Source organism: Primulina tabacum, chromosome 15 (assembly GCF_025594145.1).
Source record: "Primulina tabacum isolate GXHZ01 chromosome 15, ASM2559414v2, whole genome shotgun sequence".
Classification (NCBI taxonomy): Eukaryota; Viridiplantae; Streptophyta; class Magnoliopsida; order Lamiales; family Gesneriaceae; genus Primulina; species Primulina tabacum.
Window position 1 is genome coordinate 18,018,639 of NC_134564.1, and position 72,089 is coordinate 18,090,727.

At 37.4% G+C, this 72,089-nt stretch overlaps 1 protein-coding gene across 1 annotated transcript; it reads right to left on the reverse strand.

Moving 5' to 3' along the window:
- Positions 1-29,663: 29,663 nt before the first annotated feature.
- LOC142525928 (uncharacterized) lies at positions 29,664-31,157 on the reverse strand. The gene has a single exon (XM_075630209.1). The coding sequence runs from the start codon at positions 31,155-31,157 to the stop codon at positions 29,664-29,666; it is 1,494 nt and encodes a 497-aa protein (XP_075486324.1).
- Between the last annotated feature and the right edge of the window lie 40,932 nt (positions 31,158-72,089).

A 72,089-nucleotide genomic window follows, 5' to 3' on the forward strand; every position in this document is an offset into this window, starting at 1 on the left:
TTCTTAAACCTCGCCCATGCTGAATTCAGTGATTCCCCATCTCTCTGTCTAAATTATGTGATTTCGTTTCTCAACTGTGTAATCTTAGTTGGGGTAAAATACCTGTGCATGAAGACCTCAACTAGCCCATCCCATGTAGTAATAGAACCAGCTGGAAGGTCTCGAAGCCACTCCATAGCTTCTCCTTGTAGGGAGAATGGAAATAATCTGAGTCGAATGACATCAGTACTCACCCCATTGCACTTAATCGTATCACAGATCGACAGAAAGTTCTCCAGATGTGCATTGGGATCTTCATATGGTGATCCCCCGAATTTAACTTGCATTTGAATCATTTGGATGATGGCGGGCTTAAGTTCGAATGTATTCGCCTGAATTGTAGGGCGGACGATACTAGAACCATAACCTCCAAATGCTGGCCTATAAAGCTCCATTAGAGTGCGATTATCCTCTTCCCCAGCCATGTCTTCAAATTCTGGTTTACGGTCTATTTCAGATTCTGCTTCAGATTCGGATTCAAGAGCCAAGTTGTTGGTCCTTCGAGCTCTACGGATACTGCGAAAAGTGCTTTCAATCTCAAGATCAAGTGGCACTAGATTCCTGACTTCTTGAGCACGGCTCATATAACACGAGCTAACCCCTGAAATCAAAAATTTAATTGCACAATTTAAGCTCCAAAAGAGTGTAAAAGTTCTGAAGTAAAATTAACTAATTAAAATACTAAAGATTTAAAAATAAATGAAATATTAAAACTAAGAATAAAAGCCTAGTCTCAAACAAATAATTTATCCTAATATTAAATAAATAGTCCCCGGCAACGGCGCCAAAAACTTGACCGACGATTTCGGTTGGGAAAAATTCTAGCAAGCGGACTAGGTCAAGTTATAGTAATTGGACGACAAGTCCAAGTATCGATCCCACAGAGACTATTTTTCAAGTACTAAGATTTAAATTATTCGGTTTAATCTAGGCAGACGATGATAAGTGATTTGATGATTATTTAAACTAATTAAATTAAACTAATTTATGTTAATTTAATGACTAAAATCAAATTGGCAGAAAAGCTTGGAATTTAGGGATTTTCAAATTTAAATAAAATGATCGGAAACACACGACGGTAACAAAGTTTGTTTAATATCACGCCCTGGAATTATTTAACCACAAATTATTCGATGTCACGATGCAATTCCCTAATTTGATTATAAATCTATTTCTAGAATTTATAATCTTATTTTTATTTAACAGTCTAATTATTTCTAATTAGATTTAATTAAACGAAAACGCATGTATCAACGATGGAATCACAGCTTTCGCCTAAAATCGCACATTGAAACCGAATACTATTTCTAGTCAATTTAACCGTGTGTTGATTAATATTTCTGAAGCAAAACTCAATCTATTCTCTTTCGAGTCAATATCGATCAACAAACATGCAATTAATTGGCCAAATTAAAAGCAAGAAAATTACGCAAACATTAATCAATAACAAGAAATAATTTCATAAATCAAACAAACCAATGAATAAACAAAAATCAACCGTTTGTCCCTATAGTGGTCCCGATCACAAGAGAAAACTACTCCATAAATTCAAAACTAGAAACAAATCTATTAATTGAATTCATGAATAAAAATAAGAAAACAAGAGAGGAGAAAATCTCAGCGATGGTGTGCGGATCTTCCGTGTGAACTGCACGGTTTTCCTCTCAAATCTCCCAAACTGTCGCCGTCTTCCAGAGTTTCAAAGCTCTCACCTCTTTTTTTCTCTCTCAAAAGTCGGCTGCCTCAAAAATTCAACTCCCCAACTTCTTTTCTAGGTTTTCTCCTTTTATTCCTCTCCAAAATCACGAACAAATCTTCGCCAAAATCTGATTCTGATCTTAAGGGCATGGAAGGGGTCCGTGTAGACTCGGTCCAACTTTCTTCCGGAACATTGGACACGGACCTCGTGCAGAGGTCCGTCTCGGGGTCCGTGTACTCTCTGGAAAAGTCTCCCTTCGGCAGTAATGACACGGACCCCGGATACAGGTCCGGCAAGGGGTCCGTGTAGTCTCTGATTTTCTCTTCTGTGGAGATTGATGTACACGGACCCTTACACGGGGTGGTGTAAGGGTCTGTGTTTGGCCTCTCGTGTTTTTTTCCTATTTTTCCGGGTATTTCTGACGTGGCATTGTGAAATTTGACTTCTTTCCATTTCTTTGGCTTTTATCATCTTTTGGTCAAACCTGCAAATAGCCATAATGAGACGAAATAAGCGCGAAACTCGGAATAAAAACGCCAGATAAGCACGAATACGACAAAATAAAGTCCCTAAAATGCTATATAATTCGTGCTTATCACCTCACGACATGATATTTTCACTTTGCATGCGATTTTATTATTTAATTACTTGTTATGTACGATATATGCATGCTGAGTCTTTAGACTCACTAGACTTGATTGTTGTAGGTACTGGTGATGTCGGGACCGAGGGCAGGAACGAGTGAGCTAGCTTGGGTCGGCAGTAGTGGAACCTGAGGACCTCATTTTCAGCATTTATCATTTTATGATCACACATTTTTATCGTTGTTAGATTATTTCAAATTGTTATTTTCAAAAACAATAATTTCTTCCGCTTCAATTTCGAACATTAAACTTTATTTATCAGTTTATCTTAGGAACGAGACATTTTAATTATTTAAAAAGAAAATTTTAAATTTTTCCGCAAATTTTCAAATACGAATTTCGGGCCTCTACACAACAACTCCACATTATATTTCGATGGATGTTTACAGATAATTGTTAGCTACCAAACAATCACTCCACTTACAGTTGCATGTTGCAACTCGTAGAAATCTAACACTGTTTTAGAAAAAAACACAAACTATTGGTAACGGTGTAGATCAAAAGCTAAACATACATTATTCCAAAAGCAACATTTAAATTATTCTTCTATTCGACAGTTACTATCCCCACAACACGTGACTATAAGAAACAACAAGAGAAATGACAAACACGACATAAGAATATTCGGGCAGAATAGAATTTATATTTGTTAACTACCTTCACCTCACAAGAGAGATTACATAACCTAAATCTTGGGCCTTTACAACCATGAAATCTTGATCATAGAACGACTAATTTGATGTCTGAATCGAAAAAATCCCCGACGGAAAACAGCTAGTGGTTAAATCAGATGCAGGTAAATGATCGAAACACATGGGAGACCATTCAGGAGAAAGAATCGGGATTGTAACAACATTAAGCAGATGAAAGTAAGCAGCATATTTAAATTTTAACATGATTCCCAGCTTAAAGAATTGGCATGAAATTGAAATATTTGGTCATAGGTACGGGAAAGCAATAAGCAACAAAAATTCCTCGAAGCTCACGATGAACCACAAAGAAAACATCCAATTTCTATCAAAAAAAACTTACAAGAAACTTAGAAAATCATCCTTCTAATTCTTCTTTTCACCCCCATCAACCTTTGGTTTCTTAGCCGTTGCCTGCGAATACAAGAAAGTACCGAAAATTGCAATAGCCGATCCGAGTGCATTCAGAGGCCTAACTAGATTCCTGAAAGCCAAAACACTAGCAATAATAACAACCACCCTCTTCATGGTGTGAAAGAAACAGCAACTTTAGAGAATGAAACACATGCTGAGATATGGCCTGTAATGTGGAAAAGTTTGTTAGAGTTAGTTACCTAGAGAATTTATTGACTCGATTTTGTATCCTCATGTGATCAACGTAGATAAAAAACTTGATTATACTTTAATATAAATTAATTGAAACTCGTTTATAAACACTGTATAATCTAAATTCATTCCTAGTCGATTCAACCGCCTAAAACTTGGATAAAGGTCGTGTAAGGCCCTAAAAATTTATTGTTAATCACGTCAAGAAAATCAAGAAATATAAATTAAGGAAACTAGAATATATATATATATTTCTATACGTGCATACACACACACACACATATATGTGTATATATATATATATATATATATATATATATATTTCTATACGTGCATACACATATATAGCATGTTATGTATGGATGAGATGGATACAGATTAGCCAATAACTACAAAATGAATTTTATATATAAAAAATAATAATTATTATAATAGACGACCCTACAAAACTTAAGGGGACAAATGATATATATAATATTATATTAAGAGGTGAAATAGTGAAAGAAATTTCCCTGTAGAAGTAAAAAGAAAACAACTAGCCATTTCAATCATTGTATGGATAACCTTACCTATACACTAAAGAAGGAAGAAGCCTCTATAAAAAGAAGGGAAGAAAGACTTTTCTAACATAGAACCGAACCCTTCAAATAATAATAATAAAATAATAACAAACAAAGTGAAACAACTCTCCAGCATTATTGGAAGCTCTCGGAGAAGGTATGAAATATTTCATTACTTGTATTTTATCTACTTTAAAGATATAATATTAATGTATCTAGATATTGCATGAATGAGCCAAAAGTACAATCTAATATGTATGATAACTATAAACTTTTGTTGCATGTAGGTGCCTAAAACATAGTAGTAGTATGGACTATATATATATAAAAGATGATTTGAAGATTTTAAGAATATTTACTACTAAAATATGGGGTCTTAGTTTTTGTTGATTTCGAATTTGAGGACCAAGGTAACATAAAATAGAGTCTTAATGTTTACAAAATCAATTATTATATGAAGTAATTAAGAAAATATTTTGATTTCTAAACTCTACATTGCAAATATATTAGTGTTGTTTTCATTCCATTAAAGTTTAGAATGTTACTTATATATGCGGTAGGTAATAAATCCCCAAAAGTACAATAGAAAAATAGATATAATATAACATGTTAAATAGATCTCTATATTGAGGATTGAAAATAGTAAGTCTATATTAAATATGAATAGATTTCATTTGAGTTCCTTCTTAAATACTATATAAAAAAAATTGACCTAAATTTTACGGTGTTTCGTAAAATATTTAGAAGAAACATATTATCAAATATATGAGAACTTCGGCATTTCGACATCATATTAAATGGATAGATAAGAAACTTCTGAGTAAAACAATAACTTTAACGTAATAAGTTGAAATCAGGCCTTGTAGCTAAAATAGCATTTTGTGTATAAAGTGTTGATACATGTGTACGCCATTATTGTAGAATAATTTTCCTCTGAAGTTAATCCACCTCATTGTCGGATTATCAAAATAAAGAAAAGGTATGTTACTATCGGGTAATATACAACAGGTACCCGTAAAATTTCATATTTGTTGAATTTCGATTATTTTCTACATGAATTATTTATGTATTACATAAACATCGATGCACGAAATAAAATATATTTTACACACATGATTTTTTTTATATATATATGTAGCATCGATGCATGACACGACATTGCATTTCATTTTGAAACTCGATTCTATTGACGACCTTTTTGATATTTTGTGTGTATGATCGAGGTGATATATTTGGGATGATACGGAGTTGCAACTAGCCCGAGAGATGTTGTAGGCTGATAAGGTGCAGTATGTCTGTAGTCCCTGGCGAGCTGACCGGCACACGGTAAGTAGACTTGCGGAGGTGTGGTCAGTACGACAGTATAGCCGAGCCTTGCCTGTTGCTCGAGCTATTATTACGCTGCATTTACTGATTGTGTAGTTTCCATTATTCTGTTTACCGTGCATGTGAATTTACCCTGATCATGCATTGCATCCACATATCATTTATTACAGTGCATGTTGTTTTTATTTCGGTTTTAATATACTAGGTTATTACTCACCCCTTCGGGAGAGGTTATCTTCTATGTGTGGTTGGTAATCAGGGAAAGATGGCATACATAGTTCTATTGGGAGATGACTTGTCTCAGGAGAGCTGGTATAGAGTGATGCTCGTAGATGGATTGTTGACATTGGTAGAGGAAGTATTTTATGACTGTCCTGGTTTACTAGTGGAGTTGGGGACAGATCCTGTGATACCGTCCATCGCAGTTAGAGTCATCTGGACTGCATATGTTCCCATCTGCCTTATGAGAGGAGATATATAATGAACTAAGAATATTGTCGTCGAACTATAGATAGGCTCGAAGTATTTTGTTATGTAATATTATTCGAGCACTAATCTGTAATATGATATGCATCTAAACTAATATATGATGATGTATTTTGCTACAAAAGAAATTTACAATATATATATGAAGTTAGTAAACAATGTGTTAATTGTGGTGTCTCGGCTAATAATTATATTTTTATCTTTGGAAACAAAACTTTATTTGAGCTCGCGTTGTCGTATATTAAAAAAAATAACATTTTCCGCTGTAGAGTTAAAACAATAATTAAATTAAATAATGCATGATAATTACTGGTGGAAGTCGAGGGACCCACAGGTCGTTTGAGCTCGAGACTAGTATTTGTGATGTTATGTACCGCGTTTCTTGGTAAGGGCATAGAGAAGTCCAAACACGCATATTGGTAGTCATATGATGATTATACCGAACTGCCCTCCCTAAGACTTTCCAAGTGGCTATCATTTATCGAGAGGATAAGTCCATGGTTGTGATTGTACACCAATAGTCCTTATGACCCGGGAGAACATTGACGCTCTATATGCTAGGGTTGTGCTTTGACTCGTTTACCGACTCCAGGAGGGTCATCAGATGGCAAGATTGGGTACAATTGCGACACATGTAGGAGCCAGTGCATTGTAGTCGGTAATTCACCGCTCACCTACGGGTGTGGATATCCTGTGTGATATGACGAAATAATAGTGCTTGGAATCTCGGGTCAGAATATGAGATGTACATTAGCTAGGGAAAGAGTTCTCCAATTGTACATGCGATGCCACTATTTATTTTCAACGATGTGTCACACAGTTATCGAATTCTTATGCAACCCTCGATGAACCAATGGTTGCAGATTCGATCGAGATATATGAGATGAAGGGACCATATTGTATGTTAATCATAATCGATTGGTTTTTGTTGGCACTATCGGTGATACCTAGAAAATCATGGGGCGATGCTACTAGATGCTCTGACAATGTTTCGATGGATTTAATCAGAAATATGATTTCTGATATTTTCATGATCAATTGTTGATACATAGAATTGGCAAATTAGGGTAAATCCGAATAAAAGATTATGTCCTAAATCACAAAGAGTTGTGAACTCACTGCTAGCTGTGTCCCTGAACCATTGAGGATCACACAAGCACTGGATCATTTATTCTCATTGAGAGAATGAATTAAAGGAGTTGAATTTATATAAAATTATAATATAGTAAATTCAAGGAGTTGAATTTATGATAATTAAATTTTGAGAAAATAAATTATAGGAGTTGAATTTATGAGATAGAAAATTCAAGGAGATGAATTTATGATATTTAAAATTTGAAGAGAATTAATTCAAATAGTTGAATTTACAAAATTTGAGAATTTTTTATTAAACTCAAAAGTTGAGTTTATTAAATATTAAATTAAACATAGTGGGAGGTGTGTTTAATGGGCTTGTAGGAGTACAATTCCAACATATTAAATAATTAAAATTCTTAATGAACTTTGAATTAATTAATTAGACTAGTTGGACTAGTCTAATTAATTAATCAAGCCCATTAAAGTTAATTATGGAAATTAGGTCATGAAGTCATGGTTTAAGTAGGAGACTTGAAACCCTAGCCTCCACAACACTTGCAACTCTCGAAAATCCTTTCCTACATGCTCTCAATTTTCGGTCACCTTGCAAAATTTTAGGTTTTTGAGCCGCCTCTCAGTTTTTAATCTCCAACGTAAAATATCTTCTATACTTTTAGTGCAAGTTGGAAGAGGAACAATTAATCCAGTCGTGGACCGGATTAGGAGATTGAAAAAAGAAGATTTGAAGAAAGTTCGTAGGGATATACTACAATAGCTACTTCCGCTTATAACGGAGTAGTTGAAGCCAAGTGAAAATTATTCATTAAAGGTATATACTAAACATCTTATTAATGTTTATGTGTTTATTAAAGTCATGCGAGTGCTCAAACAATAATTTTGAATGTCAAAATTTAAAATTTTAAAAAAATTCCGCTGTGTTTGGGTACGATAAAACCCGATATCTCAGCAAAGTGCAAGTCCAAGAAGTGCAACAATGAACGATTTGTCTATTTTTGGGCAAGGTTGAATCTTAAAACCATAAAACAGGCATCCTATAGCCCCACAGAAGAGCTGAAATGATGCGAGAAGCCGTGGATAGGGGAAAATATTCAACACCTTCTTATTAAAAATATTGAAAACAATGTTCTGAAAATACCAGTCCAAAAACAACAGATAGTTTGAGATACTTGTTCGACACTGGGACTTCGATTTCGTTATTTGGGATAATTCCTTCCGGGGTTTCGGCGGCTGCTCCGAGCTTGTGGGATGAAAATCTCGAAGAAAATCCACATGGGTGTCCTGTTAGAGTAGATGCCCTGCATGCCAACGGTTGGCTATGAAATTTATTGACTCAACTGTAATAAACAATCTTTATTTTAATATAATTCAACTTTTTATAGTCTTGTTTTACTTTATCTGTGTACCCATGCAATCATTATAGATAAAGTTCTTGATTATACTTTAATACAAATGAATCATAATTCGATGCTGAAACTCATTTGTAAACACTGTGTAATCTAAATTAGTTCCTAGTCGATTCAGCCGCCTAAAACATGAATAAAGGTCGCCTGAGCTCGAGACTAGCATCTGTGATGTTGTGTACTGCGTTTCTTGGTTAAGGCATAGAGATGTCCAAACATGCAGATGAGTAGTCATAGGATGATTATACCGATCTACCCTCCCTCGAACTTTCCAAGTTGTTATCATTCTTCGAGAGGATAATTCAGTGGTTATGATAGTATGCCATTATTATTACGACCCGGTACAACACTGAGACTCTGTATGCTAGGGCTGTGCTTTGACTCGCTTACCAATTCTAGGAGAGTCATCAGGTGGCGAGATTGGGTACAGTTGCGAGACATGTAGGAGCCACTGCATTGTAGTCGAGAAACTCACCTACGGGTGTGGATATCCTATGTGATCTGATGGAATAATAGTGCATGGAATCTCTGGCTAGAGTATGAGATGTACGTTGGAGAAAGAGTTCTCCAGTTGTACATGCGATGCAACTATTTATTCTCAAAGATGTGTAACATAGTTATTGAATTATTATGAAACCCTCGATGAACCAATGATTGCAGATTCGATCGTGATATATGAGATGAAGGGACCTTACTAAACGTAAATCATAACCGACTGGTTCTTGATGGCACTATCAATGATACCAATGGAATCATGGGGCGATGCTACTAGACGCTCTTGCCATGATTCGATAGGTTTAATCAGAAATATGATTTCTGACATTCTCTTGATCAATATTTGTTACATAGAATGAGGCAAATTAGGGTAAGCCGAATAAAGGATTATGTCCTAAATCACAAAGAGTTGTGAACTCGCGGCTAGCTGTATCCCTGAACCATTGAGGGTCACACAAGCACTGGTTTACTTGTTTCCGTTGAGATAATAAATTCAATGAGTTGAATTTATAAGAAATAAGTTTGATATGATCAATCGATAAGCTTATAAATAAAGTTTATAAAAGCTTATAGAAATTTTTGAGAGCATGACTGCTAATACAGTCAAAGAGAGTGCATCTGTCTTATTTAGACATTGGTGATCTTGAAATTAAAGTGTGCATTATAATAACAAATATGTTGAATTTGTCACATCAATGATATTAGATCGTCGATCGGGATTATGATGAGATTAATATAATGGGAGTATAGATCATGAGCTTATAAGCCCATAATGCTAATTTTTTAAAGTTCAAATGGACTTTAATAATTAAATTGTATTTTAATTGAATTAAAATATAACGCATTAAGTTTTTATAAAATATGGTATTGATTTATGTAATATGAAAATATTCATGATACCATAATTTTAAAAACTCACACAAATAAATATAATATTAATGCATGATATTCTCAATATATGAATCGAGATTTGGTCTAATATATGCATGCAATTAGAATCCATAGTTAACTTAATTAATGCATGCTTTTTTCGATGGAAACAATATACATTGCAAAAGCATGATTCGAAATTCTCGAAAGTAATATTTTCATGGAAATTTGTTAACTTAATTAATATTATTAATTAAGGAAATTACAATTAGAAATATTAATAAGGATTTGATCCTTATTTACGTAAATTGCATTCAAAAGCTTTGAGCAAGAAAAATTTCGGCTATTCCCTTTTTTCTTCGTAGGCTGCTCTCGAAAAATCTTTTTCTTTTGCAAGAAAATTTCGACTTATAGTATTGAGTTGATTTCTTCTTCATGTTCAATCTCTACGCAAAATATCTTCTAATTTTCTAGTGCAAGTTAGAAGAAGAACAAGTAATCCGGTCGTGGACCTGATTCGAAGATTAAAGAAGTAGATTGAAAAACGTTCGTATAGATTTACAATAAAATCTACGTCCGCTAATACCGGAGTAATTGGTCTCAAGTGAAATTATTCACTAAATATATAATTCTTTAACATCCTATGATTAATGTTTATTTATTTTAAACTATACGAGTGTTCAAATAATATTTTGAATGTCAAAATAAATTTTTAAAACTTCCGCTGTATTTTGGGCATGAGAAAACCCGTGATCCAACATGTCCCAAGTTCTTCCCAAAAGCAGATCTCGATTCTGAGAGCAGGAAATTGAGGTCCGTTGAAGACCCAAAAGGATTAATGCTCACTCTTGGAATTTGGAGAGCTGGAGACTGACAGCAAGTAATCCGAGGATTTTGAGCCCTGTTCACAAGATTTGGATCCGATGAAGCATTTAAGGGATATTTATAGCTGGGTTTGGAAAAAGTGACGTTAGTGGATGACAAAAGATTTGAAGAAAGCATTTTTGAGGAATTGGGAAGCCTTGTGCAACTGAAACAACACAAAAATTGTAAGAGTAGATGCCCTGCAAGCCAATGGTTGGCTAGGGAATTTATTGACTCAAGTGAAATAAACAATCTTTATTTTAATATAATTTAACTTTTTTATGGTCTTGTTATACTTTATCTGTATACCCATGCATACAACATAGATAAAGTCCTTGATTATACTTTAATACAAATGAATCGTAATTCGATGTTGAAACTCATTTGTAAACACTGCATATTCTAAATTCGTTCCTAGTCGATTCAGCCGCCTAAAACAGGGATGAAGGCCGCTTGAGCTCGAGACTAGCATCTGTGATGTTGTGTACTGCGTTTCTTGGTAAGGGCATAGAGATGTCCAAACATGCAGATGGGTAGTCATATGATGATTATACCGAACAACCCTCCCTCGGACTTTCCAAGTGGCCATCATTCATCGAGAGGATAAGTCCGTGGTTATGATTGTACACCATTAGTCCTTACGACCCGGGACAACACTGAGGCTCTATATGCTAGGGCTGTGCTTTGACTCGTTTACCGGCTCCAGGAGAGTCATCAGGTGGCGAGGTTGGGTACAGTTGCGACACATATAGGAGTCAGTGCATTGTAGTCGGGGATTCACCGCTCACCTACGGGTGTGGATATCCTATGTGATCTGATGTAATAATAGTGCATAGAATCTCTGGCCAGAGTATGAGATGTACATTGGAGAAGGAGTTCTCCAATAGTACACGCGATGCCACTATTATATGTAACACATAGTTATCGAATTAATATGCAACCCTCGATGAACCAATGGTTGCAGATTCGATTGGGATATTTGAGATGAAGGGACCGTACTGTACGTTAATCATAATCGACTGGTTCTTGCAGGCACTATCAGTGATACCTAGGGGATCATGGGGCGATACTACTAGACGCTCTTACCATGATCCGATGGGTGCAATCAGAAATGAGTTCTGACATTCTTGATCAAGGTGTTGATGAAAAGAATGGGGCTAACTAGGGTAAGCCCGAATAAGAATAAATATTATTCTGAATCACAAAGAGTTGTGAACCCACGGCTAGATGTATCCCTGAACCATTGAGGGTCACACAAGCACTGGGTCGTTTGTTCCCGTTGAGATAATAAATTCAAGGAGTTGAATTTATATTATGATATAGTAAATTCAAGGAGTTGAATTTATGATAATTAAATTTTGAGAAATAAATTCAAGAAGTTGAATTTATGATATAGTAAATTCAAGAAGTTGAATTTATGAAATTTGGAGAGAATAAATTCAAGGAGTTGAATTTATAAAATTTGATAATTTAATTTATTAAACTCAAAAGTTGGGTTTATTAAATATTAAATTTTGGAGGTGATAAAATTCAAGGAGTTGAATTTATAATTTTAATAATAAATTCAAATGTTGAATTTATAATGAATTTAATTTATTAAACTCAAAAGTTGAGTTTATTAAATATTAAATTAAATATGATGGGAGATATGTTTAATGGGCTTGTAGGAGTACAAGTCTAACATATTAAATGATTAAAGTTCTTAATGGACTTTAATATAATTAATTAAACTAGTTTGACTAGTCCATTTAATTAACAAAGCCCATTGGATTTAATTAAGGAACCTAAATCCATAATTATGGAATTTAGGTTAAAGGCTCTTGTCTTTTATATATAAAAATAAAAAAAGGATAGCCTCCACCAATTGAAAGAGGTGACTCACGAGAGTTGCATTCAAATTCTCCAAAATTTTGACCACTTTTCAAGTGAAAGAGATTTTGAGACATCTCTCAAATTTTCAATCTCCAACGTAAAAACTTCTTCTAATTTTCTAGTGCGAATTAGAAGATGAACAAATCATCTAGTCGTGGACCTGATTAGAAGAAAGGAGTTCTTGAAGAAAGTTCGTAGGGATTCATCAAGAGCTAATCCGTTTATATCGGATTAGTTGGAGTCACGTGATTAATTCACAAAGGTATAATTTTTCTGACATCCTATGAATGTTTATTCATGAAAACCATACGAGTGTCCAAAAGCAAAATATATTTTGATTGTCAAAATAAAATAAAATCTTTTAAACTTCCGCTGCGTTTGGGCGTGTAGAAAACCGGGATCCAACAAAAATGAGAGAAGTTTCAAGGACTATCCCTCCTCTTTCACGCCTATCGATCAAGAAATTTAAGCGTTGGGTACACACCAAGTAGTAGTTCAGTGGATCGAGGGACTTTGGTTAGCATCACTTCCAAAACATTATTTACTTTATTCATTGTAAGAAAATATAATTTTGATATAAAAAAAGTTAAATTGTCTTAAAATCGCCAATATCAGCTTCAATATTTCTCCTGTCTCATGTCAGATAAAGTTTATTACAAATTCTCGACGCACAAAAAAAATATTTTTTCGAGCTCCATATTGTACTATTTTATTAACTTTTATTATTTTTAGTGTATTATTAATCATATCCTTATTATATTCATTCTTTCTTGCTTCTAATGCCTTCAATTATTTTTGTATTATTTTAGTTCTTTCATTTACTCACTGTATTTTAGTCGTAGCATTCATATCCACCATGTAAATGGTGGAATTGCATGGACCCAATATTTTTTTCTTCCCATTAATAAATTCATCTTCAACCATTTATTCCCATCTCAAGTAGTAGATGGTTGAACATTGGAGAGGAAGAATAAAATTTATTTATTGTTTATCTCATTCACAACTTGCTTGAAACTCATTCAACGATTGTCTATATTCCGGGAAAATATCTCCCAAAAATTGTCTACATCGAAAGATTCAAGAGAAAAAATGGAACAAACGGAGGACTCTTTCAGTGATGAAGTGCAGATTTTGAAAAATAGGCCAAAATCATAAAGAAGAGGAGCAACTATATGGAAATAAAGAGTTGGTTTTTTCTAATCTAGATTTCGATATCTACATAATGAGATTCATGGGTGTGCAATAATCCGTGAAAATAGATATACTTTAGAAGCAATAACCATTTTTTGCCATTTGTTGCTCAAATTTTAGGGTTTCATTTACTGTCTAAATATAATCTAAGGAAAATCCGACATTTAAAATAAAGATGATTGATTATTATTATGTGAAGATACTACATTGAGAAGAAATTTAGCAATAATGAGAAATTTAGCAATACTACAACATAAATCACCAAATATCTTATTACAATTTAGAGAAACTCTCAACACTTCAAAAAAATAAAATTGAATATTATGACGTATATATACTAACAACTTAGCGTCTAGAAATTTCGCATTAACGAGAACATTTATGAATTTAATCCATGTTAGTCAAATTTGAATGAAATCAATGATTTTAATGAGCAAAGTGACTAATAAGATGTGCGAATAATAATCACTACGTCTAGAAATTTGGCACTATCAAGAAAAATTAAGGTATGCGGCCATACGTATCTACATAAAATTTGAGGAAAATCAAGCGCTTTTAATGAGTAAATTAAGCATTATGCTATGTGGATTGATGATACCAACTTTTCCCTGGGTCCGGTCTGGTGAGCTTGAGCTTCAGATCAACAATGTTTGAACCGGAGTGGATAGAGCACCACCGGTTTATACAGACTAATGGGTACTGGAAGGTGTCGAAAATTTTTCCGACACGACCACTTCGACCTTTTGATCGGATTTAGGAACAAAGAGATGGGAAGATGTGATAGGTGAAAGTTAATATCCTCTTTTTCTTAACCATGAAACATATATGGGTATTTATAGTGGTTGAGAGAACTTCTTCCCATACCGTGCCGAAGTCTATTTTAGGTAAATTTACTTATAAAATTAAATTCTTCTCCCATCACTGTCAGTCCGGGCCAGATTCCTCGTCACATCTAATCATACGGCGAGATTCTAGCCTATTTAAAGATTATTCACGCTTTTGACATGTGACAAAGTTCTTAGGATAGAAACAAACTCGGGCCTGAGATTCATGTCACAAGCATCTGTGCTTGACAGAACCCTGCTCTGAGCGCTGATTGGGCTCGGATACGTGTGATCCGGCTACCCGAGCTCGGACGAGCGCCAGGGCTCGGCCGGGCACCAGGGCTCGGCCAATGGGGCTTGGCCAAGCACTAGGGCTTGGCCGAGCACTACCCTGGTGCTCGGCCGAGCTCTACCTCGGGCTCGGCCGAGCCCTACAATGGTGACAGTGCACGACCGAGCATCAGGGCTCGGTCCTCAGGGGTGCGGCTGGGCTTGGTGCTCAACCGATGTGTTCAAGAAGAACGACTGAGCTCGTTTATAGATGGTATCGAATTCGGACAAGTCGTGCTCGACAGGTTACGTTTAAGGTCCTCGGGATGAAAACTCAAGCGCAGTGGAATATTTTGGGGGCATCAGTAGTAACCCCCCTTGCGGTCTAAAAGAAGTATTGAATTTTAGATCAGTGAATTGCTATGATTGATCTTGAAGCCCTTGAGTTCAACATTGGTTGCGAGAAGATCTAAACCGTTCAAGTCATTTGCAAGATTTTGGTTGGCTAGGATCAGACGGTGGTGCGGTTCCCGAGGCATTTGAACAGGCATGATCCTAGCCGTCTATTCTTGATTTAATCGGACGGCTCTCCTTCGTCTGACCTTCTTATAAATAGGGCCTTCATTTCATTCTAAAATCTCACCATTCTCTCATTTTCTCTCCAAGTTACAAAGCGTCTTCGGCCCTTTTGACGTTCTCGGTTCGGCCGACTGTCTTGAGTTCGGTAAACTCTCGCTCCCAACTCTCTTCTTCTTGACCACTTTGGTAATTTCTTCTTCCTGTGTTAATTGTAATACTTTGGTTAAGGCATGGATGAAGCTATAGGCACTTCTTCCCCTTCCCTTCGAAGACTTTGGTGGAGCTTCCTTGGTACGAAATTAAGGCTTCGGTCCTAAGGTATGATGATATCCCTAGGATTAGAGAGTTATCGGGATTACCTTCGGCTATTGATATTCATATCCCCGTGATTACAGATAGGGCTCATCTCCCCCCCGTCGGATATTGCACATTTTACTTGGACCAACTAGAGATGGGTCTTCGGTTTCCTATCCCCAGGATAGTTCAGTGCCTTTGTGATCACTATCTTATATGCCCTAGTCAACTAGCTACCAATTCCTTTAGCACGCTTCTGGCTTTAGGAATATTGCTTAGGTATTTTGATACACCCCTCTCCGTAACCCTCTTAGATCGCTTTGTGAAAATCAAAAGAAAAGAAATTGGTCGTTTTTACCTATCACCCCAGCCCGGGTGTGATTTTCTGGGCGGGAACCCTTCATCCCACAAAGGTTGGATGAATAGATATTTTTATGTAGAGTCTGAGCCTCTTCCTTGGCACTGCGATATGGCTTGGGCCGAGCAGTTAACCCTTAGAGATCCTCCCGTACCTAGGCGTGCCATCGACCTGACCCGCTTCCTCGCTAGTATCTCGGGAAGATGTTTTGGCGTCAAGAGCCTGGTCCAAGATGATCTTCTTTGTGAATTTAGGTTCTGCAGAAAAGGAGTCGAAGTGGAGGGGGACATAGGTATATTTTCCTCAGCCTTTCCACTTTTCCATTGCAAACCAATAATATGCTGACTCTATGTTTCTTTTTCTTTTTATGTCTCCCCTTCCCCAACATCTTCATTTTCTTCTTTTAATTTTTTTTAATTTTTTTTTAAACAGACGAAAGGATCATGAAGTCGGAAATGCTTCAGAACATGAAGAGGAGAAAAGCTGAGATAGGAGCCTCTTCAAAATCCTCCACTGCTGAGGCCAAAGGGAAACAAAAAAAGTGTCCATGGAGTCTGATAGCCAGCCAATGAAGAAGATTCTCATGACCACTGCTTCGTTCCCGACTCCCCAAGGCTCTGGGAAGAGGACACACAGTCCTTCCCCCGTTCATGACCACCATGATTCCGAAGAGGTTGAGCTGAAGGCACCCCTCGACCATGGGACTTCTTTCATAGCCCATCCTTCCGGACCGGAAGCCCTAAGTTTTGTTCAGCATTTGGTATCCTCTGAAGATCTTGTCATCGTGAAGGCTGCCACCGACCTTCAAGCAATAGAGGCTATGTCCCTTAACTTTATGCAGGTAACTAGTTTTGTTTCTTTCGCATCAATAGTTTTTTTTTTTTTTTTGAACATGTGCCTTCGTTTCGCAGGCTCTGGTTTGGGGAGGCGAAGTCAGTGGTCGGATATGTGGAGCTCGGGAGATGTCTAGTTCCTCCCAAAAATCAATGAATGACGTCCTCAGTCGACATGGGGAACTTATGAAGCGGATGGAGGATCTTCACACGAAAAGTGAGGCAGAGAAGGTGGCTTTCCTAGCTGAAATCGAAGCTGTCCGAGCCCATGCACAGGTCTTGGAGGACAAAGTGGCTTGGGCTGAGCAGAGGGCACTTCAATTCGAGGAACAATTGCAGAAAAAAGACCATGAAGCCTAGGCCATGTGGCTTCAGAAGAAGGAAGAGTTCATCCACTCTTCGGAATTTGATTCGCTGTGCTCAGACAAAGCCACTTCTTACTTCGAGTATGGGTTTAATGGAGGTATCGCTCAAATACGGGCCAACGGGTATTCCGAAGCCGAACACCCTTTTTCCTTCCTTGATGTGTTTAAAGCCTTGGAAGACATGCCCGAGGAGGAAGGGATGGGCAATAGAGAATAAAGGCCCGGGCATCCGGGAGGGAGTGAGGGGGTCCGCCGAACAACGCCTTTTATTTCTCACGCTCTACTTGCTCAATACATTTGTATTTCTCGCGTTCTATGTCTTTTTGTAAGGTTTCTCAATATTTGAAACTATGTCTTTGATTTCAAGTGACTAAGTGTTTCGGTTTCCTTTATATCTCACTGTCAAATGCGGTATCGAATTTTTCTCTTGTTTTCGAGCTCGGAGCCGAGCTTTAAATCTTGCCGAGCACGAGGTAGGACTTTCGTCCCATTGTCAAGCTCGAGGTTGGATTTTTAATCGTGCCGAACGTGAGGTCGGACGTTCTTTTTATTGCCGAGCGCGAGGTCGGACTTTTATTCGTGCCGAACGCGAGGTCGGACGTTCTTTTTATTGTCGAGCGCGAGGTCGGACTTTTATTCATGCCGAGTGCGAGGTCGGACTTTTATTCGTGCCGAACGTGAGGTCGGACTTTTATTCGTGCCGAACGCGAGGTCGGACGTTCTTTTTATTGCCGAGCACGGGGTCGGACTTTTATTCGTGCCGAACGCGAGGTCGGACGTTCTTTTTATTGCCGAGCGCAAGGTCGGACTTTTATTCGTGCCGAGCGCGAGGTCGGACTTTTATTCGTGCCGAACGCGAGGTCGGACGTTCTTTTTATTGCCGAGCGCGGGGTCGGACTTTTATTCATGCCGAACGCGAGGTCGGACGTTCTTTTTATTGCCGAGCGCGAGGTCGGACTTTTATTCGTGCCGAGCGCGAGGTCGGACTTTTATTCGTGCCGAACGCGAGGTCGGACGTTCTTTTTATTGCCGAGCGCGGGGTCGAACTTTTATAGGTTTATTTCGATTAAAAGAGATGATATATCAACGCCCAATCTTATTCATGTTTTCGAAAATAAAGACATAATTTCATAACATAAAGACAAAACTAACATGATGGGTTGAGACTATGACTAAGCATAATATTTCTTCAAGTGTTGGACGTTCCACGGGCGCTTGGTTTTCTTTCCCTCAGCATCTTCTAAATAGTAAGCTGCAATTCCCGCTTTCCCAACAACTTTGTAGGGTCCCTCATATTTTGGGTCTAATTTTCCTCTCTCTCCCTGAAACTGGATTCTCTTCATGACCAGATCCCCTGTTTCGAACGATCGGGGCCACACCCTTTTGTTGTATGCTCGAGCCATCCTCTTCTGGTAAGCAGCCATCCGAACAGCTGCTCGATTTCTCTTTTCCTCTATTAGGTCCAAATCCATGGCCCTCCATTCATCGTTATTTGGTCCATATCCTATCACCCGAGCACTTTCTTGTCCGATTTCTGCTGGCAGGACAGCTTCAGTACCATACACTAAGTTATACGGTGTTTCTCCAGTTCCGATCCGAGCCGTTGTTCGGTAAGCCCACAATACACTAGGTAGTTCCTCAACCCATTTCCCCTTAGCAGAGTCAAGACGTGTTTTAAGAGCGTGCACAATGGATCTATTAGTGACCTCCACCTGTCCATTGCTCTGGGGATAAGCCACCGATGTAAATATCTGCTCTATCTTCATCTCCTTACACCATTCCCGAACTTTAGAGCCACAAAATTGTCTTCCATTGTCAGATATAAGCCTCCGTGGTATCTCAAAGCGACACACCAGGTTCTTCCATAAAAATTTTAAGATCTCCCCTTCAGTGATTTTAGCCAATGGTTCGGCTTCCGCCCATTTAGAGAAATAATCTACTGCTACTAATAAGAATTTCCTTTGACCTGTGCTTATGGGAAATGGTCCCACAATGTCTATGCCCCATTGATCGAAAGGGCAAGGGGAGACAACTGACCTCATAAGTTCGGCTGGTTGCCATTGTAAATTAGCATGCTTTTGACAATTATAACAGGATCTTACCATCATTAGCGCATCTTTTTTCATGGTTGGCTAGAAGAAGCCTACCATCAAAGCCTTCCGAGCCAAAGATACACTCCCGAGGTGATTACCACAACACCCTTCATGGATCTCTCGAAGGACGTAACCAGCTTCTTCTGGACCCAAACACTTCAAGAGAGGTCTTGAAAAAGATCTCTTATACAGTATTCCATCCAGGAGCGAGAAGCGGAGTGCCCTCCTCTTGACTTCTCGAGCTCTTTTTGATTCAGCCGGGACTTTCCCATGACATAAGTATTGGTGAATCTCGTATCTCCAATCTTCTTCCAACATATCTACTTTCTCAGCTTGGAGATGATCAATTTGCGAGACAAGCTCTTGTCCGACTAGCTCTGGTTCCGAGGGATGATCAAGAGAACTGGCCATTTTGGCCAGCCTATCTGCCGCTTCATTCTCAGCTCGAGAGATTTGTTTCATGATTAACTCTGAGAAGTCCTTTTTAGCTTTTTCCATAGCTTGGGCGTATCTGACCATTCTCTCATTTTTCACCTCGAACTTACCCTTACTTTGCTGTATTACCAATTGAGAATCAGAATAGATGACGGCCCAAGTAATACCCATGCTTCGAGCAGCCCTTAGCCCGACCAAAAGTGCTTCGTACTCGGCCTCATTATTGGAGGCTCGGAAGTTCAGCCTCACCGCAACCTTGGTCTCTTCCCCCCAAGGAGATATGAAACGTCTACTCGGTTTAAAAATGCGGAAATTTTTTTTTTTAAAAGCTCGTAGTTTTGAAATAACATTTAAAATAATCATATTTATTTGCCAACAAGAATAACGCAATTTAAAAATAACTAACGTCATCCAAAATCAACGAAAGCGTAAACGTGTAAAAATCGTAATATCATCAACATTTAAAAATGTGCAACTCCTCTCAAAAGACGTGAATCAATATGCAGAAAAATAATGGTCCTCGGGTCATGTCATCGCGCATCCCGCCTGCCTACTCAGTCTTAGGCACCTCCGGTCCCCTGATCAAAATGCTCACCTGCATCACACACGCCTAGTGAGTCTAAAGACTCAACACACCTGTACCAGTAATAACAAGTACATATACGTAGCACACAGCAGTGAAAAATAGCATAATCAAAATACATTTCATGAGCTTAAAAACATGAACATAAGCGTGTCGTGTAAAATCGTAACGTGTCAAAACATGTCTCATTATGTTATCATATCATATGCGTAACTGTGACCTGTCAAAACGTGGTAATATCATGTATCATCGTATCAGCATATACGTGTTAAAATCTTAATTTGAATTCCGTTCATTAGCTGTGACTTTCGTATCATCGTGTCATCATGTCAGTCGATGGATCCATCTACGTGTAACCGCGGTACCCGACGGCGAGGGCCATCAGCGACGGCATTACCCGCCCACTGAGCCCGGGCCTATCATATCATGTCAATGGAAATACGATCGTCGGGCTCCCTCTGGGGCCTTCTCCCATAAACGGGCTCCCTCTGGGGCCTTTTCCCTCACGATATCTCCAATCATATCATCGTGTCATCGTGTTAGTCACAACTAAATCACTTCCTTCAAAGCGTGTCATCATATTCATCACTTAATAAAAACATGCATAAATGTTACTTTTCTTTTAAACCAAGCATGCACCGTATTTATCATAATTGCGTAAAAATTGTAAACATGATGCATAGACATTTAAAATTTCATAAATTTGTGCTCAGGGCGCTGCCAGGCCCAAAATCTCACCCCGGGTGCAAAATGACCATTTTGCCCCTAGAAACCCAAAAATTATCGTTTCACATCTGGACCTCTAAAGTTGACCCGAAGCTTACCAAACTCCTTAAAATGTCCCAAAACATTTTTACATAAATTTCTTAGACGTAAACTCGAGCCAAAAACCAAACTTAACCGATTCGTTTTAAAACTTGGACCGGGGTCCCGGTTTTAACCCGAATCGACTCGAAACTTAACTGAATTTCTCCCAACTTTTTACCATATCTTAAAAAAACACTTAATAGGCTCCTAATACTATAGATACAGCTCCAAAACTCTCGGCTGAAAGATCCAGAAATAAACAAAGCTCTCGGCCAACCTTATTCTATAACCACATTACAACACATGTCCCCCAATCATAAACACTCGGTCCCCTCTAATCCTACCACTTGTCCAGCCATTCAATCTCTTCCTTATGACCGTAAGGGACCTCTTAACTAAGCCAATCCAAAGAGAAATGCTGTTGTACAAGGTCACACGTAAATCCCGATCGGCTAACACAATTTCTCCCTAACAAACTACATCTCCAAGATCCGAACTCCTCCCTCGTCCAGGTGCCCATGGTCCACTCCTAACATCATACCAGACATGACAAAGGCTGAGACATGGCTGGGATCGAGCCCATGCACAGCCGCAGCCCTTGCCGACAGAATTCGAACCACCCAAGCCTCAAACTCTCGATCTCTCACCCTACAGCATCGGCATTTGGTTTAAATCTTCATACAACATCTTGACACTAATCTCAGCCCCTTATCAACACCTCACAGCAGCCCCATGCACAGATTATCAGAAAACCGTGAGCCACACACAATCAGCATGCGATAAAATGGTGCAAACCCGAAGGATAAATCGTGCTCTTGACTAGATCGAACGATTTCGTGAAGATATGTACACACAGCATTAATATGACGTGCATGATGCAAAGAAAGAAGTAACAAGCGTGCCTTATGAAGTTTGATGACCGAAAATGAGGAGAGTGAGGCTCCCTTAAGCAAGAACAAGAGACCACCGAGATTTTCTTGAAGATTGGTGCTGAACAACCCGAGAGAACAAAGCAGCTGGAGGCAAGAGTGTCGGCTGATCACTTAGTTTTAGGTTTAGGTTTAGGGTAAATGGTGTTTAAAAGCCTAATTATATAGTTAATAAATTGATAATTGGCCACAATTTGCAATTTAAAAGTTTTAAAAGGGTTTTAAGTTCGATAAGCTTCAAACTGGACCCATTACATCCAAACGCACTCCCGTAAAATAATTCGTGTTGAAAAGGTTTTGAAAATAATAGCCGAACCCTTAAAAAGTTCTCCGATTTGATAAAATTTGCGTACTGTTAAAAATAAAATCATGCGGGTAAAAATACCCAAATAAAAGCCCATTTTTGAGAAATACCCTTTAAAACACCTTAACATAATTTATAAAAATAAATCGTGCAATAAAATAATTTTCCTGAAAATTCTCTGGTCTCCGTTCCTCGTTCGAGCGTGAAATGCATCTAGAAACCCTAATGCATGACATTTTAAAATTTCATGAATTAAATTCTATCATGCATGAATTATGCATAAAATACATAAAAATAATTAAACATAATTTAATAAAATAAACAAGCATTTAATGCATTAAAACAATTTAATAACATACCAAAGAAATTTAATAATTTGCATGCATGTGGTTCACGTGGACTTTTCGATTTTCGGGACGTTACAATCTTCCCCCCTTAAATTGAATTTCGTCCCCGAAATTTGTTTACCCTCGACGAACAAAAAGTTTAGACCCTTAATTCTAGAATCCCAATAGTCCACGCGTCCGTTGCGCTACTCCGATAAAATAAGTGTTAAGCTGTCCTTACGGCTCCTCAATACTAATTAAATTTGGCTACCAAAATTCTCGTTTGCGTATCGCAACTTAAAACAACTTATAGTGATTTAGTTCTATTTCTCTATGTCCTTGAATTTGGACTTTTCTCAATATTCCCAATATTAAAAATGGCAGTCCAAACTTATTGCATCTTACTTTCATATATTATACCCAGGATGTTCATTGACCTACTACCTTAGCATTTAGGCAGTTCAACTTAGGAAACCTTAGTACCAAAAATTACTGATCGACTTCTATCCTCGGTAATACACTTAGAAGTTAACCTTAAATCGACCCCATAATAATATTAACCTAAAATCGTTGAATCGAATCTTGTCTTATGACACCAAACTTACGTGACTTAATTATTTGTGAGTACATTCCAAATATTAAATTGTTGTAAATATTAAATTCGAGTAGTGATAATCCATAAAACCCAAAATATACAATCTCGATCTTCTACCTTAATAATAAAACTCATCTAGTATCAAATACATGCTTAAACTATTTTCTCTCCAATTACAATATAGTTGAGGCCTAAGACTCGGGACTTTCCTCATTGAACAAATGTCGCATTCTTAAGTAACCTCAATGCTTAATTAAGTCTAGCGTATAAAAGTTAAGTTATCACATGATAGCATTAAACTAACTTTAATAAATCAACTTCACTTATAATCCATATAGTTCTAGAATTCCCATATCAAGCTTTTAGATATCTTACTCGACAAAAATCTTAATAGTCATCCATTGATAACCTATGTTGTATACACTTAATTCTTTTTTTTTTATTTTTCACCCAAAAATTTTGTATGAACACCTATCTCATAAACTGAAAATTCAAGCTTACGCAACTCAAGTAGTATTAGATAGTATCCGCCTAGTCCCAAGTTTCTTAATGACTTTCAAATTTCCTCAAGACAAGGTGTCTACCTCACCTCTTACACACGTCTATCAAATAACCCAACTATCAATCATACCCAACTTTCTAGCAAAATTAAATTCCAACAGGGTAGAATCTTAACTGTCAAGATCATGAATAAAACTTATGACACATCAAAATTAAGTTCCCAAAAATTAGTTAACTTACTGTCAAATCTTATAACTTAACTAATTGCTCAACTTCACCTTAAATTGTCATCACTTTAAATTCTTAATTTGCCACAACATTATTTTACTAGCACTTAAATTTTCAAGACCAAGATTGATTCATCCTACAATGTCCTTGATTACCATTCCTTATAACCTTATAACTTAGATATCTAAAGATTCTAAATATCATTCAAAACTAAATCACCGAAAATTCATATCATTTAAACCATTCAATTCTCACTTACTGCTAAACTAATCCCACAATTTCTTAAAATTGCAACATTAATTCTTAATTTCCTCAAAAATTATCAACTTTGACCTTAATTTCGGAAATTCCACTATCACCCATAAGTTGTTGACGTTCCAAATTCCATTTTATAAGTTCTTCGAAACATAAAGTTCAATAATTTTAAGCTTATTAAACTCAAAATCAATTCTCATAACCTCGAAAAATTACTGATTTAACCAAGTGTTCCTCAAAAGTTCGAATTTAATCCTCAAAAATTTTGAGATTGGCAATTTGACACTTAAAGTTCTCAAAAATTACATTTTTGGCCCTACAACTCTTCGAAATTTGCATTTTTGTCCCTATAAAATTTTCGACTTAGACTCTTTAAACCTTAAAATTCTCGAAACTCAAAATTAAATCCCAAAATTTAGTAAATTCAAAAATAGTCCCTTAGAATATTATTTTTGCACTTAGGTCCTTAATTATTGGTTATTACAATTAGGTCCTTAATATTCTCAATCCATGCAATTCAATCCTTAGGTCCTACTAGGTAGAGCATGCATCCTATATAAATTCTACGTTTTTATACTTCCAAAGATCGTCGTAATATTAGAATCATTAATCCTTACATAGAATCCTTAAAAATTAATTCAACTACCAACCACGAACCATGCATAAGTAATTTCTTAGAAATTCTACAAGTCCCAAAAGCATTCATAATTTTCAAGATTAACTTATGACCCATAAGGAGAATATCAGTACTACTAACCAAAAATTAATATAGTCAAATGATTTCCAACATTTCCTAATGCTCAATAGCAAAATTCTTATCAAGTCCAATTCCATCACAAAACCAACATGCAATTTAATCTGTTTTTTTTTTTTAACAGTAAATCCTTAAATCATAAAAGCAGTTAAACATATACCATAGATCGTCATACAACGTAAATCATGTTAACATGCAGGTGATAAGAGTAAATCATTTAAAATAATTAAATCATAAAAGCTTACAGACTTGAGGCTTGAAGACTGAGCGGCAGAAGGTGGCGGTGGCACAACCCTATACAGGACCCTTGCTCTGATACCAACTGAAACGTCTACTCGGTTTAAAAATGCGGAAATATTTTTTTTAAAAGCTCGTAGTTTTGAAATAACATTTAAAATAATCATATTTATTTGCCAACAAGAATAACGCAATTTAAAAATAACTAACGTCATCCAAAATCAACGAAAGCGTAAACGTGTAAAAATCGTAATATCATCAACATTTAAAAATGTGCAACTCCTCTCAAAAGACGTGAATCAATATGCGAAAAAATAATGGTCCTCGGGTCATGTCATCGCGCATCTCGCCTGCCTACTCAGTCTTCGGCACCTCCGGTCCCCTGATCAAAATGCTCACCTGCATCACACACGCCCAGTGAGTCTAAAGACTCAACACACCTGTACCAGTAATAACAAGTACATATACGTAGCACACAGCAGTGAAAAATAGCATAATCAAAATACATTTCACGAGCTTAAAAACATGAACATAAGCGTGTCGTGTAAAATCGTAACGTGTCAAAACATGTCTCATTTTGTTATCATATCATATGCGTAACTGTGACCTGTCAAAACGTGGTAATAGCATGTATCATTGTATCAGCATATACGTGTTAAAATCTTAATTTGAATTCTGTTCATTAGCTGTGACTTTCGTATCATCGTGTTATCATGTCAGTCGATGGATCCATCTACGTGTAACCGCGGTACCCGGCGGCGAGGTTCATCAGCGACGGCATTACCCGCCCACTGAGCCCGGGCCTATCATATCATGTCGATGGAAATACGATCGTCGGGCTCCCTCTGGGGCCTTCTCCCGTAAACGGGCTCCCTCTGGGCCTTTTCCCTCACGATATCTCCAATCATATCATCGTGTCATCGTGTTAGTCACAACTAAATCACTTCCTTCAAAACGTGTCATCATATTCATCACTTAATAAAAACATGCATAAACGTAACTTTTCTTTTAAACCAAGCATGCACCGTATTTATCATAATTGCGTAAAAATCGTAAACATGATGCATAGACATTTAAAATTTCATAAATTTGTGCTCAGGGCGCTGCCAGGACCAAAATCTCATCCCGGGTGCAAAATGACCATTTTGCCCCTAGAAACCCAAAAATTATCGTTTCACATCTGGACCTCTAAAGTTGACCCGAAGCTTACCAAACTCCTTAAAATGTCCCAAAACATTTTTACATAAATTTCTTAGACGTAAACTCGAGCCAAAAACCAAACTTAACCGATTTGTTTTAAAACTTGGACCAGAGTCCCGATTTTAACCAGAATCGACTCGAAACTTAACCAAATTTCTCCCAACTTTTTACCATATCATTAAAAAAAACACTTAATAGGCTCCTAATACTATAGATACAGCTCCAAAACTCTCGGCTGAAAGATCCAAAAATAAACAAAGCTCTCGGCCAACCTTATTCTATAACCACATTACAACACATGTCCCCCAATCATAAACACTCGGTCCCCTCTAATCCTACCACTTGTCCAGCCATTCAATCTCTTCCTTATGACCGTAAGGGACCTCTTAACTAAGCCAATCCAAAGAGAAATGCTGTTGTACAAGGTCACACGTAAATCCCGATCGGCTAACACAATTTCTCCCTAACAAACTACATCTCCAAGATCCGAACTCCTCCCTCGTCCAGGTGCCCATGGTCCACTCCTAACATCATACCAGACATGACAAAGGCTGAGACATGGCTGGGATCGAGCCCATGCACAGCCGCAGCCCTTGCCGACAGAATTCGAACCACCCAAGCCTCAAACTCTCGATCTCTCACCCTACAGCATCGGCATTTGGTTTAAATCTTCATACAACATCTTGACACTAATCTCAGCTCCTTATCAACACCTCACAGCAGCCCCTTGCACAGATTATCAGAAAACCGTGAGCCACACACAATCACGATGCGATAAAATGGTGCAAACCCGAAGGATAAATCGTGCTCTTGACTAGATCGAACGATTTCGTGAAGATATGTACACACAGCATTAATATGACGTGCATGATGCAAAGAAAGAAGTAACAAGCGTGCCTTATGAAGTTTGATGACCGAAAATGAGGAGAGTGAGGCTCCCTTAAGCAAGAACAAGAGACCACCGAGATTTTCTTGAAGATTGGTGCTGAACAACCCGAGAGAACAAAGCAGCTGGAGGCAAGAGTGTCGGCTGATCACTTAGTTTTAGGTTTAGGTTTAGGGTAAATGGTGTTTAAAAGCCTAATTATATAGTTAATAAATTGATAATTGGCCACAATTTGCAATTTAAAATTTTTAAAAGGGTTTTAAGTCCGATAAGCTTCAAACTGGACCCATTACATCCAAACGCACTCCCGTAAAATAATTCGTGTTGAAAAGGTTTTGAAAATAATAGCCGAACCCTTAAAAAGTCCTCCGATTTGATAAAATTTGCGTACTGTTAAAAATAAAATCATGCGGGTAAAATTACCCAAATAAAAGCCCATTTTTGAGAAATACCCTTTAAAACACCTTAACATAATTTATAAAAATAAATCGTGCAATAAAATAATTTTCCTGAAAATTCTCTGGTCTCCGTTCCTCGTTCGAGCGTGAAATGCATCTAGAAACCCTAATGCATGACATTTTAAAATTTCATGAAATAAATTCTACCATGCATGAATTATGCATAAAATACATAAAAATAATTAAACATAATTTAATAAAATAAACAAGAATTTAATGCATTAAAACAATTTAATAACATACCAAAGAAATTTAATAATTTGCATGCATGTGGTTCACGTGGACTTTCCGATTTTCGGGACGTTACAAGATATTATTACGATTTCGACCCCACTTCCTTTTTGACAAGAAGAACCATCCACGAAGATCTTTCATTGTTCTTCCTCCGCTACTTGAACAGTCTCCGCCAGAAAGTCAGCTAAAGCCTGGGCTTTAATAGCAGTTCTGGGCTCGAACTTGATATCGTATTCACTGAGCTCAGTAACCCACTTAATCAATCTTCCCGAGGTATCTGGATGTGAGACAAACTTCCCCAGGACGCTGTTAGTGAGGACCGTGATAGTATGTGATAAGAAATAAGGTCTCAATTTTCTGGCCATGATGACAAGGGCCAAGGCCAACTTTTCCTGAGTAGTATAATTGAGCTCTGCCCCCTTTAAAGCGTGACTCACAAAATAGACTGGCTGATGGACTACATCATCTCTTCTGACTAGAACTGAACTCGCAGCCTGAGGAGTGACTGCCAGGTACACGAAGAGCTCCTCTCCCGGGACGGGTTTGTTCACGATAGGGAGTTCCCTAAGATAAGTTTTCAGCTCCTGCAGTGCTTTCTCACTCTGATCATTCCATTCAATATTTTTAGTTTTCCGAAGTACCTTAAAGAATAGGAAACTTCAATCTGCGGATCGAGATATGAATCGGGCTAGAGCGGCGATCCTTCCTGTCAATCGCTGCACTTCTTGGATGTTTCGAGGAGAACCCATAGAGGATAGTGCTTGCACTTTTTCTGGATTAGCCTCAATGCCTCTGTGAGTCACCATGTACCCCAAAAACTTCCCCGTCTGAACCCCGAACACACACTTGCTAGGATTCAGCTTCAACCTGTATTCCCGCAGAGTCTGAAAAGTTTCATCTTGATCCATCACAAACTGGTCGACGACCTTGGACTTGATCAATATATCATCCACATAGACTTCAACGTTCCTCCCAATCTGCTTTTTGAAGACCTTATCCATAAGCCTCTGATAGGTAGCGCCATCATTCTTTAGCCCAAATGGCATTACTACATAACAGAATGTCCCATCGGATGTGATAAAACTGACCTTGCTTTTGTCCTTTTTCGCCAAGAGAATTTGGTGATATCCTTGATATGCATCGAGGAAACAAAGGAGCTCGTGCCCTGCCGTGGAATCGATCAATTGATCTATCCTCGGGAGAGGATAACAGTCTTTAGTGCAAGCCCGGTTCAAGTCGCGGAAGTCCACATACATCCGCCATTTTCCAGCCGACTTAGGAACCAAGACCACATTATATAACCATGTCGGGAAATAGATTTCTTGAATGTGTCTCGCTCTAAATAAATCTTGCACTTGTTCCTTGATGATAGAGTCTTTCTCGGGACCGAAATGTCTCTTCTTTTGTATCACAGGTCGGCATTCGTTCGAGATATTCAACTTATGCTCCATCACCTCCCTCCTAACCCCTTGGAGTTTAGCCGGACACCAAGCAAATACATCTTTGATTTTTCTCCAAACACTGGACCAATTGTTCTTTCAAGGGCTCTTCCAAGGTCCGAGCTATCCTCACGACTCCGAATGGGGGATTTAGGATAAGCTCTTCACGCACGTTTTCCGAAATAACCTCCCCTGCTTCTTCGATTAGATGTAGTTGATCGAGTCCCCTGGATTCAGGTCGACTTGGATGTTCAATTTTAACCGATTTCTGCTCAACCCTTACTTCTTCCACATAACATTTTCGAGAAGTCTTCTGATCTCCCTTAACCTCTCCTACCGCTTCTCCGACAGGGAACTTGATTTTTTGATGCAGTGCCGAGGTAATTGCCATGAAAGCGGCCATGGCTGGTCTCCCCATAATAACATTGTACGACGAATGGGCATCAACTATCACAAAGTTGATAATTCGGGTTTTTTTAGTATCCCCACTTCCCAAAGAGAGAGGGAGATTGACGACTCCAAGGGGGGGTATTGCATGCCTCGTGAATCCAAACAAAGCCGTGGAGATAGGCTCTACCGTGTACTCGCCCAAGTCCATCTGATCCATTGCTTCTTTAAATAGAACGTTGACAGAACTTCCGGAGTCCACAAAGATACGACCGACCTCGTAATTGGCGATCATAGCTCGGATAACCAATGCATCATTATGTGGGTCGGCCACCCCTTTCATGTCCTCGGGTCCAAAAGTGATCATTGGTCCTGAGCGTGTTCTAATGCTGCTAATCTCCATGTTCTCCAATCTTCTGATGCTAGCTTTCCTGGCCCGGTTGGAGTCTCCGTCTGTAGGCCCACCCGATATCATATTAATTACCCCTCGCGGGGGTGGTTGTTCCCGAGGCTTTGCCCTCCGCATATTTGGGTTAGCATTTTGAAAGTTTTTCCTTTGATTCGGAGCCATTTTCCTTTCAGGATGATTTTCCTCCCGAGTTCTCTTAGGGGGTCGGTGCCCACCACTTGGACTCGCTAGAATCGCTTTCATTTCTGGATCTCTCTTGATGATCCGTTCTATTTCTTGATTCAAATGATGACATTCATCGGTAGTATGACCATAATCCTTGTGAAATTCGCAATACTTTTCTGACCTGGGATTACGAGGTCCTCTGTCAATACTCCGAGGTCTTCGAATGAGTTGTTGTTCATCACATAGTTCCAATGCTCGAGTTTTGTTGACTTTCAAAGGTGTGTAAGCGGCGAATTGCCCAAGCAACGTGGGTGGTTCGAAACGTCCGACCCTTGGCGTGAGGTCAGTGGATCGGACGTCTCGTGTAGCTTTGGCCGAGATCTTTGGTTCACTCTTCCTAGCCATTTGTACTTCTTCCACATTCATATACTTCTCTGCCCTCGCCAAGAGTTCTTCGAAAGTAGCCGGGGGCTTTTTTACTAACGACTTGAAGAAATCACCACCTCTTAGCCCTTGTGTAAAGGCACTAATCAGTATATCCGGGGTAGCCGAGGGAACATCGATGACCATCTTGTTGAACCTCTTAACAAAATCTCGTAGGCTCTCTTGTTCTTGTTGTTTAACATTGAATAAACTCAGAGCCGTCAAGGGATGTTTCTTGCTGCTTGCAAACTGGTGGAGAAAAGCTCTTCCGAAGTCTTGAAAAGTTTCGATGGTCCCTGGCCTAAGCAAATTGAACCACTGTTGGGATGATCTGACCAAAGTGGTTAGGAAGACCCTACACTTGATCGGGTCTGAGTACTGGTGCAGTAACGCCGCGTTCTCAAATCAGGATAGATGCTCTTCCGGATCCCCCGAGCCGTCGTATTCTCCGACGTTAGGGAATCTGAAATTTTGAGGCAATTCGGCAGCCAATATCTCGGCCGAGAAAGGGATCCCCCGAGCCAGAAGGGGTGGAGGAGGGGGTGCATTCCTCTCTTCTCTAAGACATTCCATCTCTTCCCTTAATCTTTGTATCTCTTGTCTCTGAGCTTCACGATCCTCTCCTGGAGGAGGATTGTTGTCTGGTCTTTGGGCCAAGACCTGTTCGACATTCGTTGTGATCAGTCGGACGAGTTCTGCCATGTTGGACGTTGGTTGATTGTCCTCTCCCGATCGACTCCTGGTACTTGCCATCTTATCTCTTTTTCAACGTTCCCACAGACGGCGCCAATTGATGATACCAACTTTTCCCTGGGTCCGGTCTGGTGAGCTTGAGCTTCAGATCAACAATGTTTGAACCGGAGCGGATAGAGCACCACCGGTTTATACAGACTAATGGGTACTGGAAGGTGTCGAAAATTTTTCCGACACGACCACTTCGACCTTTTGATCGGATTTAGGAACAGAGAGATGGGAAGATGTGATAGGTGAAAGTTAATATCCTCTTTTTCTTAACCATGAAACATATATGGGTATTTATAGTGGTTGAGAGAACTTCTTCCCATACCGTGCCGAAGTCTATTTTAGGTAAATTTCCTTATAAAATTAAATTCTTCTCCCATCACTGTCAGTCTGGGCCGGATTCCTCGTCACATCTAATCATACGGCGAGATTCTAGCCTATTTAAAGATTATTCATACTTTTGACATGTGACAATGTTCTTAGGATAGGAACAAGCTCGGGCCTGAGATTCATGTCACAAGCATCTGTGCTTGACAGAACCTTGCTCTGAGCGTTGATTGGGCTCGGATACGTGTGATTCTGCTACCCGGGCTCGGACGAGCGCCAGGGCTCGGCCGGGCACCAGGGCTCGGCCACAGGGGCTTGGCCGAGTCCTACCCTTGTGCTCGACCACTAGTGCTCGGCCGAGCACTAGGGCTCGGCCGAGCACTACCATGGTGCTCGGCCAAGCTCTACCTCGGGCTCGGCCGAGCCCTACACTGGTGACAGTGCTCGACCGAGCATCAGGGCTCGGTCCTCAGGGGTAGGGGTGCGGCTGGGCTTGGTGCTCAACCGATGTGTTCAAGAAGAACGGCTGAGCTCGTTTATAGATGGTATCGAATTCGGACAAGTCGTGCTCGACAGGTTACGTTTAAGGTCCTCGGGATGAAAACTCAAGCGCGGTGGAATATTTTGGGGGCATCATGGATAAAAACCAAATAACGTCCAAAATTTGGCATTAATGAAGTAATAATGGTATGCGACCGCATGTATCTGGTTAAAATTGCTGGAGTATCATTTTCGTAGAAATTTAAAAATTTTTGTTTTGATGTTCAAAACATTCTTTGGACATTGTATGATTTAACAAAATATCCATAGAGTGTTTAGTTTATTTACCTTTGCATTTAAAAATGTTGGGCATCAAATCAGTCCGAAATTAGCTGAGTGATTGCACTAGAAATTTTACTGGAATTTGCGTCGAGATTGGATCGTTGGAATTTTAGAAATCCTACGAGCGGCGGCGTACAAAAAAGTGGGCTAATTTTCCTTCAAAATTGAGTTGGCTGAAAATAGGGGTGTAAAAATGCGACACAACCCGTCAACCCGACACGACCCAACACGAAAAAAATCAGGTTCGGGTTGGGGTTTTTCGGGTTCGGGTTGGGTGGATTCGGGTTAGTGCCATGTTAGGCGGGTTTCGGGTTGGGTCGCGGGTTGACCCACGAATTTTTTTTTTGAAAATATTACTATATTTGTATATATTGTATGTTTGAACAAAATTTATTGTATATTTATATGAAAAATTTTCATCATTCAATATTTATTTTGTATATTTTTATTTTTTTAACAATTTTTTATTTGATTTAGTAAATATACTTTTAATTTTCTACGATTAAACTTTCAAATTTAAATCGAAAATTTTGTTATTATGTGTTTAAATTAAAATATTATTATTATTTTTTATATTTTTGAATTTTTTCATTAATTTTTTAAAAAAAATTTAAAAAAATAAATAAAATTCGGGTTAGGCGGGTTAGACGGGTTGAGCTGGGTTATACGAGTTCGTGTTCGGGTTGGGGGTTTTTGGGTTGCTTTGGGTTCGGGTTGAAAAAAAATAAAAAAATTTCGTGGGTTGACCCGAAACCCGACCCAACCCACCCGATTGACACCCCAAGCTGAAAACTCTATTTAAGGAGGAGAGAAGGGAGAAAATTTTTGGTTGACAAAATTTATTGTAAAAATTATCTTATTTATATAACACAGTGAAATAATTATAAGTTTTGATTCTTCATAAAATCAGAAATCCAACAGGACACCGTTATTCCATTATTTAAAATCTCTGATGTATTTATTTTCAAATTTTCAAAAATATCATGTATTATTAAATTATTATCAACTTTTGATAATATGATATATATATACACATACACTCACACATATACATACATACATACATACATACATACATATATATATATATATATATATTTATGCTTTAAATTAAATAACTTTTATTTTATTAATTAATATATTCTAGACTCTTCTATATTATTTCATGAGAATTTTTCATTTATTGGTCACGACTAATAATAATATCATTCAGTTAGTAGATTATAAATTTACTAAATAAATAATTATGAACTCATTATAACAATGATCGATGATCAACAACACAGATGTGTTGAATGTAAAAATCTCGTTCATATAATGAAAAATGAAAATTTCGAAGTACAGAACTTTCAATCGATCCATTTTTTGCGGCTGTCAGTTTTGTGAAATCATAAAATAAAACACACAGTTCCACTCTTCTTACTTAATTAGATGTTAAGCTAACTTCTATATCTTCCATCATATGTAATCAACTTAAAAATTCTTTTATAAGCAATTTGCTTGATCTCCATCAAACTACAGTCGCCAACTTCAACTTCTTGAGCTTGACTATCTCGATAGGAACACATAATCCAATACTTATATGACCATCAATGATTCAAGGATACAGCTAGCAACAAGTTCACATTTTCATTGTGATTTAGAGTAAAATTTATTCTTATCCATATTTACCCTAATTAGCATCATTCTTTTCATCAACCCATTGATAAAAAATATCAGAATTCAAGTACGATTACAATCATTGTCATATAGCAACACCTCATGGTCCTTTAGGTATCACTGATAGTGCCTACAAGAACTTTAAGTTATGGTTACCATACAATACGACCCCTTCAACTCATATATCTCGGTAGAATCTGCAACCATTAACATATTGAGAGTTGCAAATGAACTCGATAATGATATGATTTATCTTTGAGTAATAATAATGACATCGTTTGTGAAAATCAAGAACCACCTTCCCTATAGCACATATCTTACTTTGACAAGAGATTCCTTGCACTATTAACTCATCAGATCACATAAGACCTATTCACCCATAATCAAATGGTGAATCTCCGATTACAATGTATTGACTCCTACATATTTCGAAACTATACTCAACCTCGTCATCTGTTGACCTTAAATTGAATCGGTAAACAAGTCAGAGCGTTATACTGATACGCAGAGCCTCCATATTGTTCTCGGGTCAAATGACTAATGGTTTACAACCATAACCGCAGACTTTTTCACTTGAAAAGTGATAATTACTTGAAAAGTCCGATGGAGGTTTGTTCAATGTATCATCATGTAAAATCCAAAATGCGGTAATTTAATCCAAGTGAATGTAAATTTAGGAAAAATAAAAAATGCCTAATTAAATTATTTTAATTGCATTTATTGAATATGCACTACAAGAAAAAATCCTAAAGACAATGGTTTTTAACCGTTGTCGTAAGCCTTGAAAACCGTTGTTAAAGCTCCTGTTGTTAAAAGGTTCGCTCAAAGACAACGATTATCGAAACTAAAAATCGTGTAAGAGAGAAAAATTTTAAGTGTTGTGAAGTAGTGTGAGGAAAATAGACTGAAAACGCGGATATTTATAGACAATTTACGACAGTTTTAGTTAAAACCGTCGATAGCGACGGTTATTTCATTAAACTGTCGCAAATTTTAAAATAGCGACGGTTTTATTAGAGACCACCACTAAATTTAGCGACGGTTTCGGTAAAAACCATCGCTAGTTTAAAACATGCGACAATTTTGCTTAAAATCGTCGCTATATATAGCGACGAAATATAAACCGTTGCTAAATTTAGCGACGGTTTAAAGCAAAACCATCGTTATTTTTAAATTAGCGATGGTTTTAGCAACGGTTTAAATGAACCGTTGTCGTTAACCAAATAAAACACTAAAACGACAATGTTTTAAAAAACCGTTGTCGTAGTTCTCAAAAAACCAACTGAAAGACAACGGTTTACAAAAACCGTTGTCTTTGACCCTTGACAAAAACACATATAGACAACGGTTTTTAAAATCCGTTGTTGTAGCCCAAAAAAACACGCTCATAGACAACGGTTTATAAAAACCGTTGTCGTAGACACATCAAAGACAAAGTTTTTTAAAAACCGTTGTCTATAAGCGGGTTTTTTTAGGCTACGATAACGGTTTTTGTTTAAACCGTTGTTAAAAGAAAAAACACAACGGTTTTAATAAAAATCGTTGTCGTAAGAATGTTGTTGATAATATATTTTCTTGTAGTGATGGTAGACATGTTTACATGGTTAAAATTCGGTTTTCTATTAGAATGCATGAAACTGTGTATTAAAAGTTATTTTAGACGCAATCAGGGAACGAAGACCGAGGATCATAAAAGGAAATTTTTTTATTAAATGATTATTTTATTTATTTAAGAATTTTGAGATTTTTTTAAACGCCGAGTCGTATTTTAAACTGATAATCGATTTAACGAAAATAAAGACTTCTTGGGAACTTGACTAATATTTTCGAAAACTTTTCTAAACAAAATAATTTTCCTACTATATAATGGGCCTATTATACTAGGTTTTTCGGCCTAACATGTTATCATAATATTTTATATAACAAATAAGGTCCCGAAACCATACTCTACACAACACAATCACATGCCTCACCCCTCAAAAGCACTAGGACTCTTCTCAAACATCAGCAACACACACACACAACGTTAGGGACTATTCATGTGAGTTTGAGGCGCAAAATCCGCAAAGGCACGCCTTAATCTTCCTTCACACATCTTTCACACCATATTATGTGTGTTTAATCATGTTTGAATGAAAAATAAGAAACCCTCCTTTGTATTTTCGTTTTTATGGCTTGTATATGTTAAAACTTTGATTTTCATGCATTGAAACTCATGCTTATGATGCACAAAGGGGCTGCCATGGTAGGGTTACTAGAATGGAAATTTTTCAACATGATTAAGGGTCCATAGAAGCTTGGCTAACAGCTGGATAGTAAGGGAAAAGCAAGGAACAAAATTTGGGATCATATGAGAGCTAGGGTTTTCGGTTTAGGGTTCCTGAAGGAGTGGCTGCTAGCTGATATTTGGGGTGTGTTCAAGGGTCCTAATAGGGTCTAGTCAGGGTCCTAGATGGCTTGAGGGAAGGCTAGTGCAAGGAGGAAGGCCGTAGGTTGAAGCTAGGGACGTGCGCAACTTGTAGGCGACGGGCTTGAGGGATGGTCGTGTAAAGGAAATAGAGGCTGGTCCCGTAGAGTCCGACGAGTCGATCTAGGTATTAGGATGGTGGTCAAGGTCTGCTCCGCTCGGTTAGTGTCTAGGTCGAAGGATTTTATGGCTTGGATTGGTTAGGGCTTGGTTCGAATTAGGGCAGGAAGTTCCAGCAGGTCCTAGGCTTGTTCAAGGGTTTTAATTGGTTTGATTTGAGTTTTATAATGTATGGTTAGGTGTTAATAAAGTATGGTTCAAGTTTGTTGAAGTTTGGTTAAGTTTTGAGTCGATTCAAGTTAAAACTAAGACACATGCTTAAGTTTTAAAAAGAATTGGGAGTTTACGTCTAAGAAATTTTTATGGGTGTATTTAGGGTGTTATGGTAAGATTTGAATGTTTGGGTCGTCGTTTGAAAGCCCAAGGGTAAATTGAGAAAGTTAGGGTTTCAGGGGCTAAACGATCATTTTACACCTGAAAAATGTGTGCCCTGAATGCTTTAATGAATGTTAAAATGTTTATTTTAAATGTTTGTGGCAATTTTATGATGAAAAACAATAATATTAAAAACATGTTGCATGTTTGGTTTAAAAGAAAAATGATACATATGTGCATAGATTTTTATAAGTGATAAAAATAATTAAAGGTTGAAGGAGCTGAATTGATTGTGACTAATACGATGATATGATGATATGTAAGTCAAATGCTCAATTAACGGGTGAGAGTGTCGCTGATGTCTCCGTCGCCTGATATTATGATTATACGTAGATGGATCCATCGACCTACAGCTGATGCGAAAGTCACAATTAAGTACCTGAATTCAATAAAAGGGAAAACATATATGTATATGATGAAAGAAAATGTTTATGATGAAAGGAAAAATATTTAAAGTTATGGATGTTAATAAAAAGTTATTTTATTAAAAGTATCTTTCAATGTTGCTTGTGAATATATATGTTTTACTTGTTATCTTGGTTAAAGTTTTCTCAGTCAATAGATTCACTAGTTGTGATCGATGCTGGTGAGCATGATTTTGTTGATGATGGAGGTCTTGACGGTTGAAATAACTGGACTGATGGTGCACATAACCCGATGATCTTTTCTAGTTTTTCGCATTAAGATTACTTTAAAGATATTGATTATGTTTATGACTTTTTGATAATGTTGAGTGGTTTTGAAAGGATTAAAGAGCTTATGCTTTACTTTGAAAAATGCTAGTTTTAAGTTTGGTTTGACGATTCACGATTTAATGTTTTGAATTACATTCTTTTTGATTTTCAAGTAATATGTTGGTTGGTTTATTTTAATTGGTGCAAAAGTATTTTAAAAATTTATTTTTGTATATTTATTTTCGGCCGAAAGCATAGGAATAGTATATTTTAAAAAAATGAGTAGTAGACGTTTCACATAAAATGACCACTCGTCTTTATGAACGGACATATTCATTCCCTTACCAATGAAACATGATGTTTACATCAAATATGTTAGTATCAAGATCAAGCGACTTTTACCCTTAATTTAGGTGATTATTTGACTAGGAACATGTATAGAATATACGGTAAACTTCCTAATAAGTTTCATGATCTTATGTTGTGAGTCAGACCTCATGTTACCTAATATATATTCAAAGGCTTTATCTATGCACCTTGCATGGGTATACATATAAATTAAGTGTCACAATCAGATAAAATCGTAAAATATTATTAAAATAAAGATTGTTTTTACATAAGAGTCAATACATATCATGCCACAAGTTGCATCGCTGGACACTTACAATAAAAATGAAAGAGTATGAAAATATCCATAATCTCTTCTAACTCGTAAACATGATGTGCAGAAAAATAAGGTTCTCGGGTTAGTGTGCGCACATCCAACCCCGCCTACTCAGATTTCGGGGCCTCCAATCTCCTCATCAATATGCTCACCTGTATCATTCACGCCTAGGAGAGTCTAAAGACTCAACACACAAAAATCGTTATACTAAGTACATATCCATAACCTACAACAGTGAAAAGTATCGTAATAAAAATACATTTTGATAGGATCGGTTGGTAGGTGAAAGTGTGTTTAGAAAGGGGTTAAATTAACACTACGTAATTATATCACCTTTTCAAATAATGTGTCAGTTTAGTGATAAACTGAACTCGAGAATTTTGTTATGTCAATATCAATCAGACTCAACACACCAAAATCGTTATAACAAGTACATATGAAAAGTATCGTAATAAAATACATTTTGATAGGATCGGTTGGTAGGTGAAAGTGTGTTTAGAAGGGGGGTTGAATAAACACTAGGTAATTATATCACCTTTTCAAATAATGAGTCAATTTAGTGATAAACTGAACTCGAGAATCTTGTTATGGAATATAATTGAAATAAAGAGACACGAGATATATGGATGTTCGGATATTTCAATCACTTCTACGTCACCCCTTCTATCTATAAGCTAGGATATTTATTAAAAGATTTTGATCAATACAAGACTTGTACAGACCCCCTTCAGTTTTGGATTTAACAATGGCAAACTGAAACTCTTAGTTTCAATAAAGTTTATCAGTTCTCAACTAATCCAAAACTACTTAGCACTAGTGATCTCTTTAAGATCGAATAATACAACGATATATATTTGTGCTTGTAAACTCAATGTATAGCTCTTGAATGCTATGTATATACGCTAAGTGTGAGCTTTTGAATATAAACAGAAAGCTTTGTGAGGATTTCAGCAGAATAACAACTTGGTTCTATGTATCACTTATTTTCTCGGCTATTTAAAGGCTTTGCTTCCAACGGTAACAATAAGTGCGTTTGAATCTTTCTATCTGTTGTTTGCAACGTCAATATCCTTCTGAGAGTCGTACACTGTAGCTTTGCTTATATGTGGCGTTCCCACTACATGTTACAATCTGCTTTTGTACAGTGGTCGGTTGATAGTTACATTCCTTAACTGATGATGTAAGGTCCAGTAATTTAATTCATGTAACCTGAATGCGTGCAATCTAGGGATTTATTTAATTATGTGTTTAAATTATTTTTATGAATTTTATGCATTATTCTTGCATGTTAGAATTTATTTCATAAAATTTTAAAGGTTCAGGCATTAAAGATTTTTAAGTTGCATTTCGCGCTCGAACGAGGAATGGAGACTGGGGAATTACTAGGAAATTTATTTTTATTACATGAATAATTTTTATTAATTAATATAAGATGTTTTAAATGTATTTTTTCAAGAAATGGGCTTTGTTGGGTATTCTTACCCGTCAGAGCATATTTTTCAGTGTTACGTAAATTTTATCGAATCGGGGGACTTTTTGAGGGTTCGGCTAATATTTTCAAGAACGTACCTAAACAAAATATTTTTCAAGATTGTGTTTGGACTTAATGGGCTTACTTTTAATTTTTATTAGGCTTAAAACTCTTTTTTAAAACTTTTAAATTATAAATTAAGGCCCATTAGCTTGTATTATTCTATTTAATTATCACCTAAACCTTACTTAACCTATACCTAAGCACTTCATCAGCCGACACCCGTCTCCCCTTCAGCTTTTTCACATGGGTTTCAGCAGCTAGGCATAGGAGGCTTCGTCCATAGCTTTTACATGCAAAAGAAATTCTTCCGGCACTTGTTCTTCGATCTCCTCGCGTCTATTACATCAAGGCACGCCCCGTACTATTATTTTTGCATCACATACGTTGTATACCTGCTGTTATATGTTTCTTTGTGTGTGAAAATCTCGATCCAACACCTTGCATAGAGATCGAATGATTTGGTTGCCTTTCTTTCATTTTCTTAACAACTACTCATGTTTTTCTTGTATGCTGTGCAAGGAGCTGCGGTTCTTGATAGTTTAGGGACTGAACATGATGACAAGAGGCTGTCTTGAGGAGTAGAATCGTTGCTGGGGCTGTAGGTTGAAAGGCCGAGAGAGGGCCGCTGCATTTGGTGTGGGTTTGAGGGAGATCGCGTGAATGGGTTGGAGCCGAAGCTACTACTTAAATTATAATTTACCCAAGTGTAGGTTGTCTGCAAGTAATATACTTCGTAAGTACGAGATCGATCCACAGAGAGGTTATTTAAAGTTTAAATTTATTAATTTATAAATTACCAAATGTAAGAATGAAGTTTACAAATTATAAATTTTGTCAAGGTTCAAGGATTTATTATTTATTTATGTAATATTGTTTAACTAAAAGTAAAACAAAAGAAACCACTATAATTAATGGTTTCATGAAAAAAAAAATTAAATATTTAAACACATACATAATATAATATAGTTCTCACTATAAAAAATATCGAATTAATCGATATTTTATATATGGTACCTATGATTTTATATATAACTGTATAAATATAAAATTGCATAAAATTAATCTTAAATTAAATCATTATATTTTATTTAGAACAACCAGCATAACCACGCTATTGCCTAAATGAAATATATGATTTAATAAGTTAGTTGCGGGAAAGTAAAATTTATCTGCAATAAAATAAATATTAGTTGCAATAAAGTAAATATCAGATTGTTAGATGTTAGTATTAATTCATAATATTTCATTTAGAACAACCGGCAGATCCACGCTATTGTCTAAATGAAATATATGATATAATTATATATATATATAATAACAATAATAATAATTGATGAAATATTTATTGTATCAAAATTAAACAACAAATCAAGATAACCACTTCAATGGTATCAAGCATTTGATGTAAATTGATAACAACAAATAATTCATTTTTATACCTACAATAAAAAGAAGTTAGCTAAATGAAAAAAATATAGAAAAAATATACAAAATATAAACAGTCTTACTTCACCAAGAATTAATCATCTTCACCGTGACATAGTATATTTAGCTTGCCATGAGCTTACTTTTGATTCACACTAAAATCCTCACTCATAGTTGGGAAAGAAAATATATTAAACTTAAAACTTTTATACACACAAACTATATTTTACAATAGGATATGATATTCCTCAAGCTATCACAAGGCCTCTATTTATATGCTAAATGAGAGGAAAGGTAAAAAAATTCATTATTTCCATGTATTTGTAATAGTAGTTTTTGTCTCCTTCAACTTCAATTCATTGGCCCTTATTTGAATGCTATGTTCTACGACTTTAATATCCGAATTGGACTTTGCTCAAAATAGCAAACCGGTGGGGAATTGTCTGTAGATCAACTTTGCCTTTTGGTTCACTTATTTTGTTAAATATTGAAATAGTTATGATTTTTTTACTATACGATGATCATAGTAAAAGTAAATATGTCATCATTTTGATATTTGCACAATTTGATCATCTTAGTTAATTTTTTAGGCATTCATGTCTTCTGCAAAGTTTTAGATAATTCTTCAAGGATTCCAACATGTTTGAATTACCTCAATTTGAATTTTGTAGTTTGAGTTATCATCATTTTACCAATATGTAGAAAACCTGAAAATAAAACATATTTAGTAAGACAGTTAAATATAAAAAACAATACTAAAATAACATAAATTTATAATTTTAATTAAACTTAGATTTTAAAATATAGGTTTTAACATGTAATAAATTATTAATTTTAAGTTTCATCACACACTCACACTATCTTATTACTAGTCCTCAGTAATAAAATTTATCAAAAAATCACAAGCTAGATTCTTTATTCCTTTTATATATTCAAATATACTAACATATTTATTAAAAATATAATCATATACCGATCTATATATATATATATATAATTTTCATTTAATATAATAATATATAATTAGATGTGTTTTTATTATTATTCTTATTTTCACATAATATATAAAGTAGGAATATATATATATTTTTTAAATTTCTAAATTTTTTATAATAATATAGTCAAAAAGATAATTCACATCACTCACCATAACATGTATAATATCAAGAATATTTTCGTAAAAGCCTCAATTCCATATTCTTTCAGGTCAAAATATTTAATGAATAGCTGATTTACTCTCATGGAGTTGGAATGAATATTAACTCTCATTAAAAAAATCTAGGTATTAAAGTAGACAATTAAATAAACTAATATTGAAAACAAAATGGAAAATTTACAAAGAATAAAATCCCCTTTTTTCTATTCTTTTTTTTTCTTTTTCTTTTTAACGTGACTGCAAAGTTTTACAATAACATAAATCGGATACCTCCGACTACCTTTGAAACTTATCCAACACAAACAAATCTTTTTGTTTTGTTTTTTATCTTTTGTATTTTATTTTTTGTTTTTTTAGAACACATTGATTGATATTTTTAGAACACACTGATAAAACATCAATCAAATATAAAAAAAAAAATTACAATGAATAAAGTGCTTTGCAGTCCGTTATTTATTTAATTTTTTTTAATATTTTTAAGGGAGTTATATTCTTGTAATTAACTATTTTTTAATAATCAATAAAAGTTTATGAATTATTTTCTCATTTCTCACCACTTAATCACAAAAGATGTGTGAGTATATATTATACTTTTACAAAAAGAATTCTTTCAATTATACATGTTAACAACCATACAAACCATATCTTTTATCTATATTCTCATAAAAATTTTAGAAATTATTTTATTTGAAAACACACAGAATTATTTATATATATAAATCAATAAACAAATCTATTATACATTTTATATTATTGGATCAAAAAAATATAAATTGTTATATATGAAAAACTAATTTTTCTTGTTATCCGTAATTTAAATATAATGAATATTAAAATCTATCGTATTGTGATTTTCCAATAATTATTAACTAATGCGTCTCAGGTGCATTTTACTGACACCTTACTCGACATTGAACTAAAAATTATTATTATTATTACTATATATGTATATATATGTATATATATATATATATATATATATATATATAAGTTCACATTCACTTGTAGCAGAAACTAACATCCTTCGTACAGCTAATGAAATAAAACTCTGTTCCACAACATCATCAAGAAATGATAACAGTTTATCATAATAGTTGTTAACATTTAACAAACCAATTAGCTTATAATGGATATTTAATTGTGCCCAGCAAACAGTATAAAATATTTCCTCCAAAGTACCGAAACCTCTTGGCAAAGTAACGAAGGCATCTGAATTTTCAATCATTTGAGTAATTCGTTCATACACGTTGTCTACTTTTATTTCTTCTTCTATTGTTGGTCCAGTAAGATTGGCTAAGTTAATCGGAATAATGCTTAAGACTTTACTTCCACCTGTATGCGCAGCTTTAGCAACTTTTCCAATGAGACCAACTTCACCACCACCATATACCAAATGAATCTTTTTTTAGCAAGTGTTATTCCAAGATTTTCTGCTACTTTTTCATAAATTGAATCTTTTTCTGCACTAGATCTACAAAATACACAAATATTTTTTATTTTACTTACCGTGGATGTTGACATGTTGATAAATATGTTTTCTGTAATTGTTAGATCACATCATATGTATTTATAAGCGTAACATGCCAAAAGTCAATATTTGAACATGAAATTATTATTATCAAAAGAAAATAAAAATGACATAAAATTAAAACACATATATACAACGTAGTTGTGATTTTGGCTCACATCTTCCTCTGATTTTACGTTCAGTAATGGCTTCAACGCCTTCTATGAGTTGAGGATATGCTTCCCATCCAATTTTCTTATAAATTTGCAAACAGGGTCTTTTAATTTCAGATTTCCAAGACAAAATTGTATATATATATTTACTTATCTAAATAGATATGCGTTAATAAAGTATGATCTTTGTAAGGCTGATTCCACCATTCATATTGATATTCCTCATGTTAAATTGCCACCATAGTTTAAGAAGTTTATTTTGAACGTATCCACTAGAATTCATATCAAGAACCTCTAGAAAATTATCCAAATGCTCTTTACTCAAACCATTCTTAATGAATAAAATTTTATCTTCTCTATTCATTGATGTCATTCCAAAATTTTTTCATTTATCTTTACAATTCCACCTTAAACATTTATGACATCCACATATACGTTTAGTTCTTTGCTTTTTGGCATATTTGCTTTTACCAAATCTTGCCATATATCTTATTATTATTTCACTTGCTTCCCCAACCAATCAGACTTTTGCTTCAATTATCAGATGGACATCATTCAGTATGCCATATGTCATCATCAACCTTAGTCGCTCACATCTAGCTTTATAAAAAAATTTCAACGCATTATAAGGTAAACAAGCAAAATATTTACGAAGATTCACAATACACGCATCCATATTATTATTATTATTGTTGTTGTTGTAATTATTATTATTATTTATATTATTTATTATATATTTCAATTATTTTGGGAACACTGAAGAAACCGACTTAAACAGTTATGGAGTACCGTTATCCGCCACTTAACCGGGAAATGAACTAGAATCTGCAAAAAAAAAAAAAAAATTAAAATATCAAACAACTATTGTGGATCATATAAAGGCATAAGCTCATCATTAAGAATTTCATTTTCTATAAAAGGCTTAAGTCTTTGCCCATTAACTTTAAACATGTCATTATTTTTAGGATTTTCAATATCAACACCACCATGAGGATAAACAAATTTAACTATAAATGGTCCTAACCATCTCGATTTAAGTTTTCTTGGAAATAAATGCAAACGAGAATTATAAATTAAAACTTTTTGTCCAATTTCAGATGACTTTCTCATATTATTTTTATCACTAAAGGCTTTAGTTTTATCTTTATAAATATTTGAACTTTCATATGCATCATTTCTTAATTCTTCAAGTTCATTTAATTGCAATTTTCTTAATTTAGATGCATCATCTGAATTAATATTTAATGATTTAATTCCCCAATAAGCTTTACGTTCAAGTTCAATCGGTAAATGATAATGCTTACCAAAGACTAACCTATATGATGACATCCCTAATGATGTTTTAAATGCAGTTCTATATGCCCATAATGCATCAGTTAATCTTAAAGATCAATCTTTTTGATTTGGATAAACTGCGTTTTCTAAAATTTGTTGTATTTTTCTATTTGCAAGTTCAACTTGACCATTACTTTGAGGATGATATGTGGTAGAAACTTTATGTGTAATGCCATATTTTCTTAACAAAGAAGAAAATGATTTATTTATAAAATGACCCCCCATCACTAATTATTACTCTAGGAATTCCAAATCGGCTAAAAATATTTTCTTTTAAATTTTTATAACAACTTTATGATCATTAATTCTACATGCAATTGCTTCAATTCATTTTGAAACATAATCAACAGCAACTAAAATGTAGGTAAATCCAAAAGATAATGGAAATGGACCCATAATGTAACGCCCCGAAAATTTAAAGGTCCACGCGAACTACATGCATTTGAATTATTAAATTCTCCTGTATTTTAATTAAATGTTTAAATTGCATGAATTAATTATGTTGTGCATATTTACATGTTTAAAATATATTTTTCTACATGATTGCATTAAAATGTATTTTTAAAGGTTATTCAAGTGACGATCGAGGAACGGGGACCGAAGGCTGAAAAATGCAAAATGTTTTTATTAAATAATTATTTTTGATTATTTAGAATATGGTCGATGCTTTTTAGTATTTTTGAAAATAAGGGGTTTTGAGGTGATTTAATATGTCGGGACGTAAATTTTATCGGTGTTGGTTTTCAACTAAAATACGAGCTTTTTGGCAACCCGGCTATTAAATTCACAAATTTATTTTAACAAAAAACTTTGTAAATAATTTATTTAAATCCTAATTAGACTAATGAGCCTAATTTAATGGCTTATTAGACCTAAGACTCAATAGTAAACTAATTAGTATTTAAAGTGTTAAAAAACCTTAAACCCTTCACTTTTGCAATTGTAACTCACGACCACACTTTTTATTTCTAAAAAATTCTCTCCCAACTCTCCACAATACACACGACAGCACACACAGCAAATTTTGGAATAAGTTTCGGTTTTGCAAGGGTAGCTTCCTGGCCATCGTCTCCTTGTCCCGTTCTTCGTCGTCATCGGTTTTTCGTGCGTATATAACGCAAAGGCACGCCATACATCTCTTTTTCTCGTCTATCTCATCGTATTATTGTTTAGATTATATTTGAACGAAAAGCATGAGGTTTTTATGAATATTTTCGAAATATTGCATGTACATGAGGTAAACTTGTGAATTGTTGTTCCAAAAACATGTTTAATATGTGTTGAGGGGCTGCCATGATTTAGGTAATGATCAAGCATGATTTACACGTCCTAAGGGGTCCTAGAAAACTCACGACACGCTGCACATAAAAGCAAGATGGAACTGTATGATATATTGAAGGGCCGAAAGTGTGTGGTTCATGCATGTCGCTCGTTCTCCTTGCATGGGGTTATGGGGCTGGCCAGGGTCAGGTTCGAAGGCCAGGCAGGGTCCTAGGGCGGCTAGGGTTGAGGGAGGCGGGTGAGGAAGAGCCCTTGCGAGAAGGGACTCTTCACGCGGAAGTGTTCAGGGTGGCCGAGAGTTCCAGGGGCCATGACTCGGTCTGGGGGCAAGCTAGGTGGTCTAGGTGGTGCTTTAGGGTGGTCCAGTGAGGGTTAGGAAGGGCTGGGCTTGGTAGTAGCCTGGGTAAGAACCTCCACGAAATTATAGCAGCAGGAGCGTGAGGGAGGCATGGGGGCGAGGCTGCTGTCCTTTGGTTCAGGGGCTTCGCTGCTTGGGTTTAGGGCTTGGGCTGGTCTGGGTCGAGTCTGGGCATGGTCAAGGGTCTGTGAGGGTCCGAGGTGGTCGCTGGTTAAGGGGCTGGAAGAGTCCTAGTGGCACTAAGAAGATATAGGCGTGAGAGGCTCCATGAGCGCAGGATCTCTAGTCATGTTCTAGCAAGTTTTGATCGAGCCAGGGCTTGTTTTACGGGCTGGGCTTGGTCAGTAAGGTCCATAGATGGGTTGTCTAGGTTTTGGCTCAAGGTGGCTCGGGCGTGGCTCGAGTAAATTAAGAGATGGCTAGGTGCGTTCGGTAGGGTGTCAAAAACGAAAATTAAAAGGCTAAAAATGAAATTATGGGTCCACGGGGGTGGCTCATGACTTGGAAGAGTTGAATAAATATTAAAAATGTTATGTTTAAAATTTGGGATCAAAATAACGGGTTTTGGATTTATTCGAGATTTAATCGCCGCACAAAACGCTAATTAACGAATTAATTAAAACGCCTAGTTTTATGCTTAATAAAATTATGAAAAATTATATTTAAGCTTAAATAATTATTAAAATTCTAAGTTTTTAATTTGAGAATTTTATTTTAAGGTTTAATTCGGGATTAAAACGTGTTAATACGTCTTATTTAAAGATTAAATCAAAAGTCCTCGATTTAAGCTAAATAAAAATATGGAAAAATTCATGTAAGCTTAAATAATTATTTGGGACATGTAGAGTCAATGAATTCAAAAAAAAGTCAAAAACTTAAAATGTTACGTCCAGGGGTAAAACGGTCTTTTTACACCTAAAAATTAGTAAACATCATGGCAGTGCCCTGAATGCTGTTTTATGTGCTAATATGATTATTTTCTATAGTTATGGATGTTTATGGAATTTTTTTATGTTAAAATGATATTTTAAATGTTTATGGGATTTTATATGTTAAAATGATATTTTAAATGTTTAGGGAATTTTATATGTTTATGATTTAATATGTCAAAATGTTATTGTAAATGTTTTGAAGTTAAAATGTCATTTTAAATGTTTATGAAATGTTCATGATTAAATTATGATTTTTAGATGTCTATGGGATTTTTATGATTTAAGGTTAACATTTAAAAGACATGTTGCATGCTTGGTTTCAAAAATTAAAATATATGTTATGCACGATTTTATAAAGTGATGAGAATGTAAAACGTTGAAGGAAGTGAAGTGATTGTGACTAATTCGCTAATATTGGAGATATCGTGAGGGTGACGGTCCCAGTGGGAGTCCGACGATTGTGTTTCCATTATTACGAATATGAGGATATGAGGATATGAGGTTTGAGGTAATAATGGGAATATCGTGAGGGGAGAAGGCCCCAGAGGGAGCCCATTTATGGGAGAAGGCCACAGAGGGAGCCCCGACGATCCTATTTCTATTCGATGAGGATAGGCCACGGCCCAGTTGATCGGTGAGAGTGTTGCTGGTATCCCCCACCGCCCAGTACTGCGGTTTCATGTAGATGGATCCATCGACTTTTGAGGTTTGAGGAAAGTCACAATTAACGATCTGAATTCAACAAAGGAAAAAGAAAATGAAAAGGAAAAATGTTTATGATCATGAAAAATGTTTTATGTCATGTCATGTTGAGGAAAAAAAAGAAAAAGGTTAAGGTTTATGTGATGCATGTCATGAAAATGTTTATGCTTAAAGTTGATGCATCATTTTGAAAATGTTCATATTTAAAGTTTATGCATCATAAAAGGTTTACGAAAATGTTCATGTTTGAAGTTTATGAATCTTCATGAAAACGATATTTTAAGTACAAATATTTTTCACTGTTATATGTTGACTGTATTACGTATTACTTGCTATAAAGATGATGGTGTGTTGAGTCTTTAGACTCACTAGGTGTGATGGATGCAGGTGAGTTTGAGGGAGGACTCGACGGGTGATTTGACTGGACTAATGGCGCACACAACCCGAGGACCAACGCTTCTAATTTTCCGCATTACGTTTTATGATTCATGCTTTAAGCTAAAGATTTTTAGACTATTTATTTATGCTTTTGTGAGATTTTTGAGAGGTTTAGTATGGGCTATACTTTTCAAACTGATTGTTTTTTCGGATTGCTAAAACAGTTGATGATTTCATTTTATGACTATTGCACTTGATTTTTAAAATGCTAGTTGGTTGAGATTTTATTTTAAAGGGGAAAATATTTTTATATGTCATGGCCGAAATTTGAGTGTTTAGAAAAAAATTCTAGTACTTTTTAAGCATTAAAAAGGGCAGACGTTTCAGTTGGTATCAGAACAAAGGTCCTGTAAAGGGTTGTGCCACCATCAGTGCCAGAAAGATCAGTCGTTAAGCCTCAAATTGTAAGTTTACATGCTTTATATGATTTATATGTTGTTACCAGCATGATTAAATGAATTGTATGTTCACGTCATATGTTTAAAAACTTTATGATAATTTATGATTTATATACTTCATGATTTTTATACGTGATACGATATGAAATAAGAAATTATTTGATTTCAACGCATGTTGGCTTCGTGGTGGAATTACACTATGTTGATTTTTGGGTTTTAGTATTGACGTTCTACTTTTTGGGCTATAAGTTAATCGTGAATATTATGAATGCTTTTGGGACATGTAGATCTTCTAAGAAAATATTTATGATTCGTGGTTACTAGCTAAATTAATTTTTGGGAATTACTCATAAGAAATAATGATTCGAGGATTGCAATGACTTTGAGAGTAAGAAAATATATAAATTGGGATTTTAAGTTTTGATGAAAGGTAAGATTGGTTATAGGAATTGATTTTTAGGTAAATAAGTTTAAAATTTTCAAATTATGTAATGGGAAATCTGTTGAAGGAAATTAAGCATGCCAAGTGCTTATGGGTTAATCGTAGGATTTTTGAAATTAAGGACCAATTAAGATAATTTTTGAGAAAATTAAGAATTGATTTTTAATTGTTAAGGAATTTGGGAACTAATTTAGCAATAAACGGTAATTTGATGGTTTAATTGATAGGAATTTTTGATGATTTGGGCTAGAAAGAATATTTGAAAACTTGGGATATCTTGGATATAGTGTTATAAAGAATGTTGATCATGGGTTTTTAATGATGAATCAATACTAAGCTTGAAAAATCTAAGCGTTAGCAGATGCGTTTGGGATTTAAGATTGAAATTTGATAAGTTGACGAACATTTTGGGTATAAAATAAGCAAAGTAATATACGATAAGTATGGCCATCCATCTTTTAATATTGGGAATTGTAAGAAAAATTGAAATTCGGGGTTATAATAGTATAGCACTAAGTCATTATGGGTTTTCTTCAGTTGCAAATTGTAAATAAGGATTTAGAAGGAAAATTTAATTGGGATCAAGGAGACGTAAGGACATTCTAGAACTTAAGTTTTATCAGAGTAGCGCAGAGAAAGCGTGGATTTTTGGGATACTAGAACTGAATCTAAACTTTGGGTTATTAAGGATAAGCGAATTTCGAGGACGAAATTCAATTTAAGGGGGGAAGATTGTAACGCCCCGAAAATTTAAAGGTCCACGCGAACCACATGCATTTGAATTATTAAATTCTCATGTATTTTAATTAAATGTTTAAATTGCATGAATTAATTATGTTGTGCATATTTACATGTTTAAAATATATTTTTCTACATGATTGCATTAAAATGTATTTTTAAAGGTTATTCAAGTGACGATCGAGGAACGGGGACCGAAGGCTGAAAAATGCAAAATGTTTTTATTAAATAATTATTTTTGATTATTTAGAATATGCTCGATGCTTTTTAGTATTTTTGAAAATAAGGGGTTTTGAGGTGATTTAATATGCCGGGACATAAATTTTATCGATGTTGGTTTTCAACTAAAATACGAGCTTCTTGGCAACCCGGCTATTAAATTCACAAATTTATTTTAACAAAAAACTTTGTAAATATTTTATTTAAATCCTAATTAGAATAATGGGCCTAATTTAATGGCTTATTAGGCCTAAGACCCAATAGTAAACTAATTAGTATTTAAAGTGTTAAAAAACCTTAAACCCTTCACTTTTGCAATTGTAACTCACGGCCACACTTTTTATTTCTGAAAAATTCTCTCCCAACTCTCCACAATACACACGACAGCACACACATCAAATTTTGGAAGAAGTTTTGGTTTTGCAAGGGTAGCTTCCTAGCCATCGTCTCCTCGTCCCGTTCTTCGTCGTCATCGGTTTTTCATGTGTATATAACACAAAGGCACGCCATACATCTCCTTTTATCGTCTATCACATCATATTATTGTTTAGATTATATTTGAATGAAAAGCATGAGGTTTTTATGAATATTTTAGAAATATTGCATGTACATGAGGTAAACTTGTGAATTGTTGTTCCAAAAACATGTTTAATATGTATTGAGGGGCTGCCATGATTTAGGTAATGATCAGGCATGATTTACACGTCCTAAGGGGTCCTAGAAAACTCACGACACGCTGCACATAAAAGTAAGATGGAACTGTATGCTATATTGAAGGGCCGAGAGTGTGTGGTTCATGCATGTGGCTCGTTCTCCTTGCATGGGGTTATGGGGTTGGCCAGGGTCAGGCTCGAAGGCCAGGCAGGGTCCTAGGGCGGATAGGGTCGAGGGAGGCAGGTGAGGAAGAGCCCTTGCGAGAAGGGATTCTTCACGCGTAAAAGTTTAGGGTGGCCGAGAGTTCCAGGGGCCATGGCTCAGTCTGGGGGCAAGCTAGGTGGTCTAGGTGGTGCCTTAGGGTGGTCCAGTGAGGGTTAGGAAGGGCTGGGCTCGGTAGTAGCCTGGGTAAGAACCTTCACGAAATTATAGCAGCAGGAGCGTGAGGGAGGCATGGGGGCAAGGCTGTTGTCCTATGGTTCAGGGGCTTCGCTGCTTGGGTTTAGGGCTTGAGCTAGTCTGGGTCGAGTCTGGGTGTAGTGGTCCGTGTTTCGTACTTGAAAATTTGCCGAATACTTTAAAATTTTCTCTTTAAATAAATAAAATGCCTCGTTCATAAAATATATCGATAAAAGATTCAATGTTTAAAGTAGCAGCGAAATAAAAGCTTTAAATATCGAGATAGCAGCGGAAGTAAATATTTGTTTCAAAGCAACAACTTAAAATAATTCATCGCGATAAAATGAGTTTGCATAAAATAATAAATAAACTGATAAATGAGGTCTTCGGGTTCCTACTACTGCCGACCCAAGATGGCTCACTGGTCCCCGCCCTCGGTCCCGACCTCATCAGCACCTACAACAATCAAGTCTAGTGAGTCTAAACACTCAGCATGCATATATCATGAATAACGAGTAAAATATATCATAAAGTTTCATGTCGTAAAGCATAACGTGAAAATATCTTGTCATGAGTAATTATAAATATGTGCATAACTGAACTGAAAATCGTAAGTGAAATGCTTGCTCGATAGAGCCCTGTCATGAAATAGCATATAATAATTTTCTGTTGAGAATATGTTCTACGCAAGTGGCCCATAACGTGAAATGAATCATCTGATCAGACTAAACCACAGTATACTGGGCGGTAGAGATCATCACAGCCCTTGGACTGGATATCCGTACCCATACATGAACATGAACCGGTCAGTAGCAACCGGATAAAGTAATAATCCTATGATAAGCTGCAATCCCATGAACGTGAGGTGGCCACAAGCAATATCGCATATATCTCAAAAATGAACATTTTATATTTTTATGCACGTAATATAATTAAATTCCTGAGTTATTTTACAAATTTGGGTTGGATCATTCCCAGGCTCGCTGCGACCTAATTCTAACATGAAAAACATGTACATAACTTGACTTGACCATGCAAATAACTTAATTTACCAACGCTTCAAAATCGAACTAAAAACGAGACTATTACGCCCAACAAACTTAATATTTAACCATGAGTCTGTACCAACCCGAACCAACATCAAATCATCATTTAGTCATGATTAAAATACACCTAAAATACTGGAAAATAATTACCAAGGGCTGTAATACACAAAAATTGTGCATGGAGGCCAAAATCATGAAACGCTTTTTCGAGAGTCACTTTGGCACATTGCAACGTAAATTCTCGTACGACCTCTAAACTTGACGAAATCACGAACTGCCAAAAACATGACCTTCTTAACTCAATAAGGCACTGTCCAGTCCAAGGCCATAGGCTAAAATCAAACCAATAACTCGAAACAAACCTCTGAACCAAAGGCAAAGTTGCTGTCCAGAAAATTACAGCAGCATCTGTTGCGCTTCCTTGCATCGTTTTCAAGGATAATGGCCATTGGGGCTTTAACCACCAACCAGAGCCTCTTACCAACATCCTAAGATATGGTTTGAACCATGGTTAATGGCCCTAGGCCAAAGACAATTCCTGCCAACACCTACGACAATACAAGCTTCACCCGGGAACACACACATTGCACGCGTGGGGGCGTTGCTTGTTTTGCTGTGAAATGAAGGATTCAATGGCTATGAGGTTAACCATGGTCCATGCTAGACATGCTAAGGTGTTGTAAGAGTCATGGTTAAGGGCTAGAAGCCAACCACAGCCCACTTGACACCTAAAAACCGAAACTCAACACACTCAACAAAAAAACCAGAATTTTAAAACCGAAGGGGGCTGTTCTTGTTCATTTTGAAAACTGATGGGACCATGTACCAAGCAATGAAAGGGCATCTTAATCACGTCATAGAAATGTCAAGGAAAGGTTCTAACCATGGCTACAGCCTCTAGGGCAGCCAAGATCAGAATCTTCACCTTAGACAATAAACATGAAAATCGAGACACAAAATGACATGCTGGGGAGTTGCTGTCCAAAACGTGATGCAAAGGGGGAAAGGGCTGAAACCAATGGACAACTCCCTTCCTAACACACCCTATATCATGTCTAAAAGCAGCCTTGAGTCCCTGGAAGTCGAGCCAACCCTGTAACCACAAAAACAACAAAGAACGTGAAGTGCATGTGGGAAGAGCCGAAAATTCTGTATAATGTTTTTCGAAAGTTCTTGACATGATTTCGGTTTTGTCATAGATCAAGCACATGTAATGGTTTAAAAATAGATATATAACTTGATTGAAGAGCAAATAAATAATATAGACATGCCTTGGATATGTTTGAAACGAAAACAAATCGATTACGACGAACGCGGTGCAGCGGAGACGGAATTCTCTTTTCTCGCTTGTTTTCTCTCTTTTCTCTCTTGATGGCTCACGATTATTGGATGAGTTTTCTTCTGAATTTTCGTTCTAGGTGGAGTGAAGAAGGTGGTGAAGGCTTGTGGTCAAATAAGGTGGTGCATGGAGGAGTAAATGATGTCAAGTTGGGGGGAAACATGCATGATGAATGGGTGGTCTTTGTTTTGTTGTTGGGGGAGTTAAATGGTGTCAAGTTGGGGATTGTGTGGAGTGGAGAGGACCGAGACTTGTATTCCCAAATTGGTGTAGGATTTGTTTAAGTTTTGCTAAGTAGAATCCTATGTTAGATAAGCTTGATTAAAAGGTTAATTAAGCATAATCTTGATGAATTAAGAAGCCTACAATTAAATTGGTGATTAATTAATTAAAGTAGACTTAAATCCACTTGATTTCATTAAAATAAATTATTTCTTAGCTCGGAATAAATTTAGAAATATTTTGGATAGTAAAATTCATCTCCGACTTCCTATCTCCGGTCTGGTCTCGCGTATATATCTTAAAAGTTAAAATTTGAAATACGCGATTTAAAATCCTTATAAAAATATTGTAAATGATTTAAATGCAATTAAATCAACAAATTCCTAAAATAATAATCATTTAAAATTAAATAATAGATATTATGCACATATTTACGCATATTGGTTTTTCGGGTACTACAACACTCCCCCTTTAAATAAAATTTCGTCATCAAAATTAGAACTCACTGAATAAATCTAGAAAGTGACTCCGCATCTCTGACTGTGGCTCCCAAGTAGCTTCCTCATCGGAATGATTAAGCCACTTGACATTCACTGATTGATCACCTTGTTCCGAAGCTTCTTCTCCTTACGGTCTAAGATCTGCACTGGTCTCTCTTCATAAAACAAGTTTGAAGAAATCTGCAACGGTTCAAAGTTCAACACATGAGAAGGATTCGCTAAATAATTCCTCAACATCGACACATGGAACACATTGTGTACTCCGGCCAGATTCGGCGGAAGAAAAACACGATATGCTAATGTCCCAACTCTGTCGAGGATCTCAAATGGTCCGATGAACCTCGGACTAAGCTTTCCTTTCTTCCCGAATCTCATGACACCCTTCATCAGTGCTATCATCACGAAAACATGGTCGCCAACGACAAACTCTAGATCTCTCCTCCTCCGGTCGGCATAACTCTTCTGTCGACTATGAGCAGTCCTCATCCTGTCACTAATTACGACTACTAGATCAGCAGTCTGCTGAACGATCTCTGGTCCTAACTTTGATCTCTCGTCTACTTCATCCCAATGAATAGGCGATCTACACTTCCTTCCGTACAGTGCTTCATAAGGAGCCATACCTATAGACGACTGAAAGCTGTTGTTATAGGTAAACTCCACTAATGGCAACTTCGATTCCCAGCTCCCTGAGAAATCGATGACACAAGCACAGAGAAGATCCTCCAAGATCTGAATAACTCTCTCTGATTGACCATCTGTCTGAGGGTGAAAAGCTGTGCTAAACAACAACTTCGTACCCATCGCTGAATGCAGACTCTTCCAAAATGAGGAAGTGAATCTCGGATCTCTGTCAGAAACAATAGAGACTGGGATACCGTGCAATCGGACTATCTCAAGGATATATAACTAAGCATACTGAATCATGGAGAAAGTCGTCTTAATAGGTAAGAAATGCGCTGACTTGGTAAGACGATCAACAATCACCCATATAGCATTCGAACCTCTATCCGACTTCGGTAAACCAACCACGAAATCCATGTTAATGTTCTCCCACTTCCACTCGGGAATGGGAAGTGGCTTGAGTAAGCCGGCTGGTCTCTGATGTTCAGCTTTCACAAGTTGACAAGTCAAACACTCGGATACAAATCTCCGGATCTCTCTCTTCATACCGGGCCACCAATATAACATCTGCAGATCCTTGTACTTCTTCGAACTCCCAGGATGAATAGAGTATGGGGACATGTGGGCCTCGGCTAATATGTCTGCTCAAATAGAATCGCTACTAGGAACCCATATCCTATCTCGATAACGAACAATGCCATCACTCACTGTGTACAAAACAGTGCCCTTCACCTCATCTCTCTGCCTCCACTTCGCCAACTGCTCATCAGATGACTGACCGCTGCGAATACGGTCTAATAAAGAAGACTTAATCGTCAAGGTAGATAGACGGGGAATTCTACCTCGAGTATAAATCTCTAGATCAAACCTTTGAATCTCACTCTGAAGAGGCATTTGAACTGTCAAATGAGCCATCACTGCGACTTTCCGGCTCAAAGCATCCTCTACTACATTAGCTTTACCAGGATGGTAGCTAATGTCACAGTCATAATCCTTGACTAACTCCAACCAACGTCTCTGACGCATATTCAACTCTTTCTGCGTAAAGAAGTACTTGAGGCTCTTGTGGTCGGTAAAGATCTGACAATTCTCTCCGTATAGATAATGCCTCCAAATCTTCAAGGCAAATACTACGGCGGCCAACTCTAGATCGTGGGTAGGATAATTCTTCTCATGTGTCTTCAACTGACGAGAAGCATATGCTAATACCTTCCCATGCTGCATAAATATTGCGCCCAAACCGAGCTTCGAAGCATCGGTATACAATACAAAGTCTCCGGGCCCTGACGGCATGGCCAATACTGGTGCTGAGATAAGGGCTTGCTTCAAAGTATCGAAGCTCTTCTGACACTCTTCGCTCCACAAAAATTTAACATTCTTCTTTGACAACGACGTGAGTGGAATGGCGATAGAGGAGAATCCCTGAATAAAATTCCGATAATATCCTGCTAGCCCAAGGAAACTACGGATCTCTGATGCATTCTGCGGCACAACCCAATCCCTGACTGCTGCAACTTTCGCTGGGTCCACCTCAATACCACTGCTAGAAACAATGTGGCCTAAGAATGCCACATTCTCTAACCAGAACTCGCACTTACTGAACTTCGCGAATAGCTTATGCTTCTGTAGGGTCTGCAAAACTGTGGTTAGATGTCTGCTGTGATCCTCTTGATTCTTAGAGTAGACGAGAATGTCGTCTATGAACACTATCACAAACTGATCAAGATACAGCTGAAACACGCGATTCATGAGATCCATGAAGATCGCTGGCGCATTCGTCAAACCGAACGGCATCACAAGGAACTCGAAGTGGCCATAACGAGTCCTAAAAGAAGTCTTGAGAACATCGGCGTCTTTCACCCTCAACTGGTGATAATCAGAACGCAGATCAATCTTTGAGAAAACTGAAGCTCCCTGCAACTGGTCAAATAAATCTTCAATCCTCGGAAGTGGGTATTTGTTCTTCACTGTAACCCTGTTCAACTCCCGGTAGTCAATGCAAAGCCTCATCGTGCCATCCTTCTTCTTCACAAACAAGACTGGCGCGCCCCATGGTAAAAAACTCGGGCGAATGAACTCCTTGTCGAGAAGTTCCTGAATCTGCTTCTTAAGTTCTGCCATTTATGTCGGCGCTAATCGGTACGGTGCTTTTGAGATCGGAGCCGTACCTGGGATAAGCTCAATAGAAAACTCCACCTCTCGCTCGGGTGGCATACCAGAGACGTCCTCAGGAAAAACGTCTAGAAAATCCCTAGCATTTGGGACATCGGAGGCTGACTGACTGGGTGTCTCGGGAACGGATATAAAAGTTTCCAAAAACTCTCGACACCCTCTATGCATGATCTTCCTAGCTTGGACACAAGGTATAATGCACGGTAAAGGAAAGTACCTGTCTGGCTCGAATAAGAACTGCTCCATCCCAGGCGGTCGGACTAGAACGGATCTCCGCTGAAAGTCGATCAAAAATCTGTTTCTTAGTAGCCAGTCATACCCAGAATGATGTCAAACTCCGGCATCGGCAGTACGATCAGATCCGCATAAACAAGATTGCCATGAAGCTCGAGGTCTATGTCTCAGATCACGTTGGTAGCTGCCATCTCCTCTCCCGAAGGCAGTACTACTGAATAGGCTATATCGAGCCCAATGGTCTTGACCTTGAGAAAATTAGCAAAGGTCTCCGAAATGAATGAACGAGTAGCCCCTGAATCTATCAAGGCTTTCTTAGGTGACCCGGCTATAAAAATTCTCCTTGAAAGGTTGAAACGTCAAGCTGAACCCAATAATTAATAGAACTAACTTATAGACATGCAAAGGTCAAAGTTCTTCTAACCTAAATTCCCGAAATAACACTGATTAGAGCATGCAATCCTATCATCAATTCTATGTTCAAAATCTCAATCCAAAATCTCAATTCCCAAAACATTGAATTTCGAATATTAACTTAAAGCTTTAAGATACCTGTCATGAGCATGGTGTCTGGGTTCGTCTCTGCTGCATGGAGAGCAAAGAATCTGCCTTGGGTAGGCAGGCTCCCCTGAGGGCATTGCTGCAGCAAGTGGTCTGGACTACCACACTTGTAACACTTCCCTGACCCATACATACATGCTCCAGCATGGCAACGTGTGCACCTAGGACAGACTGGGTGCTCAAAAGTCCTCGGGACTGCGCGTCCCTGCTGCTGCTACTGTCCTCTGTTCCTGGGTGGGCCGTGGAAATGCCTCTTATTCTGGGGCTGCTGCTGAGGAGGAGGGCGGTGTGGCACGGGGACTGGTCGCTTGCCCTGGCGATCCATCTCAATGTCAATCTGATCTTGCTCTACAGCAAGAGCTCAAGAAACAGCGACTTCAAAGGTAGTAGGGCCAGCCACCCTAACATCACGCCACAAGATCGACCGTAAATCGTCCAAAAAGTGCCTCAGCTTGGCACCGACATCGTTCGGAATCAGGGGCACAAAATGGCAACCCCTCTCAAACTTACGGATGAACTCCGTAACGGTCAAGTCTCCCTGCCTCAGGGTCATGATGTGGGGCCCCGGGTCCGATATCTAATACTAATAATTATAATTGTAACAAACCAAATGATTTAATAAATACGTAATTTGTGGTTCACAAATTCACATACACATCGTCAAAATAAATTAATGGTCTCAAATGTTTGAAATATAATTTTCAACATGCCAACAAAAAGTAGTGAACCAAAGAAATCCAAACATCATCACATAGCTCATAAGACCCGAGAATCCCACTCTAACTCGTATCTCCTCGCCTGGAGCTGGACTCTGGCATTCCCAACCTCACCTCATCTACCGTCAAGCACATGAAAACAAGAGATAGCCGACGTGCCGGTGAGTATAAACCCAGTATGATACAATCAATAACATATGAGAATTAACATTTCAAATATCTCATATAAAATTCATAAAGATGCAATATAATGCAATGCATGATCAGAAGCTGTGGGCTATCAATAAATCTCAAGATCAAGTGAATCATCTAGTCATAGGGTACCCAATATAATAGAATCACCCAGCAACATCCACCGACTCATCCGCTCGGGGTGGGGTGCTGTGTTCTACAATCCCAGGACTATGGTGCGCCTATAGAGAGTGTTCAGGCCATAGCAGCGACCTCCGCATACACTATGCCAACTCAACTATAGCCCCATACGTCCAACAAATCAATAAATCAAGGCGACCTCCGTCATATCAAATTTGAATCAAAAAGTGGCTCAATATGCAATGTAATGATGCAAATCAATATCATCATTTCGATATCATAATCAACTAATCTCAATACAACAATCATCATCAAATCACCAATAGTTCATCGAGCCATAGAGTTTTCAATTTAAAATAAAAATGATACTTTTACCTTGTATGTTACCGACCGTAACATACCTTTCAAATATTACCAAAAGAAGATCGAAATGTGTAGGTGAGAAGTCTTGAACCTCTGAATTCTACTATAACTCAAGAACTCGGATCATTTATCAAAACATAGCAACTTATGCACAAAATTCATAATTAATTCAATAATGCTTCTAATCGAGATCCGCAATTTGGATATTCAAGAAAACTCAAATCCCAACAATAGTGTAAAGAAGGAATCTATATCATTTCTTAACTGTAATATGACATAAAAAAACATTCATTGAATCATTTTGTCAAACACGTGACGTGCGTGCTAAAGAGTTAGCTCCTCTACAATTCCATTTCTTTTCAAAATATCAATACATACATTAATAATATCATCAATCATTTTATTAACAACTTTACCTCAACACTCAAACCAAACAACACATTGTTTTCCCTTCAATCACTAAACCAAGGAATAAGCTTTCTTACCTTGCTTATAAACTCTTGAGAAGAAGAACTTCTAATCTCCAAGCAAATATTAAGGCTTTGATCAAAGATTAATGTCTTGGAAGAAATTGGATTGAAGGAGAATGAAGAACCCTAGCTCTAGACCAGTGGAGAGAAAAGAAAGAGAAGGGAAATGAGTAAAAAGATGATCCTATTCGATTTTATGCCTTCCCAAACACCAAAACACGATTTCTTAACTTGTTGGGCGCTCGGGCGGACATCTTTTTCCACTCGGGCGCGGAACTCTCGGCCATAAATATAAAATTTTCGAACAAGTCCCGCCCGGGCGGACATCTTTTTCCGCTCGGACGCGCTATGCGCACAGCTACGTCAAAGATTACTTCCGAAACGCCTCTTCCCTTAGGAATTAGGAAAAGTGGTAAACAGGAAAGTTGTAGCCCTATGTCTTGGCTTGCATCTCCAGTTGGCCTCATGTCATTTGGAGGTCTGAGTAAAAAGTTATGCTCAATCTCCCAACATGTGTCATTGTAGGAACGACGATACGCACGACACATTTCGGGGCGCTTTTGGCTCGTCTTCCCTAATGATTTGAACAAAACTCAAAACAGGAAAGTTATAGCCTTATGTCTTATCTTTCTAATGGAAGTGGTCTCACATCAAATGGATCAATATACAAAACATTATGCTAAAAATCACAACTACTGCTACATTTTTCATACCGTTTCTGCACTTCCATTACCTATTTAGCTCAAATTCCACATTTGATTCTACCCCTCCATTATCTATTCCATTCTACTGCCACATTTTTCAAAATTCGGGCATTACAATTCCTCCCTTCTAAAATAGATTTCGTCCTCGAAATCAATCATCTCTTTCAAGTCTAACATGTAATAATCAATAATGAAAATAAAACCGAGAATAGAAGCATACTTCATTTGAATAACTCTGGATATTCTTGTCTCATTTTATCTTCTAATTCCCAAGTTGCCTCCTAGACACCATGTCTGCTCCACTGTACTTTAACCAATGGTATCAATTTATTTCTGAGTTGTTTATCTTTTCTATCTAGAATCTGAATCGTTCTCTCAATGTAGCTCAAATTCTGATCTAACTCAAACTCATCGGTGGAAGTACATGAGAAGGATCTGGATGATATTTCCTCAACATGGACACATGAAAAACATCATGAACACTTGATAACGCAGGAGGAAGAGCTAATCTATAAGCCAAATCACCAACACGTTCCAAAATCTCATACGGACCTATGAATTTCGGTATTAATTTACCCTTCTTTCAAAATCTAACTGTACCACGAAAAGGAGATATTTTCAGAAAAACTATGTCACCTTTCTCAAAAACCAACGGTCGTCTCCTGATGTTCGCATACTTAGCCTGTCTATCCTGAGCAGCTCTCATACGACTCTGAATCAATTTCACCTTCTCTGTCATATCTCTTATCATATCAGGTCCTACAATTGGTGCTTCAGATAAATCGTCCCAATACAGAGGAGATCGTCACTTCCTGCCATATAATGCTTCAAATGGTGACATTCCAATGCTCACTTGATAAATGTTGTTATAAGAAAACTCGACAAGTGGTAACGAATCCTGCCAACCAATACCAAAATCCATCACTACAGCTCTCAGCATATCCTCTAATGTCTGAATAGTACGTTCTGACAGTCCGTCTGTCTGAGGATGATATGCTGTACTCAAATGCAAACGAGTACCAAGGGCCTCTTGTAAACTCTGCCAAAAATGAGAAGAAAATATGGGATCACGATCTGATACAATTGACTTAGGCACACCATGCAATCTCAAAACTTCTCTGATGTACAATCTGGCCATCTGATCATGCCTATATGTCATCTGATAAGGAATAAAACATGAAGACTTGGTTAATCTATCAACGATAATCCAAATTGAATCGCAACCCCTCGACGACCTCGGCAATTTCGTGACAAAGTCCATGGTGATATGGTCCCACTTCCATTCTGGAACCTTAAGGCTATGCAAAAGACCTCCTGGTCGCTTTCTTTCTACTTTCACTTGTTGACAATTCAAACAACGAGATACAAATTCTGCTATGTCAGATTTCATTCTTTTCCACCAAAATTGTTTCTTCAAATCATTGTACATCTTTTTACTTCCAGGGTGTACACTGAATTTACTACAATGAGCATCACACAAAATCTGTACCTCAAATCTGAATTATTAGGAACTACAATACGATCATGCACAAACAAAATACCCTCATTAATGACCTGAAATTCTGATCGATGTCCTGATCTGACGAGTTCAATTGATTTCTGAATGCTTTGGATCTAACCTTTGAGCCTCTTTAATCTTTACAAACAACTCTGGCTCTGCCTGAATCATAAATACTCTTATAGGTTGAGTATCTACCACAAAATCCAAACCAGAAAGACAACATTCTTCTATTAAGTCAAATACACTGCTAGTGATCAAGGACATATTGCATACTTTTCAGCTCAAAGCATCGGCTGCTGCATTAGGCTTTCCTGGATAATATTTTATTTCGCAATCATAGTCTTTCAACAAATCTAACCAACGCCTCTGTCTCATGTTCAGCTCCGGTTGTGAAAAGAGGTATTTCAAACTCTTATGATCAGTGAATATCTCAAATTTCTCACCATACAAGTAGTGACGCCAAATCTTTAAGGCAAAAACCACTGCTGCTAGTTCCAAGTCATGCACTGGGTATTTAAACTCATGTGGCTTCAACTGTCGTGAAGCATAGGCAACAACACGGCCATGCTGCATTAATACACAACCCAGTCCTTAATGTGAAGCATCAGTGTGCACTGTAAATCCTCCTACACCTGATGAAATAGTCAGAACTGGAGCACTAGTCAATCTTTGCTTAAGTTCAACAAAACTAGCCTCACATGCTTGCGACCAAATAAATGGTACATTCTTTTGTGTCAGCTGGGTAATTGGCCTCGCAATCTGTGAGAATCCTTCAATAAATCTGCGATAATAGCCTGCGAAACCCATAAAACTACGTACTCAGGAACTAATGTCGGTCTAGACCAATTAATGACTGCCTCAACTTTACTCGGATCAGCTGATATACCTGCACTTGAAATCACATGTCCAAGGAAAACCACTCTATCCAACCAAAACTCGCATTTCGATAATTTAACATACAACTTTTCAGTTCTCAAAATTTGCAAAACAGCTCTCAAGTGCTCGGCATGCTCAATTTAAGATTTTGAATAAATAAGAATATCATCAATGAAGATCACAACAAATTGATCTATATACCGTTGAAACACACGGTTCATCGAATCCATAAATACCGCAGGTGCATTGGTCAACCCAAAAGGCATAACCAAAAATTCAAAATGTCCATACCTGGTACGGAAAGCAGTCTTAGGCACATCTGCCTCTTTAACTCTTAACTGATGATATCCGGATCTTAAATCAATCTTAGAATATACTGAAGAACCCTGCAACTGGTCAAAGAGATCATCAATCCTTGGCAAAGGATACTTATTCTTTACTGTGGCTTTATTCAACTGTCTATAATCGATACAAAGCCTCATAGACCCGTCTTTTTTCTTCACAAATAAAACCGGAGCACCCTAAGGTGAAACACTTGGTCTTATATATCCTTTAGCCAATAGATCCTCAAGTTGTTCCTTTAGTTCCTTCGGTTCAATTGGCGCCATCCTATAAGGAGCTCTAGAAATAGGCTGTGTACCTGGCATCAACTCAATGTTGAACTCAACCTCTCGGACTGGAGGAAATCCTGGAATTTCATCTGGAAATACATCTGAAAATTCACTAACAATTGGAATATCTGCCAATTTAGGTACTGACCTTGAAATATCAATCGCATAAACCAAGAAACATTCGGCTCCTTTCTGCAACAAACGAGTCATGGACAAAAAAGATATCAAAGGAATCTTAGCTCGAGAACCTTTACCATAGAATGTCCAGTGATCTGTCATATCAGGCCTAAACTTAACAATCTTCTGAAAACAATCTACAGTAGCCCTGTATCTTGTCAACATGTCAATACCAACTATGAAGTCTAAATCAGACATCTCCAACACAATGCAATCAATCTCAATGACATTATCCTCATAACGAAATTCACAACCACTTATCATTTCTGCTGACCTCATCACTTTGCCCAGTGGAGTAGAAATAGATAATGTAGATGATAATGGCATAGAATGCAATGAATGCAACGAGACAAAGTTCTCAGCTATGAAAGTATGTGATGCACCAGTATCCATCAAAACATAAGCAAGATAACTTGAAAGAAAACAATTACCTGCAATAACATTATCTGGAGCGTTATGTGCCTCATCCTCAGTGAGTGCGAAAACTCGAGCCTGCTGTCTAGGTGGGTGTCCTACCCTGTGGCCACCACTATGTTGGTTATGATCTGACCGGTTTGATTGCTGATAAGAATGAACTGTAGGGGTCTGACGATTCTGGTGAGGTGTCTGTCTCAATGATCTCCCACTCTGAGATATTTCACTTCCACGATTAGGACACACTCGAGCATAGTGTCCCACCTGGTTACACAAGTGGCAAGCTACTGAGATTCCTCTACATTGATCGGTATAATGTCTACCACCACACTGACCACAAGTTGTGCCTGAATAACCAGTGCTCTGAACTGAACCAAACTCTCTCGATCCACTAGAATTCGAAAAATCACTGCCATGCCTCTTAAATTGCTTCCTTCTAGCCCTAAACTGCTCTCTTATGTTGCCACTATTACCCTGTCTGAACTGCTGTCGGAACTGTGGTTGTTGGGGTCGTTGCGAATACTAAGAACCTCTCTGCCTAATGATTCCAGTTTCAGCTCCCTTGGCTCGATCAAGAGCCTCAGCAAAAGTGTTAGGCCTTCCAGTATTAACCAGGGTAAATATATCAGGATTAAGATTATTTATGAAATGATTGGCCTTAGCTTCTTTGTCGGATGCTACATGAGGAGCAAATCTCAATAAATTTGAGAACTTGGCAACATAGTCCTCAATATTCAGATTTCCCTGCTTTAAATTTGCAAACTCGGCTCCCCTATCTTTCCTGTAAGGGATAGGAAAGAAACGCTGATAAAATTTAGATTTAAAAATATCCCAGGTAACAATCGTACCTCGACCCTCTAAAGCTTTCTTGGTCATTATCTACCAACTCTTAGCAACATCCAATAACTGATGAACAACTAATTTGATTCTACGATCATCTGGATACTCAAGAGATTCAAATAACTGATCCATATTCTCCAACCAGTTCTCACACTCTAATGCATTCTCGGTACCCTTCAACATCGGTGGGTGCAAAGATTGAAATCTGGCTAACAGTATCTCCATCGGAGTCGGAGTTATATCCATCTGAGTATGAGTAGCACTGCCCTTATCTTGTGCCACTGGTATGTCCTGTCTAGGTCTACCACGACCTCTACCTCGAGTAGCCATGTCTGATCTAAAATAGATCAAACACATATAAAATCACAATATCATAATCATCTCAATCTTGTATCAATCATCTCTGGCTTTTGAAACTCAACAATCTCAAAAATATCGAATAAAACTCAACAATATAATATCTCAATTTAAATCATGTATTTCACATCATAGCACAATGAAAATGCTAACAAATATATCACATGATCAAGCAATTCAAACTGACTCGATCTACCCTGTTCCCAAATATCTTACGCTCTGATACCACCTAATGTGGGGCCCCGGGTCCGATATCTAATACTAATAATTATAATTGTAAAAAACCAAATAATTTAATAAATACGTAATTTTTGGTTCACAAATTCACATACACATCGTCAAAATAATTTAATGTTCTCAAATGTTTGAAATATAATTTTCAATATGCCAACAAAAAGTAGTGAACCAAAGAAATCCAAACATCATCACAAAGCTCCTAAGACCCAAGAATCCCACTCTAACTCGTATCTCCTCGCCTGGAGCTGGACTCTGGCATCCCCAACCTCGCCTCACCTACCATCAAGCACATGAAAACAAGAGGTAGCCGACGTGCCGGTGAGTATAAACCCAGTATGATACAATCAATAACATATGAGAATTAACATTTCAAATATCTCATATAAAATTCATAAAAATGCAATATAATGCAATGCATGATCAGAAGCTGTGGGCTATCAATAAATCTCAAGATCAAGTGAATAATCTGGTCATAGGATACCCAAGCGAATAGAATCACCCAGCAACATCCACCGACTCATTCGCTCGGGGTGGGGTGCTGTGTTCTACAATCCCAGGACTATGGTGCGCCTATAGAGAGTGTTCAGGCCATAGCAGCAACCTGTGCCATATCAAATCTGAATCAAAAAGTGGATCAATATGCAATGTAATGATGCAAATCAATATCATCATTTCGATATCATAATCAACTAATCTCAATACAACAATCATCATTAAATCACCAATAGTTCATCGAGCCATAGAGTTTTCAATTTAAAATAAAAATGATACTTTTACCTCGTATGTTACCGACCGTAACATGCCTTTCAAATATTACCAAAAGAAGATCGAAATGTGTAGGTGAGAAGTCTTGAACCTCTGAATTCTACTATAACTCAAGAACTCGGATCATTTATCAAAACATAGCAATTTCTGTACAAAATTCATAATTAATTCAATAATGCTTCGAATCAAGATCCGCAATTTGGATATTCAAGAAAACTCAAATCCCAACAATAGTGTAAAGAAGGAATCCATATCATTTCTTAACCGTAATCTGACATAAAAAAACATTCATTGAATCATTTTGTCAAACACGTGACGTGCGTGCTAAAGAGTTAGCTCCTCTACAATTCCATTTCTTTTCAAAATATCAATACATACAATAATAATACCATCAATCATTATATTAACAACTTTACCTCAACACTCAAACCAAACAACACATTGTTTTCCCTTCAATCACTAAACCAAGGAAATAAGCTTTCTTACCTTGCTTATAAACTCTTGAGGAGAAGAACTTCTAATCTCCAAGCAAATATTAAGGCTTCGATCAAAGATTAATGTCTTGGAAGAAATTGGATTGAAGGAGAATGAAGAACCCTAGCTCTAGACCAGTGGAGAGAAAAGAAAGAGAAGGGAAATGAGTAAAAATATGATCCCATTCGATTTTATGCCTTCCCAAACACCAAAACACGTTTTCTTAACTTGCTGGGCGCTCGGACGGACATCTTTTTCCGCTCGGGCGCGGAACTCTTGGCCATAAATATAAAATTTTCGAACAAGTCCCGCCCGGGCGGACATCTTTTTCCGCTCGGGCGGGCTCTGCGCACAGCTACATCAAAGATTGCTTCCGAAACGCCTCTTTCCTTCAGAATTAGGAAAAGTGGTAAACAGGAAAGTTGTAGCCCTATAAATTGGCTTGCATTTCCAATTAGCCTCATGTCATATGGAGGTCTGAGTAAAAATTTATGCTTAATCTCCCAACATGTGTCATTGTAGGAACGACGATACGCACGACACACTTCGGGGCGCTTTTGGCTCGTCTTTCCTAATGATTTGAACAAAACTCAAAACAGGAAAGTTATAGCCTTATGTCTTATCTTTCTAATGGAAGTAGCCTCACATCAAATGGATCAATATAAAAAACTTTATGCTAAAAACCACAACTACTGCCATATTTTTCATACCGTTTTTGCACTTTCATTACCTATTTAGCTCAAATTCCACCTTTGATTCTACCCCTCCATTATCTATTCCATTCTACTGCCACATTTTTCAAAATTCGGGCATTATACATGAACTCCCTGGTCAACCTTGCACACACCTCGTCAGTAAAATATTTGGAGTAAAATACCTCCGTGAAGCGCGTCCAGCTCAGAGTAGCCAAGTTAAAGGCTACGGATGCTCCTTCCCACCATAGGCATGCGTCTCCTCCAAATAGATATGTCGCACAACGAGCTCTGTCCGCATCCCCAAGCTCCATAAACTCAAAGATGACCTCGAGGGACTTGATCCATCCCTCGGAAATCATGGGATCTGTTGTCCCTGAGAACTCCTTCGGTCTCATCTTCATGAATCGCTCATAGGTCGCCTCTGGTCTAGGCGGCCTAGCTACCGCTGCAGCATTATTTCCCGCAAACTGTGCGAAGAACTGAGTCATACCCGCCATCATCTGGGTATGCATATCAGGGGGTGGAGGAGGTGGCGGTGGACCTCTATCCTCATAACGGTTCTGAGTCTCATCAGCCTCGCTTTCAGCACCCCTCGGACGGTTAATAACTCGTCTAGGAGGCATACTGTACCATGTAAAATACTTGCATTTCCAATTAGCCTCATGTCATTTGGAGGTCTGAGTAAAAATTTATGCTTAATCTCCCAACATGTGTCATTGTAGGAACGACGATACGCACGACACACTTCGGGGCGCTTTTGGCTCGTCTTTCCTAATGATTTGAACAAAACTCAAAATAGCAAAGTTATAGCCTTATGTCTTATCTTTCTAATGGAAGTAGCCTCACATAAAATGGATCAATATACAAAACATTATGCTAAAAACCACAACTACTGCCACATTTTTCATACCGTTTTTGCACTTCCATTACCTATTTAGCTCAAATTCCACCTTTGATTCTACCCCTCCATTATCTATTCCATTCTACTGCCAAATTTTTCAAAATTCTGGCATTACACATGAACTCCCTGGTCAACCTGGCACACACCTCGTCAGTAAAATATTTGGAGTAAAATACCTCCGTGAAGCGCGTCCAGCTCAGAGTAGCCAAGTTCAAGGCTACGGATGCTCCTTCCGACCATAGGCGTGCGTCTCCTCCAAATGGATATGTCGCACAACGAGCTCTGTCCGCATCCCCAAGCTCCATAAACTCAAAGATGACCTCGAGGGACTTGATCCAGCTCTCGGAAATCATGGGATCTGTTGTCCCTGAGAACTCCTTCGGTCTCATCTTCATGAATCGCTCATAGGTCGCCTCTAGTCTAGGCGGCCTAGCTACCGCTGCAGCATTATTCCCCGCAAACTGTGCGAAGAACTGAGTCATACCCGCCATCATCTGGGTATGCATATCAGGTGGTGGAGGAGGTGGCGGTGGACCTCTATCCTCATAACGGTTCTGAGTCTCATCAGCCTCGCTTTCAGTACCCCTCGGACGGTTAATAACTCGTCTAGGAGGCATACTGTACCATGTAAAATACTTGCATTTTCAATTAGCCTCATGTCATTTGGTGGTCTGAGTAAAAACTTATGCTTAATCTCCCAACATGTGTCATTGTAGAAACGACGATACGCACGACACACTTCGGGGCGCTTTTGGCTCGTCTTTCCTAATGATTTGAACAAAACTCAAAACAGGAAAGTTATAGCCTTATGTCTTATCTTTCTAATGGAAGTGGCCTCACATCAAATGGATCAATATACAAAATATTATGCTAAAAACCACAACTACTGCCACATTTTTCATACCGTTTTTGCACTTCCATTACCTATTTAGCTCAAATTCCACCTTTGATTCTACCCCTCCATTATCTATTCCATTCTACTGCCAAATTTTTCAAAATTCTGGCATTACACATGAACTCCCTGGTCAACCTGGCACACACCTCGTCAGTAAAATATTTGGAGTAAAATACCTTCGTGAAGCGCGTCCAGCTCAGAGTAGCCAAGTTCAAGGCTACGGATGCTCCTTCCCACCATAGGCGTGCGTCTCCTCCAAATAGATATGTCGCACAACGAGCTCTGTCCGCATCCCCAAGCTCCATAAACTCAAAGATGACCTCGAGGGACTTGATCCAGCCCTCGACAATCATGGGATCTGTTGTCCCTGAGAACTCCTTCGGTCTCATCTTCATGAATCGCTCATAGGTCGCCTCTGGTCTAGGCGGCCTAGCTACCACTGCAGCATTATTCCCCGCAAACTATGCGAAGAACTGAGTCATACCCGCCATCATCTGGGTATGCATATTAGGTGGTGGAGGAGGTGGCGGTGGACCTCTATCCTCATAACGGTTCTGAGTCTCATCAGCCTCGCTTTCAGCACCCCTCGGACGGTTAATAACTCGTCTAGGAGGCATATTGTACCATGTATAATACTTACGTAACCAACATGCAATATTTCTACTATTGTTTTTTCAAATTTAAATAAATACTGCATGATCATAATCTGAGCATAAAATATTTCATGAAAACATGCTATTAAAATATTTAATGCTTTAAACAAAATGCGTAAATGTAAAACTTACAGCCCGAAGACGTGACTTCGTGAACTTCTCGAGGTCAATAGTAATACAACCCTTTACAAGAACACAGGCTCTGATACCAACTGTAACGCCCCAGATTCGACGACTGTCCTCACTGTACCAAGACGAATCTTTCCAACGTGCTTATGTCCTCACTCACACGCACCCTGGGAAACTTCCCAGGAGGTCACCCATCCCAAAATTGCCCAAGTCAAGCATGCTTAACTTTGAAGTTTTTATGTGATGAGCTACCGAAAAGAAGATGCACCTTCGTGATATGAATAGTACAAATCGAATATTTTAAGCCCTCTTCAACTGTACAGTCCATTACATTGAACAGTCTCGGAATCCCTCTCATTCCCGTGTGGGTCGGTTCATTCATGTTCCCTCCACCTAGAAGCCTACCAGGAGCCGCTCATTGTCCGTGCAACTGATGGCACCGGCGATCACCCCCCGCCCTTTTCGGCCCCGGGCCTCACATGCCCACCAGCTTCCGCTTGGTTCGTCCCCGAACTACACCGTACTAAGAGAGGTCGGCTCTGATACCAACTGTAGTGACCCGTGTTTCGTGCTTGAAAATTTGCGGAATACTTTAAAATTTTCTCTTTAAATAAATAAAATGCCTCGTTCATAAAATATACTGATAAAAGATTCAATATTTAAAGTAGCAGCGGAATAAAAGCTTTAAATATCGAGATAGCAGCGGAAGTAAATATTTGTTTCAAAGCAACAACTTAAAATAATTCATCGC

Bases quoted from the DNA above. Each gene is read 5' to 3' on its own strand.
- LOC142525928 (XM_075630209.1), bottom strand. From the start codon at position 31,157: ATGGTCATCGATGTTCCCTCGGCTACCCCGGATATACTGATTAGTGCC.